This window comes from Trifolium pratense, linkage group LG7 (assembly GCF_020283565.1).
Source record: "Trifolium pratense cultivar HEN17-A07 linkage group LG7, ARS_RC_1.1, whole genome shotgun sequence".
NCBI classification, from domain to species: domain Eukaryota; kingdom Viridiplantae; phylum Streptophyta; class Magnoliopsida; order Fabales; family Fabaceae; genus Trifolium; species Trifolium pratense.
In genome coordinates, this window is record NC_060065.1 from 52847784 (window position 1) to 52902176 (window position 54393).

At 33.2% G+C, this 54393-nt stretch overlaps 9 protein-coding genes and 1 pseudogene across 11 annotated transcripts; 6 read left to right on the forward strand and 4 right to left on the reverse strand.

The window, feature by feature from the left end:
* Positions 1 to 1636: 1636 nt before the first annotated feature.
* Positions 1637 to 2732, reverse strand: LOC123898485 (kiwellin-like). Its single transcript, XM_045949455.1, has 2 exons — positions 2327 to 2732; positions 1637 to 2184 (listed from the first exon to the last, which is right to left on the reverse strand). Exons 1-2 carry the CDS (start codon positions 2676 to 2678, stop codon positions 1871 to 1873), a joined length of 666 nt encoding a protein of 221 aa, XP_045805411.1. The 5' UTR covers positions 2679 to 2732; the 3' UTR covers positions 1637 to 1870.
* A 6021-nt stretch (positions 2733 to 8753) lies between these two features.
* On the forward strand, positions 8754 to 11635 carry LOC123897240 (serine carboxypeptidase-like). Its single transcript, XM_045947795.1, has 9 exons — positions 8754 to 9138; positions 9256 to 9430; positions 9600 to 9719; positions 9881 to 10024; positions 10110 to 10260; positions 10387 to 10475; positions 10575 to 10833; positions 11046 to 11179; positions 11411 to 11635. Exons 1-9 carry the CDS (start codon positions 8783 to 8785, stop codon positions 11534 to 11536), a joined length of 1554 nt encoding a protein of 517 aa, XP_045803751.1. The 5' UTR covers positions 8754 to 8782; the 3' UTR covers positions 11537 to 11635.
* Positions 11636 to 13243: 1608 nt separating this feature from the next.
* LOC123897239 (cell division cycle protein 48 homolog) lies at positions 13244 to 16894 on the forward strand. The gene is made up of 5 exons (XM_045947794.1): positions 13244 to 13812; positions 13963 to 14729; positions 15011 to 15586; positions 15936 to 16295; positions 16463 to 16894. Exons 1-5 carry the CDS (start codon positions 13407 to 13409, stop codon positions 16751 to 16753), a joined length of 2400 nt encoding a protein of 799 aa, XP_045803750.1. The 5' UTR covers positions 13244 to 13406; the 3' UTR covers positions 16754 to 16894.
* A 1541-nt stretch (positions 16895 to 18435) lies between these two features.
* On the forward strand, positions 18436 to 25354 carry LOC123897238 (putative receptor-like protein kinase At3g47110). Its single transcript, XM_045947793.1, has 5 exons — positions 18436 to 19102; positions 19914 to 20276; positions 20684 to 20902; positions 22663 to 24663; positions 24801 to 25354. Exons 1-5 carry the CDS (start codon positions 18463 to 18465, stop codon positions 25118 to 25120), a joined length of 3543 nt encoding a protein of 1180 aa, XP_045803749.1. The 5' UTR covers positions 18436 to 18462; the 3' UTR covers positions 25121 to 25354.
* A 284-nt stretch (positions 25355 to 25638) lies between these two features.
* LOC123897242 lies at positions 25639 to 26562 on the forward strand (annotated as a pseudogene).
* A 760-nt stretch (positions 26563 to 27322) lies between these two features.
* Positions 27323 to 28224, reverse strand: LOC123898684 (kiwellin-like). The gene is made up of 2 exons (XM_045949698.1): positions 27935 to 28224; positions 27323 to 27781 (listed from the first exon to the last, which is right to left on the reverse strand). Exons 1-2 carry the CDS (start codon positions 28134 to 28136, stop codon positions 27468 to 27470), a joined length of 516 nt encoding a protein of 171 aa, XP_045805654.1. The 5' UTR covers positions 28137 to 28224; the 3' UTR covers positions 27323 to 27467.
* Positions 28225 to 30139: 1915 nt separating this feature from the next.
* LOC123898683 (kiwellin-like) lies at positions 30140 to 31125 on the reverse strand. The gene has a single exon (XM_045949697.1). The coding sequence runs from the start codon at positions 31002 to 31004 to the stop codon at positions 30312 to 30314; it is 693 nt and encodes a 230-aa protein (XP_045805653.1). The 5' UTR covers positions 31005 to 31125; the 3' UTR covers positions 30140 to 30311.
* Positions 31126 to 34966: 3841 nt separating this feature from the next.
* LOC123898685 (lysM domain receptor-like kinase 3) lies at positions 34967 to 36579 on the forward strand. Its single transcript, XM_045949699.1, has one exon. It carries the CDS (start codon positions 35181 to 35183, stop codon positions 36498 to 36500), a length of 1320 nt encoding a protein of 439 aa, XP_045805655.1. The 5' UTR covers positions 34967 to 35180; the 3' UTR covers positions 36501 to 36579.
* Positions 36580 to 40665: 4086 nt separating this feature from the next.
* LOC123899068 (phosphatidylinositol N-acetylglucosaminyltransferase subunit A-like) lies at positions 40666 to 45513 on the reverse strand. Of its 3 annotated transcripts, none has more exons than XM_045950121.1 (8): positions 45240 to 45513; positions 43611 to 44186; positions 42498 to 42652; positions 42175 to 42265; positions 41874 to 41990; positions 41692 to 41795; positions 41196 to 41286; positions 40666 to 41097 (listed from the first exon to the last, which is right to left on the reverse strand). In XM_045950121.1, exons 1-8 carry the CDS (start codon positions 45369 to 45371, stop codon positions 40975 to 40977), a joined length of 1389 nt encoding a protein of 462 aa, XP_045806077.1. In that variant the 5' UTR covers positions 45372 to 45513; the 3' UTR covers positions 40666 to 40974. The 3 variants fall into 3 exon arrangements, 2 of the variants coding, with proteins under 2 accessions (XP_045806077.1, XP_045806078.1); XM_045950122.1 differs by having other exon boundaries at positions 40666 to 41104; positions 45240 to 45501; XR_006805497.1 differs by lacking the exon at positions 40666 to 41097 and having other exon boundaries at positions 41265 to 41286; positions 41692 to 41821; positions 45240 to 45474.
* A 2574-nt stretch (positions 45514 to 48087) lies between these two features.
* LOC123898093 (P-loop NTPase domain-containing protein LPA1 homolog 1-like) lies at positions 48088 to 53793 on the forward strand. The gene is made up of 8 exons (XM_045948956.1): positions 48088 to 48266; positions 48387 to 48547; positions 50185 to 50516; positions 51115 to 51196; positions 51371 to 51796; positions 51901 to 52638; positions 52771 to 52890; positions 53199 to 53793. Exons 2-8 carry the CDS (start codon positions 48389 to 48391, stop codon positions 53556 to 53558), a joined length of 2217 nt encoding a protein of 738 aa, XP_045804912.1. The 5' UTR covers positions 48088 to 48266; positions 48387 to 48388; the 3' UTR covers positions 53559 to 53793.
* The last annotated feature ends 600 nt before the right edge of the window (positions 53794 to 54393 follow it).

Genomic DNA, 54393 nt, shown 5'->3' on the forward strand with positions numbered 1-54393 from the left:
TTGTAAAAAAAAAAATGTAACGTTGATGCCTCTTTTTCTATAAGGCGTATAGGACATCGATTGATGTTTGTATCTGGGACTATCAAGGGAGTTTTGTTTTTACAGAAACTGAATGGTTTTCCCCGTTCTTTGATGTGGACACCGATGAAGCTGTTGGGCTTCATGCATTGAAGTGGGTTTAAAAGCTGCAATTGGAGAATAGATTTTGAACTTAACTCTAAGAATATCGTTGCAAAGTTTCACAGCAAAACAATAAATATTTTTGGGTTAGAAGATGTCATTAAAGATTGTCAATTTAATATGTGTTACAAGTCCAAGTCCACTAGAAAAAAGTGTGAAGATATTTTTTTTGCCCTTCTACGAGTTTTTTGTGTATCATAATTTTTCTCATCTGCTACTTAAGAAAAAATATCGTCCATTAACGGATGGTGAGAAATAGTAGGTGGTAAATGAAACTCTCAAAAGTGTGTGGCATGCAAAACTATTGACAAACTCGAAGATAGTAATAATCCAGCGCAAAAAATAGCGGAGAGTTATTGTTTCTTCTTTCTTTTATCTTGTTGTTCCTTGTTTCTCTTTGTATAAAAAAGAAATATATGAAAAAGATTAAAAAATAATTAATAGATTTTAATTCAATCATGTGCAAACCCACTTGAGTTGGTGCATTGGTATTGGCTTGGGACCTGGGAGTGTGCTCCTCTTGAGGTCTGAAGTTCGATTCTCCGGTGCCAATTTGGGTGGGCTAATTTAGCTTCTTCAAAAAAAATTCAATCATATGCAAATATAAGAAATAAGGCGTCTTCAACGAGAGTTTACCTCAAATAGGCCCCTTATTGGAAGGCAATGTGAATAAATGAGAGTACCAGAGTTTAAACCACGGTCTTAATTACATATTGCATAAAAATTATAACATCCCTACCAACTGAGCTATGTTCACAGAACATGTAGAAAAACTTTATTAATTAATGACTTAATTAGTAAAATGGTCTTTTAAAGACTTTTTTGATTTCATATTAGTCCCTTAAAGAAAAAAAAGGTCCGAATAGGTCCCTTAAAGAAAAAAAGGTCTGAATAGGTCCTTAAAGACATCTCCGTTATTCAGATCTTTTTTTCTTTAAGGGACCAATTTGAAACAAAAAAATATCTTTAAGGTATCATTTTACTAATTAAGCCTTAATTAATCTATATAAACAAAAAATATATATGAATAACGGAAATTCAATTGATTTTGTAAAAAAAAACAAAATGGAAATTCAATTGAAACATTTAAATTTCCAAAAATTTGAATTAAAATTTTCAAATACGCGGCCATTCAAATACATTTTGAGAGTTTTTGTTTACATCTCCCCTTCCAAAAACTTAAACAAAACAATTATTAAAATATATAAACTTTTCTCCCACATTTCTATCCTCCCGATTTGTCTAAAAAACACCCTCATATATAATCTCTGTGATCATAACTCAATTGATATGGATATTGTAACTTTTATATATAGGGTAGAGGTTCAACTCGGGATTTTCTACTTATTCATCTCAAAAGGTGAATTTTTAACTATTAAAGTATTTGACCAAATAAAAATAGCCCTCAGATATCAATAAAACCAAATTGAAAGATAATTTTTGTAATGCAAAATTGAAACAAACGATTGCTTTATTACTTAAAGATAAGATATAAAAATGCTCATGTCATGAATAAGCATTCTCATCATCTATATAGCAGTTATTACAAGTTACGTACATTAATAGAAAAACAAAGGATCAACTAAAGGAAGAAACAACACGAGCAAGTTACAACCTTATGCAAATTAAGCTTATTGTTATTTATATTAATTATTCATTATATGTTGCAAATACTTGAAGCTCCATTCATTCAAGCCATAGACCATGTGACCGGTACTACGCCGTCATCTGTATTCAACCCCAATGCATTCCACACAGACACAGATCCATCCACAATATTGTTACGACAAGGTGGCTGACCCGCATGCTCCGCATCACAACCATTCACCGAATCACACTCGTCCACCACTTTCGCAGTCACACTCTTCCCGTTCTTTGCTGTGATTCTAATCAATTTTCCACATCTTGTACCTCCACTGTACCACCCAGTGGACAACGCCACCACTCTCTCTGAGTTGCTATGGTATTTACCGTCGCACTCAGAAGGACCACCTCCGTCTCCACCTAATATAAATAGTTTGAAATTTATTAGAATTAGTTGAATATTTTTAACGTAATTACAAATTAGTTATGATTAGTTGATAATCCGTTATATGTGTCATCACTTTAGAATCACTATATATATAATAAATAAAAAATGCATTACCTTCGCTAAAATCATTCAACGTGAGTGATGCTGGTGTGGATGATGAAACTGGTGGGGAACACTTGTATTGAGTGTATGATTTTCCGCTACATTTTAGTGTTCCGGAGGGTTGGCAGGTGCCACCACCACCGCTTGGTGGTGATGGAGGTGGATTGGTTCCGCTACAGATGCGGGTCCCAACGTCAGGGTCATCGTTGCATTTACCATTGATGCAAATGAGTTGACCAGAACAATCATCAAGAGTTTTGCACGGTCCATTGCATGATGATAGAGCGTTTGCGAGGAAAGGAATGCTTATGATGTTGAAAAGGAAAATGGAAGATAGAAAAATAAGGTTTGACATGGAAGCCATTGTGATTAGAATAGAGACAGTTTGTATAGTTTTTGTGTTACTTTGCCATGTTATTGCATATCCTTATATAGAGTTCCCAAAATAAAATCGTACCCGACTTGGAGTTATTATACTTAGACTAGATAGAATACAAATTGAGCATACTATTCTGAAAATTGGAACAAATTGCAAAATTCGACTAAGGTATGTTTTTTTTTTTGATAAGCAAGAATTGGATTATAATGAGTACAAAGGGTACTCAACCCTTACAATCCAAAAACAATCACCTTAGATACAACGAAAACAAGCTAAGGGGTTGTTACACCAGTCAAGGAAAGCTACATTAGCAATGTTCCTTGATCGTCCGATGAACCAAAACCAAGCAATATAAATAATTTGATCTACTAAAAATGAAACATTAACAAAATCTTGTAAGATATGTTGATTTATTTGAAAATCAAAATATTTGACATCATATGTTTCTATATATATATATGACGAAAATATTTGTGCGAAATTCGACGTACAAACGCACACATAAGCTTATTTTCTTTCTTAACTTATTTGTATAAGTTATTTTCTGTAAGTTAAAAAATAATTCAGTTCAAATATGTCTTCAATAACTTATATCTAATCTAACAACAACTTGTACCAATTCAATTATAATAATCGACAAAATACAAGAAGATAAAATGTCAAAAGATTGGATGAAGAAGCCACTATACTAATACTAGCAAGCTATAATAGCTAAATAAAGTCATAGTTGCCAATTGAAGCAGAAAATTGGACTCGCCAAACTTAAGAATTAAGACGCACCCCTAAGTCCTAAGTTATTCGGCGTCAACAAAGGAAAAAAAATAACTTCTACCTTTGTAGGGGGAAATTAGGAGATTGAATTTGAATCTATCTCTCTTGTATTTTTTTTTAAACATGGTATCCGATCTTAGGACCGACTAATTCAAGGGAACCAATCTCACCGCCCACTTGCGGGGGTCCATTTAAAGTCAAAGTTTTTTTGCTTTGTATGGACTTAGCCCACTGAAATTGACACTAGGAGAAATCGAACCTGAGACCTTGAGAGGAGCATACTCCAATGACCCAAGCCAACACCAAATGGGTTATCTCGTATGCCTTAGTCTTATCTATCATTTTCTTTTTATAAACCACATTAAAATTAAAATACACTAAAACTAACAAACTTTCTGGCTATATGGTTGAAGAGATAAGGATTTACCAAAATATTGAACTCAAGTAGTTAATGAGTTTCATTAAAGAATGAATTGTTTGAGGAATCCAAATTTGATTCGTGGATTGAACAATTTCTTAAACAAACTTTATTTATCTCACGGTCGAACTCCAAATTACTAGAGTTCATTTCCCCTAAAAATCTAAGGGTTAAAAAAAGAAAAAGATACCTAACCTAAAATGCATATATACTCTCTCCAATCTCATATATATGTAAATTTCTACTTTTTAAAGTTCATTCGGAAATAGAATTGGGATGTCAAATAAAGCTTTATAAAAAAAGAATGAATATCAAGATCATCACGGAATGTCCGATGATAATTTCTTGCAACTAGAAAACAACAATGCTCAATCCAGTTACGAGAAACCTAAATTTGTTTTATCATTAATGTTTTTTTTTTGTCCTTTGATGAATGTTTCTTGCTTTCAAATTTGAGCCTGGCCTTCTTCAAGGAATTTTTTCCTGAATTTCGGCTCGTGACAATCTATATACACTGTACCTATACAATATTTCGTTTGACTTTTGTGTATGAGAAAATACTGTTATAAGTGGATAACATATCCGACAGGTTCCCAACACAAATTAATAATCAGTAAACAGTTATGGAAACTTCATACTTATAACATAATAATTCAAAAGGAAAATACACTCTTATTTTCATTTTTGGTTGAGATTGTAAAAATTTAAGTGACAAAAGGAGTAAAACTATAATTTTAAATTTTATGTAGGGTGAAAGTATAATTTATTGACTGCAGGTATAATTTCCCACAAGTTTTTAGATACAACTGATTTGGAGCATCCACTCATGGTCATTCATGCTTACTACTTTCATCGTAATGAGTAGATAGAAAATTTTAGGGTCCGTTTGGTGTGCAAGATAAGAGACAAGATAGGATAACTGTAGCATACTATGTCTCAATCCAGCGTTTAGTGCGACAACAAGATATGATAAATTAATTTTGAAACTTATTCTATCTTGTTTCTCTAGTTAAAATTCTTATCCTGAATTTGAGTTGGGTTATCAACAGGATAAGATAAGAAAATAATTTGCTGATTTATTCTATAAAATATATTTTAAAATAAACAATAATAGAATATAAATAATAAAATTATTTGGTATTAAATTTAAAATAAAATAATTAATTTTTAAATATATACACAATTTTCTCGTAAGGGTAATTTTATAATTTACAAAATCTAAAAAATCAAAATTCTACTAAAATTGCAATATTTTAAAGTAACGTAATTATTAAAAAATTGAAAAATATGGATATCAATTTAAATTTTATAACAAATTAAATATAATTTTGTTGCAATGTAGTTTTATTATTACATATGAGATATATCATATATTTATGTAGCTTATCTAACATATATAATTGAGTTACTTATTTGATTATGATTCATATAAAAAATTTAACTTGTTTATTTTTTCATGATGTTTATTTAAAATTATATAAAGTTATTTGATTACTTATTTATATTTTTTATTTATAAAATTCAAAGTATTACAAAATAATTTAAAAAAATAATAATTGTTTCACAAGGATAATGTATTCCAAGGTATTCAAAGTATTCCAAGGTACTTCCATTGGAACAAAATCAAAATAGTACCTAATAGGTACTCCCTCCGTCCCAAAATATAAGTAAAAGTTGGTCAACAAAAGTGAATGTATTTGGTCCAAATCTTTAACCAAATACATCAAGTTTCTTTGACTCACTTTTGCTTATATTTTGGGACGGAGGGAGTACTAGTTCTAAAATAAGACTTGGTACCTATATCATTTTTTGTGGGACCCATTTATAATGATGTAGAGTTATTGGTTATATGTGTTATTGGTGAGACCTATTTAAAACTTTTTAAGAATTGTTGGGTTGGAGAGATTGGGTAGTTATTAGGTACTATTATTAAAAAATTATAAATGAGTGATTTGTACACGTGAGGCCCGATTAGGTACCAAACAATGGGGAGCTCCATTGTGGATGCTCTTATAGGAGTAAAAGTTGAATAATACTAGTTTTAATTGTTATGTGGAAGAGAGAGAAAATGATGTGGAGTATTGATAAGTGAAAAAGTTGGAGTTTAAACTTTGAACCATTGTTGATAGTCTCAAACACTTGTTAAGGAAGCCAAAAGTAGTAGTTTTACATTGGAAACTACAATTTTTTAACTTTTAAAAAGTTAACTTCACCATATTTCACAACTTTCAAACAAAATATTTTCATTTTTATTTCCTTAATCAATCCTCTAATGGCACAAATTCCTCAAAATGCAGTATAGCCTTAACAAAGATAACAAACAAATGCTACTTACCAAAGGAGGCCAGCAACGATTTTCATTGAAGTTGATTCTCCATTAATATGGAGATATAGGGCCTGTTTGGATATACAGCTTATAACACAACTGTTTATCATGATAAGTGCTCATGTAAATGCTTGCATAAGCTACTTTTATAGCAGAAAATAAAATAAAGTTAAATTGCTTTTATATATATATATAAGTTATTTTCATAAGCTATATTAGAGAAGTTATGAAAATAAGTTGAAAAAGACTTGTAAAAATAGTCATAAACTATTTTCATAAATTTTCTCAATCAGTCTCACAAAACTTATGTCACTGGATAAGTTCAAATAATTTGATCCAAACGGACTCAATATGAAATATACAAAATGATGCAAAGAAACGCAATCCAATATAAATTTAATTTAAAAAGCTGAAAAATTTGTAAAGAGAGAAAAAGTAAAAACCTTAGAGTAAGGAAGAATGTGATCATAATCATCATGACATTAACAACCTTAGGTGAAGAGCTTCGTTTGGATGAAGTTGTTTTGGTTCGATCCTTCAATGGCTTCTTTCTTCACTTATCGTTTTAGTATTATCCTATGCTTTTGATTATAGCAGCGTTAATTCCTTGCATTTTTTAATAATGATAATAATTTTTTATGAAAATTTATGTATTAAATATATTGAATTTTTTTTTTTTGACAAAAATATATTGAAAACTAAATATATTGTTGATTATTATTTTTTTTTTTAAAAAAAACTATTTATTGACTTGTGTTGGGACCTGGTCTTTTTACCGAGTAAAAAGAGCAAGAAAAACTCAGAGTAAGTCCCCAATTAGTCTCCAAAAGAGGATTGGCTTAATTTGAACATGTTTTATTACTTGTTCTGCAGCAGTTTTGCCTGAGGAAGCTCAAAAACATTGCTTCACTATTATTGTTGAAAATTATGACTCAAATTTGGTTGCTGCTTTCTTTGTGTCTCAGGGACATGTACTTGTTCATTTTACTTTAACTTGCATTGAATATTTAGTGCTAATATGTTATGTTAAGTATATATAATATAATGATTACCGTACTTTGAAGGCCACTCTCAGACATATATTGCATTGAATTTATGCTTAGTAGGTTTAACCACGTTACATGATTTATATCCTTCATCGTAATTTTACTAAAAAGGTAGATGATGTGTGTGCAGTTAATTACTCATCCGTCTCTAATTATAAGACTTATTTGACCACTACACGTACGTCAATGCATATTTTTATCACTAATATCTTTAATTGTCTATTAGTTAAAATTATAAAAACTTAATATTTTGAAAATACTCATCAAAACAAATTGAACAAGATCTTATATGCTAATATTTACATTTATATATTATTAAAAAATACGGTCAAAGCAAGATAAATAAATAATATATTTTTGTCAAACAAAATCTTATAATTAGGGACGGAGAGAGTACTTTATTTTTAAACAAAAGGAAGGATAAAAGTGGAAATGGAATAATTTTTTTTAATCATTAAATACATTTTACCTACTTTCTTAAAGGGAATGCTTTTTAATTTTTTGCTTATACTCCCTCCGTCCCAATTTGATTGATATGTTGACTGTTTTACGCATGCCGATTCATAACTTTGACGATTAATATTTTTAATTGTATAATAGTAAAAATTATAAAAATTTGATATTTTGACAATACTCATGAGACGAATCAAACATCTTATATGCTAATATTTATTTTTGTTTATTAGTAGAAAAAGAAGGTCAAAGCAATATGTTTGAATAGTTCACAACAGGTCAACTGTGTCAATCAAAAGTTTGAAGATGACTCGGTTAAATGTTCACATAATATTATTTTTTTTCTTTCTTACAAACAAATTTCTTACTAATTACTCCCTCCGTTTTTTTAAGTGTCTTTTAACATTGAATTTAACGTTCCTATTTAATTGTCTTTTTGATATTTTAAGGGTATAGTTTGTCAATTATACTCATTATCAATTATTCTTATTTTTTTCAATAAAACTAATTATTGTTATATATTTAAAAAACTAATTTTTTTTTGTACATAACATATTAAATTTTTGTTTTTTTTTATATAATCTATTAAACTTATTGCAAAAATACACTTCGTTAAATTACTTGGTGAGATTGTCGCATCTAGATTTACTACTAACATCTGGGTATCTTATACTTCTATATCCAGTCTCGATTCCCTTTCACATCGTACAAGGTACACTTTACATTTACTAGCTTCATGAATACATAACATGCGATGCAATAATATATTGACACATATTAAATGATACGGCAACATATTATTAGATATATATGTAAAATAATTTTACCGGTTAAACTGTGTATAAATATACATCAGTCAATAACAAGTGAACACAAGTCTCAAAAAACAATTCAATTATTGGATGTATGCTGATTTTAAAAGACAAGCAACCTGAAAATTGTTGGAAACTGTTAACCGTTTCATACTCAACTCAACTTTTCCGTTAATTATTGAAGCCAAATCAATTATGTATACGTTAGATTAAGCACAATATAAATACATAGCCACAACTTCCATTCTATCAACAAAAACAACATGGCATCATCCTTAAGGTTCCTCAAAATGTGTCTCTCTCTTTTAATAATGTTGTTCTTCCTTATCATGTTCATTTCACCTTCATTCTCATCTCCAACAACTTGTTCCACAAACAATGACATTCTCCTTTCTTCAACAAGATCCTACCCAAAATTGCAAGCAGAAAATCTCATAAGAGGGCTTAATCTTTTTCCAAAACATTCCATTAACACACCAGAGAATGATCCTCATTTTGTTCATGGAAATATTGTTGAGAAGAAGTTCACTTTTCCTGGTTTTGTTGACTCTGATCCTTCTGTTGAAGAACTTGGTCATCATGCAGGGTATTATCGTCTTCCTCATTCCAAAGCTGCAAGGTAAATGTTTTAGTACTTTTTTTTTTTTTTTCCATTTTAGTTATGTTTTGTTCATAATAGGCTGTGCAATTGTGCATAGACATGTTTCACTTGAATGATTTGTTGTGTCAATTGCAGAATGTTCTATTTCTTCTTTGAATCTCGAAACAATAAGGATGATCCGGTTGTCATATGGTTAACCGGAGGTCCAGGATGTAGCAGTGAAATTGCTTTGTTTTATGAAAATGGTCCTTTTCAGTTTTCTAAGGAGAACAAATTGTCCCTTGTTTGGAATCAATATGGATGGGACATGGTACCTATTAATCCTCACTCATATATGATCATTATTTTTTAATCAGTAGGAATCAAACTCGATATCTCAGAATTTATAACACTCTTATATGATCATCTTGCAACATACTTGTTTTATGTATCATATGGATCAAACTCGATATTTACAACACTCTTTTTCTCTTTTGTAGGCATCAAATATTATATTTGTAGACCAACCCACAGGAACAGGTTTTAGCTATACCACTGATGATAGTGATGTTCGCCATGACGAAAATGGCGTTAGCAATGATTTGTATGACTTCTTGCAGGTAATTTGATTAATTCAGTGATTAAAGAAAATAATCTCTCATAATAATATTTTAAATGAATACTTTATTAATTGAATTAATCACTTGTATTAGTTGATTAATCTTGATTCACATATATCTAAATTTCACATAGTTTGTAATACTAAATTTTACAATGACAGGCATTTTTCAAGGAGCACCCTCAATTCACTAAGAATGATTTTTATATTACTGGAGAATCATATGCTGGTCATTACATTCCAGCTTTTGCATCCAGAGTTCACCAAGGAAACAAGGCAAAAGAAGGAATTCATATAAATCTTAAGGTATTAATATTATTATTACATTGTCATATAATGTAGATTATATCTATGTAATGTATACTAATTGGTAAACCTTTATAATAAACAGGGATTTGCTATTGGGAATGGATTAACCAATCCTGAAATTCAATACAAGGCATATACAGATTTTGCATTAGACAATGGACTAATTAATAAGGAAGAACATGACAATATCAACAAGTTGCTCCCACCATGTCAAAAGGCCATAGAAGCTTGTGGTATGAACATGACAATATCAACAAGTTTTCCTTATCAGTCATAAATAGAAATTTTTACAAATTTGTTGTGCAAGTTACTTGTTATTTTTCCTCATTGACACTCATAATTTTTATTTGATTTGTTAGGCACTAAAGGCGGCGCCGCATGCATGACTTCAAGACGTATTTGCACTGAAATATTCGATCAGATCATGGACATCGCCGGCGACATTAATGTATGATATCAGAAAAGAAAAACTCTAAAAGTATATGATCAAAGGTATGAAAATCATGAAGTTTGAGTTCACTAATGCATTATGCTATTCGATATGCAGTACTACGACATCAGAAAGAAATGTGTGGGAAGTCTCTGTTATGACTTCTCCAAGGCGGATACATTCTTGAACACAAAGACAGTAAGGGAAGCTTTAGGTGTTGAGGACTTGGAATTTGTTTCTTGTAGTAGCACAGTATACAATGCCATGTTGCAGGATTGGATGAAAAATCTAGAAGTTGGTATTCCTGCTCTTCTTGAGGATGGAATCAAATTGCTTGTGTATGCTGGAGAAGAAGATCTCATATGCAATTGGCTCGGTAAGTTCATTATTTTAGTCTGAAGTCACTGGTTCGGCCGGTAGTTAACTAAAATCCGGCCAAAGATTGTTCCGGTCAGGAATTGAACCTTGATTCTCCCAAAGGAGTCGTCCTTAACTAGAGCTCAGTTAATGTGGAACCAAAATTTCTTGTGTAAAAAAATACCATATAATTTGTTTATTAGACTTATAAATGTGCTCCTCATTTGATAGGGAATTCAAGGTGGGTTGATGCCATGAAGTGGTCAGGTCAAAAAGAATTTACAGCATCTCCTGCCACCCCTTATTTGGTTGACAGTGAAGAAGCAGGAATTCTAAAAAGCCATGGACCTCTGGCTTTCCTCAAGGTTTGTGTTTAGGATGTATTAATGCGCGTATTAGACTATCGATCTATGCAAACACTGTCACTTCACATCAAAGGCATATCTCGTGTCTGACACTGGCACATTAGTTACATTTAAATATTTCATTATCTCTAACTATTACAAGTTGATTCACTTAAATATGTTCATGTCTGTGTTAGTGCATCATAGTTTGTTGATTCACTTGTGTTTAACTGTATTTGTTTGGAATAATAGGTTAAAGAGGCTGGTCACATGGTTCCTATGGATCAACCAAAAGCAGCACTTCAGATGTTAAGAGATTGGATGCAAGGGAAACTAGCAGTAAGGACAAGAGGAGGAGATTATGTCTCGTCCATATGATGGACTCAAAACATAAATCACAATGATATTGTATACATAATAATGATGTTTGATTGTGTACATTGCAAGGGTGAATGGAATACAATTGTTTTTATCTAAGTTATTTTCTAGTTCTTGATATTCCTGCTTATACCATCTCATAAATTGTGCATTGTAGATTTTGAAGTAAATCATACATCATTGTTATCAAATAATGCACAAACAAAACTTTGTATTTGATTTGATTAAAACTAATTTGAACTATGACTCTATGAGTCGGTTCGGAGCAATATTCTCCTACTAACAAAGCTAAAGTCATTTTGCAATGTGAGCTTGTTCAAGTTTATGGCATCTCAAACATTGGAGCTATGATAATTCATTTCATGTAACTTTGGGCATTCTCCTACCAACAGTGCTATAAACATTCTGCAATGTGAGCTTGTTCAAGTTTCTGGTATCTCAAAATTGAAACATTGGATAGAGTTATGGTAAGCAATATGCGAATAAGGGAGTGTACCATAGTTCGAATCTCAGTTCCGACATATCGCATGTAATATTTCTACCAACTGGGTTATATGTTCACGGACATATTTTTGGATTCTTTTATGATGCGACATATATTGATATATATATTTATGACGTGATGTTTACTATGTCACACTTGAATATTCGTGTTAACTGTTAAGAAGTCTCACATCGGTTGTGAGATGGTCTGAATGTGTGTTTATAAGTAAGTGACACTCTTCACTTTACAACTCAGTTTTGTAAGGTTGAGTTAGACCCAAAAACTTAATTCTAAAATGGTATCAGAGCCTCTCTACGATTCGTTGGGTTAGGGATGTGTTAAGAAGTCTCACATCGGTTGCAAGATTATCTGAATGTGTGTTTATAAGCAAGTGGCAGTCCTCACTTTTGTAAGGTTGAGTTAGACCCACTTTCGCAGTCACACTCCTCCTGTTTCGCGCCTTGATTCTAAATTATTCTTCCACGCCTAGACCCTTCATCATACCACCTAGTGGACAACGCCACCACTCTTTCTGAGTTGCTATGGAAATGATCGTTGCACTTAGATGGACTTCCTCCGTCTCCACCTGATAGAGATCATAATTTGAGATTTTGTTAGAATTATAAGTTGGGTATATTTTTTTAATGCACGTAGTTAATGATTAGCTGATAATTTATAATGTGTTACCTTGGAATCACTATATAAAATTATCACAATAAAATATAATGGATACTTTTGTCGTTAAAAGAAAACACAAAAGAATATTTTTGCCCCAAAATTTTCACAATAAAATAAACTAATAATTTAAAATAAATATTTCCTTAAAAAAAATTAAAATAAATATAAGGGACAATTTTGCCATTAAAAAATAAAATTTAAGTATAATATTTACAAAGATAACATCATAACTTTTTTAATAAATTATAATCTAAAATCAAGATAAAGGACAATTTTGTCAATAAAAATATAATTTAATCATAATTTAAAAACAAGATAATTACTTAGCGCCTAAATATTTGGTAAAAAAAAAAAACCTAGCCTAAATGTAAATATTAAAATATTTAACAATAGAAGATTTATTCCAAAAAAAATATATATATATTTGTTCAAAAAACAATAAAAGATAAAAATCAGTAAAAAAAAATACACAGATTTAAAAGATTACACAGATTTATCTGATAAATAAAAAGATATTGATAAAAGATTACACAGATTTTTATCTGATAAATAAAAAGATATACTCCATAAATTTAGAAACAGAACTTAAACTAACATCTATAAATATTGAAATAACCTCGTATCTTTTGTTTCATCAAAACAAACAAGTAGTGAGTCAAGGTTGGTTTTTTCTGCGCTTTCTTCTTTTGATCTTGAAGAATTCCAAGAATGTCTGAACCTGAATCAGTGAAGAAGGACTTTTCCACCGCGATTCTGGAACGCAAGAAGTCAGCAAACAGGCTTGTTGTGGATGAAGCGCTTAACGATGACAACTCTGTTGTTGTGATGCACCCACAAACTATGGAAAAGTTGGGGCTTTTCAGAGGTGACACCTTACTCATCAAGGGAAAGAAAAGGAAGGATACTATTTGTATAGCTGTTGGTGAGGATACCTGTGAGGAGGCTAGGATTAGGATGAACAAAGTTGTGAGGTCGAATTTGAGGGTTCGACTTGGAGATGTTGTTTCTGTGCACCACTGTTCTGATGTCAAGTATGGGACACGTGTCCACATTCTTCCTATTGATGATACCATTCAGGGTATCACTGGCAATCTCTTTGACGTTTTCTTGAAACGTGAGTTTTGTTTCCCACCTTTCTTTCATTACTCACTTTTCACTTGTTTTTGTTAGCTATGCTATATTTTGAGTGCATTTTTCCTAATGGTGTCAGTGTGTTTGTCTTTCCACAAGTCTAACTAACTGTTTTAATGCATATAATTTACAGCCTATTTCTTGGAGGCTTATCGTCCCGTCAGAAAGGGAGATCTATTTATTGTGCGGGGAGGGATGAGAAGTGTAGAGTTTAAGGTGATTGAAACTGATCCTGGGGAGTATTGTGTGGTTGCTCCAGACACCGAGATCTTCTGCGAAGGGGAACCTGTGAAAAGAGAGGATGAAGACAGGCTTGACGAAATTGGTTATGATGATGTGGGTGGTGTTAGGAAGCAAATGGCACAGATTCGTGAATTGGTTGAGCTTCCATTAAGGCATCCACAACTTTTCAAGTCGATCGGTGTGAAACCACCTAAAGGAATTTTGCTATATGGACCCCCGGGTTCTGGAAAGACCTTAATAGCAAGAGCTGTTGCTAATGAAACCGGAGCCTTCTTTATTTGTATTAATGGTCCGGAGATTATGTCCAAAATGGCTGGAGAGAGTGAAAGCAATCTTCGGAAAGCATTTCAGGAAGCCGAAAAGAATGCACCGTCCATCATCTTTATGGATGAAATTGATTCTATTGCACCCAAGCGGGACAAGACAAACGGTGAAGTCGAAAGAAGGATAGTTTCACAACTTTTAACTCTAATGGATGGATTAAAATCTCGTGCTCATGTTATTGTTATGGGCGCCACTAATCGTCCAAATAGCATTGACCCAGCATTGAGAAGGTTTGGTAGATTTGACAGAGAAATCGATATAGGTGTTCCAGATGAGATCGGGCGACTTGAAGTCGTTCGCATACATACCAAAAACATGAAGCTCTCTGATGATGTAAGTTCGGCACTACTAATTACTTAACTTTCACATTTATTGGTTGGTATTTTGTTCCGTGTATTCTGTTTTTTGGTTGTGGCTAAAGTCTTGTGCTTATAGTTCCATTCAACAGTCGAATTCACTAGTATTTTTATAATTTATTTAATTATGATAGTTGCAGTATTAATAAGGTTTTGTCGCCTTGATTTCACTTCTATTTTAGTTGCAGTACTCTGATTGTGATTTTGGTTTTCAATTTCCTCAAATTTTCTGTTGCTCATTATGATTTTCCTCTGTAGGTTGATTTGGAGAGAATTTCGAAAGATACTCATGGGTATGTTGGTGCCGACCTTGCTGCCCTTTGCACCGAAGCTGCTTTGCAATGCATTAGAGAGAAGATGGACCTCATTGACTTAGAGGATGAGACCATTGATGCTGAGATACTGAATTCCATGGCAGTTACAAATGAGCATTTCCATACTGCACTTGGAACAAGCAACCCATCAGCTTTACGTGAAACTGTTGTTGAGGTGCCTAATGTCAGCTGGGAGGACGTCGGAGGCCTTGAGAATGTCAAGCGTGAACTGCAAGAGACTGTTCAATATCCTGTTGAGCACCCGGAAAAGTTTGAGAAGTTTGGGATGTCACCATCAAAAGGAGTTCTCTTCTATGGTCCTCCGGGATGTGGAAAAACTTTGTTAGCCAAAGCAATTGCCAATGAATGTCAAGCTAACTTCATCAGTGTGAAAGGACCAGAATTGCTTACAATGTGGTTTGGTGAAAGTGAAGCCAATGTTAGGGAAATTTTTGACAAGGCTAGACAATCGGCTCCATGTGTCCTCTTTTTTGATGAGCTTGACTCCATTGCCACTCAGGTTTGTTTCTAGTTACTTCAAACTCTTGGATTGCTATGTTATTATGCTTTAACCATGGTCGATACTCAAGTGAGATATATTTTTATATTTTGAAATAAGGTTATTATTGCATGTACTACTTTAAAGAGATTATGACAATAAGTTGAAAACAGCTTATTGACATGTTATAAGCTGTTTTCGTAACCTCTCCCAAACAGTCTCACTATGCCAGTAGACAAGCAACATAAGCTCAAATAAGATAATCCAAATGCAGTCTTGATGTTTTTTAATATCTTTGTGATTGCATGCATCTCTTTGATTTTTTATTTTCAGCTTGTATTTGTATATAATCATTGTGTCGCATTTACAGAGAGGGGGCAGCAATGGGGATGCTGGTGGTGCTGCCGACAGAGTTCTAAATCAACTTTTGACAGAGATGGATGGCATGTCTGCCAAAAAGACCGTATTCATTATTGGAGCCACTAACAGACCTGACATCATTGATTCAGCACTTCTCCGGCCAGGCCGTCTAGATCAGTTGATCTATATTCCTCTTCCTGATGAGGATTCCCGTCATTCGATCTTCAAGTCCTGCTTGAGGAAGTCACCGGTCGCAAAAGATGTTGATTTGAGAGCATTGGCTAAGTATACTCAAGGTTTTAGTGGTGCCGACATTACAGAAATATGCCAGCGAGCATGCAAATATGCTATAAGAGAAGACATTGATAAGGTATGTTTTTGGTTAATAGATGTATATTTCTTTTTCTTTTTTTCTTAGCAATTCGAAATATGAAACTTTCCGATTTAATGAAAGCGTGTATGCTAGTTTGTATATATTTATGTTACAAAATCGATGAATTATGATAAGTTTGAGCTAATATATTGTTGTGGTTACAGAACATAGAGCAAGCGAGGAAGAGGAAGGAAAACCCTGAAGCCATGGATGAAGACTTGGTCGACAATGAAGTTGCAGAGATTAAGGCGACTCATTTCGAGGAGTCAATGAAGTATGCGCGTAGGAGTGTCAGTGACGCTGATATACGCAAATACCAGGGATTTGCTCAGACTTTACAACAATCGAGGGGATTTGGCAACGAATTTAGGTTTGCAAATACGACTGGATCTGACCCTTTTGTAGCAACAACTACTGCCGCGGGTGGGGCTGATGAAGACGATCTTTATAATTAAGTTTCAATGATGTAGATGTTATATTTTTTCTTTCAAAGGCCGTATGTTTTTGCTTTTCACGTTTAAGTGAATTGATTACTATAGTGTTACTTGTATTATATTTTGATTTTGATTTTTAAATAGCCGAGTATGTCTTGCATTTTTTACGGTTGCATCGTAGCTCAATGCGGCCGGCATGTTCTTGTATTGCCAATCTTGTTATTCGAACTGCAGTAGTACCAACCTTGTTCCATCACGAAAATGAATCATCTGTTTTCCTCATAAAATTGGAGCAGAGTCAAATATCTACAATTCCACTCAACAAACCATCATTATCCACCTGAGATGCTATCCATCTCCTACTTAAGCTAAATCAATTTTATTCTTGAAAACTTGTGACAACAAATAAACACTCTTATTAGTTGAAAACTTGGATTATAATTTAGTCTTACAACATGAGAAACGACTTAATGAAATTTTATCATTAGCTTTGAGTTGTTGTGCAGATTCATCTAAGGCAAAAATTAATATGATCAATGTAACAGCATCGTTAATCAAAATCAAGACCTTAGTCATGGCGGTGAAAATTAATATTCTTTCATTTTATAAGAAAATAAAAGAAATTGTAAAACACATAGTAGCTCATTTTTTATCCAGACTTTTTAGCCCGGCCCGACGAAGCCCGAAGCCTGATCGGACTGGCCGAAATGGGCCGGGCAGCCCATTTTGACAGCTTTAGGGGAGAAGCTTGGAAGCTCACAATAGCAGCCTTTTTTGACTATATATGGAGTATATGCTTTAGGGAAATTGCTACACAATACCGTAAGCATTATATTCTATACCAATTTTTCAAAAAAGCAAAGTCTCTCATTCTATACCAATTTTTCTTTTACAAAATTTTTATGCATTTTCTTAGATTTTTTTAATGGCTCTAAGTAAACTTACATAACCACTCATAATTTTTTTTAAAAAAATTCATAATTTTTATAAAGTTTGTAATAACTTCAAAAATTTATATTTTAAATACACTTGAAAAAATTCAAATAATTTTTGTCCATTTTTCTCTCTTTTCGCTCATGTGAATTATAGCCTTGTAGCTAGAAGGAGAAAATGCATTCACAATTTCACAAATCAACTTTACGAAAAAGAGGAGAGCCACTAACTAAAAGCTTTTGCATCCACATTTGATGATGACATTATTCCTTATATTTTTTTGCTATAATTTGGGTTCTTGTTTTTCATTGACTTGTTCGTTGACGCCACTTTACTTTATTCATACTTACTTGTGTTGAATATATGATTTAATTTTGTGCCATTCTTAATCCAAAAAATGCATCTTTATTTTCTTCTCTTTCACACTTTTGAGTCAAAAAAATAATTGAAGTCTGCTCTACCCCTTCATAATTTGAAAGTATTTATTCATTAATTAATGAGAACAAGTCATATAATACATGTCTTACGCACAACTAACTTGTAATCAATTTTTATTTCACATGCATATATATATGACTTGTTCTCGATAGATAAATATTCCAAATTATGAATGAGTAGTTTAGAAAGAAAAAAAAAACTTCAAATGATGATAAGATTTATATCTTTTAGTGGAATAAAAAGAGGAAGTACAACTTGGACATTCGATCATATATAGTTTGGTTGGTTTTATCCTATATATTTCAAGTTTTTATATATATATATATATAGACATATGCATACATTGTATTGTATTGAAAATGGCCAAACCATACTCTTTGCTCTGTATTCTCTCTGCCTCACTCTATTATTACTTCTTCATTAGTTGCTTAGCTAAAAGTACTAAAAACATCACCACCGATGAATTTGCACTTCTTGCATTCAAATCATCTATTACCTTAGACCCTTATCATATGCTTAGTAATTGGTCAATTTCCTCTTCTTCTTTCTTCTCATCATGCAATTGGGTTGGTGTCACTTGTGATGAGCATCATGGAAGAGTAAAGGCATTGAATCTTAGTAACATGGGCCTTGAAGGTACAATAATTTCTCCTCAAATGGGAAATCTCTCTTTTCTTGTTTTTCTTGATCTACAAGGCAATAGTTTCCATGGTGAGTTACCACAAGAATTACTTAAATTGCATAGATTGAAATGGTTGGATTTGAGCTACAATGATTTTGTTGGAGAATTTCCATCAAGGGTAGGGGACTTATCCAAACTTCAACACTTGGATCTTGGCTATAATAATTTTGTTGGAATAATTCCACAATCTATATCCAATTTATCAATGTTAGAGTATCTAAATTTGAACTCAAATCTCATTAAAGGAACCATTCCAAAGACAGTTTCCAACATGTCTTCCCTTGAAGAAATCTACTTAGCAAATAACTCCTTATCAGGTATGATATACTCACTCACACCATTACAACAAAACATGCATTGATTGACTTTAATTGACCTTATTTGCTAGTTTAGATTTTCTAAGTATGTATCAATGTATGCATGATACATACTTTGCACATAACTGCACAGTTTTTAGATCCATGAGAGAAAATTTCTTACATTTTTTTTTTATCTATTTTGGTAAACAATAGCGGATAATCAATAAGTTAACTTATAACTGATTACTTATGAGTTAGCTTATAAGTTATAACATACGGTGATTAAAATAAATGATTGAATACATAATGTTTGGCAAAATTAACTTATATAGTCTTTAAGTACACTTCAAAATATTTGTTTGGAAAAAAGGGGTTCCTAAAATGTTTATCATAAAGTTTCCATCAAGTTTTGGTTCACCCTGGGTGCATATGTACTCCCTCCGTCCCAAAGAAACTTGATGTATTTGGTTAAAGATTTGGACCAAATACATTCGTTTTTGTTGACCAACTTTTGCTTATATTTTGGGACAGAGGGAGTATCTATATAAAAGGTTGTTAAAGTTAATCTTTTTGAGAATTGTTATTATATAATCGAATTGTTGACATTTACTTTTATTTTAAGAAACTTATTATATACGTGCACTTGGAGTTCTTATATCGATAAAGTGTGCTCAATTAGTAAAAAATTTCGAAATTATTAGGTTAAACATTATGACTAGGGTTCGAACTTTAGTCCCTCTATTTTAAATTTTCTTTATATAAATATATTTCAGATCATTCGAATTAATGTCTTTCTTCTGTCTTATGCTATATATGTATTGAACTAAAGGAGAAATTCCGAAAGGAACCGGTGATCTTGCACGGCTGAGAATTGTGAACTTTCAAGATAATATGCTCTCAGGCAACATATTATTCATGTTCAACAACTCATTATTGCAATACTTAGCTCTTGGTGATAATCATTTGACCGGCATTCTTCCATCAAATGTTTGTCAAGGCCTTCCAAACCTTAGATTACTATATCTTTACTTTAATGATTTCTCTGGTGAGATGCCAAAAGTTTGGTCTCATTGCAAAGAATTACAATATTTGGAACTATCAGGCATTCATTTTGACAAAGGACGCATGCCATCTGACATCGCAAAATTGACCAAGCTTCAATATTTGTATCTTCCTTTAACCAACTTGCATGGTAAGATAACATATATTTTACCCACACATTAATTATCTGTTTATTTGGACTTAAATACAATTTTGATTGCCTATTTTTTTAAAAAAATGAAGTTTTGGTTCCTATTTTGTAAATTAGCATTTTGTCCCTCAATTTTAAGTTTTCTCGAGTTTTTGCCCCCACTCCATTTTAACACAAATTAACAACATTAAATTGATTCCAGTTTTATAATATATATATTTTATACTTTTTTCAAAAGTTTCTGCATAATAAATAAATTTTTAAATTTCATCAATTTTATTATATTTATTTTAACAATTATTTCTCAAAAGATTCCGGTATTAATACTTAGTTTTTTATCAAATTTAATAAAAGATTCCAGTATTATATTATTTATTTTTTCCAATTATACCATTAATTACTTACAGGTGAAATTCCATTTTCCCTCTTCAACATCTCTTCTTTGATAAAGATCATCCTTGACAAGAACAACTTAAATGGAAGTCTCCCACATGAGATGTGTCATCAATTTCCTCAGCTTCAAGTTTTTTCTCTAGACTATAATGATTATAGAGGAATCATTCCACGATCTATTAAAAATTGCACATCTTTACAATATTTCAGTTTGGCAGATAACTTTTTTACAGGTATACTCTCAATTTTCTATCTTCATATTTATTTATAATTGTAAAAAATGGAGGAAGGATAAGAATAATAAAACTTAGTTTTCAGAGCTACAAAGAGTGTATATAGTTATAATAAAATAGTTAAGTATATTTTTGGCCCTTTTAATATATATATAACTTTAAATTAAAGATTAAAATGTTAAACTAAATGTTATAAAAAAATGTGAAATTAAATATTTAAATTATTAAACTAATAATATTTAAAGGTCTTACTATGCCTTTAGTTTGTATCTTTTGGTGATTCTTGAATGCCTTATGCTGGATCACTATTCTCTTATCAATAAGTTTAGCAAGTTTAAAAAAAAAACAATTAATAACTCTATAACACATATATCTAACATTTTCCTCAAATTCATGAGACGAAACAAAAACGTTTAATGGGATGTGTTTTTATGAACAAGTCAGTAATCTATATCGAGGAAGAAACAAATGACAAAGTAATTGTTCTAAACGAATAAGGCAATAACCAATCTTAATGTGTTTGGTGTGTTCATGAAATACTGAGTTATGAGCAATATAAATGACACACTTGTTATCACATTAAAAGACACTCATATAAAACCACCCACAATGGGTGTTGAATGAGTGTGTTGAATGAAGAATTCAACTGTTGAAACCATTGGGAGGGTGTGTTTAATGTGATGTGGATGAGAGAGGTGATGAATGAATTAAACACAGTTGAATGCTGCCATCGGGGACACGTGGCACGTTTTGTTTGGTTGCAAGCTGGCGCGTGCAATACACGTGCGTATTGGGCGAGTGGGAGAAGGGAAACGCGGAGAGAGAAGAAGCTGAGGGACACATGTAGGCCTGTGATTGGCTGTCCGGATTTTTATCCCAGTTTATCTTTAAACTCAATTATTTCACTGCAAATTAATTTTTTATTTTTTTATTTTTATAGCAAAATTCACGATTTATTTCTCTATAAATAGAGACTTGGTTTATTTGATTTGGACACAGAAAAAAAAAACCAAGTTTTTCACTCCCTTAATCTTATTATTATCTTTCCATTAGTGTTTATTTTGAAATTTTAGTTTTTTTTAGTGAAATGAATCTCAATAATCATTTCAACAACACCCAAAATTGTTCGTACTATACGTTATTTGTGTGATATATTGCATTTTAAATTAAGAAAATAAAAAATTATTTAAATAAATTTTGTTAAGTGTTAATTATTTTAATAATTTAATTTTAATCGATAATTATAATTTTATTTAATCATAAAAACAAAAATTTAAATTTAAATAAGAATATGAAATAAAAAGTGGTGGGGTAGAGAATGTGGTGGGGTAGATTGTTGAATGAAAAAACTATTGGAGAGGGTAAAAGTTGAATGTGTGTTGAATGATTAGGTGGAAGAAAGAGAAAATGATGTGGAGTGAAAAAGTGGGTGTTGAAGGTGTTTTGGTGTTGAAACCATTGTAACTATAGTCTAAGAAACTAACCAACAACACAACCAAACTATCTTAGAAGTGTTGGACGCCATAACAAAACACTCATATTCTGTAGATCAGTTGAAGACGATGTCTTGCTTTAAACTCTTCCATGAGATGAGAATCTCCAAAAAAAATGTTTACTCAAAATGTTTGCAATGTATTTGTATATCTTTCGATATAATTTTTGGTATATAATTTTTGCTTTAAGAGAAATATGCTTAAGCATTTTATGTTATGCATGTAGCTTTATTTATTTGTTGTTTTCTTTATGATATGTGTTTTTAGGTTCGATACCAATAGAGATTGGCCATCTGAATCAACTCAAACTTTTACAATTGGGAAATAACAGCTTGAGTGGACCTATTCCTTCAAAACTCCTCAACATTTCAACATTGAAAATTTTGAGTCTTGATCAAAATTATCTCTCAGGCATGCTTCCATCAAATATGGGATTTGGTCTTCCTAACCTACGACGCCTATCCATATATGAAAACAACTTTGTTGGAAAAATTCCTGATACTATATCCAATGCTTCAAATCTCGTTCAACTTGACATGAGTGAAAACGAATTTAGTGGAATTATACCCAATTCTTTTGGAGATTTAGCATTCCTCAAATACCTCGGCATAAGTAGGAATAATTTGACAATAATTGATGATGATTCTTTTGAAATAAACTTCCTTACTTCACTTACTAGTTGCACATATCTTGAACATCTTGAAGTATCAGAGAATAGGTTACTTTCAAAACTTCCCAAGTCGATTGGAAACTTATCATTACAATATTTTATGGCAGATTCTCTTGGAATTAATGGAAATATTCCACTAGAAATCGGAAACATGAGCAGCCTCATTGAATTATCTCTGAGTAGGAATAATTTAACCGGACCGATTCCTAGTACAATTAAAAGGTTAAATCAACTTCAACATTTGAATCTTGGCTACAATGGACTGCAGGGATCAATAGTTCATGACCTTTGTGAAGTGAGCAGTTTGAGTGAGTTGTATTTAACAAGAAATAAGCTTTTTGGTGTGTTACCAACATGCTTGGGAAATATGACTTCTCTAAGAGAGTTTCATACAGGATCTAATAACTTGACTTCAAAGATACCTTTGTCTTTTTGGAATCTTGAAGATATTTTAGAGGTAAACTTATCCTCTAATGCTTTAATTGGAATTCTGCCACCTGAGATTAAGAATTTAAGAGCTGTTACACTATTAGATCTCTCTGAAAATCAATTTTCAAGCAATATTCCAACAGCCATAAGCTTATTGAGAACTTTAGAAACTCTATCTTTAGCAAATAACAAATTGAATGGTTCAATTCCAACATCACTTGGTGAAATGTTAAGTTTGAGTTTCTTGGACTTTTCTCAAAATCTTATAACTGGTGTAATTCCAAAATCATTAGAGTCACTTTCTTATCTTAAATACATAAATCTATCATACAATAGATTGCAAGGAGAGATTCCTGATGGAGGACCTTTCAAAAGCTTCACAGCTCAATCTTTCATGCATAATGATGCGCTTTGTGGCAGTCCTCGCTTAGAAGTACCTCCATGTGATAAACAAATTAGGAAAAAAGCAAAGACAAAGATGGTATTAATCATATGCATAACATCCACATTTGTTTTGTTAGGCATTTTGGTTGGTGCATGCATAATACTTCGGAGGCATAAAAGGAAAAAGGTTGAAAATCCACATAAAAGTGATTTGTCAGCTACTTTAGGGGCTCCAAGAAGAATATCCTACTATGAACTTGTCAAAGCGACTAATGGATTCAGTGAAAGTAATTTACTTGGAAGAGGTGGCTTTGGATCTGTGTATCAAGGAATTCTTTCTAGTGGAAAGATGGTGGCAATTAAAGTACTTGACTTAACATTGGAAGCAACATCAAGAAGCTTTGATGCAGAATGTAATGCAATGCGCAACCTTAGACATCGAAATCTGGTTCAGGTTATCGGTAGTTGTTCAAATGATGATTTCAAATCTCTAGTGATGGAGTTTATGTCAAACGGAAGTGTGGAAGCATGGTTATACTCAGAGAACTATTGTTTGAATTTCTTGCAAAGGTTGAATATAATGATAGATGTGGCATTAGCATTGGAGTATCTGCATCATGGTTCTGCAATACCAGTGGTTCATTGTGATTTGAAGCCTAGTAATGTGTTACTAGATGAAGATATGGTTGCGCATATTAGCGATTTTGGCATTTCCAAGCTTTTGGATGAAGGACAATCTAAAACTCATACCCAAACTTTAGCTACTCTTGGTTATGTTGCACCAGGTTATTTTTTCACTCTCAACTCTAAGTTATATCTTTTCAATTTGAGTTTAGTTAGGTAAATTCACTTGAGAAAATAATAAAAAATTTAATACATTTTTGAGAATTTTTTATAACTAGTGATTAACATTTGCATGCAGAATATGGATCTAAGGGAGTCATTTCAGTTAAAGGAGATGTGTACAGTTATGGGATAATGTTGATGGAAATGTTCACTGGAAAGAAACCAACAAATGAAATGTTTTCAGAAGAATTAACCTTGAAAACTTGGATTAGTGAATCAATGGTCAATTCAGTCATGGAAGTTGTGGATTACAATTTAGGCTCACAACATGGAAAAGAACTTCATGAAATTTTAGCTTTAGCTTTGAGTTGTTGTGCAGATTCACCTGAAGCAAGAATTAAAATGACAAATGTAACCGCATCGTTAATCAAAATCAAGACTTCAGTCATGCGGTGAAAATGACAGATGTAACTTCATGGTTTTGGGTTAATTTTTAGCATAGAATCACTCAGTTGCGATTTTCCATCTTTTAATCTAAATAAGTGGTTTTTATAAGTTTTATTTTTTTGTGATTTTGTCATCTGGACGTTGTGTTGTTCGTAGTCTTGGTGTGACGCTTGATTTCTCGTCATGTTGTGGTGTTCTATTAGTTCCATATTGAAAGATCTACTTCATAAGTATTCCAAACAATTTGATCTTATCGTATTATAAGTAAGCCTTTTGTTGTTGTATGTTATTAAATTTTTGTGGCTGTTATCTATTTTATTTTAGTTTAAAATGGTTAAAGTAATTAATTGTTAATGTTAGTATTTTTCACTTTTTCCGTTACTTAAACCTAAGACCTCTAGTGCCTGTTTGGTTTTGTGTTACAACACGCAAACGTGCGTTTCTTTTGCTCCTACCGTGGAAAGTGAAAATCAATCATGTTTGGCTTTATCATCCAAAATCAATTTTAGGGGTTCAAAATCGATTCTATGGGAAGTCTCTGTTATGACTTCTCCAAGGCGGATACATTCTTGAACACAAAGACAGTAAGAGAAGCTTTAGGTGTTGGGGACTTGGAATTTGTTTCTTGTAGTAGCACAGTATACAATGCCATGTTGCAGGATTGGATGAAAAATCTAGAAGTTGGTATTCCTGCTCTTCTTGAGGATGGAATCAAGTTGCTTGTGTATGCCGGAGAGGAAGATCTCATATTCAATTGGCTTGGTAAGATCAAGTTTTTAGTCTTAAGCCACTAGTTTGGCCGGGAGGTAACTAAAATCTGGTCAAAGATTGTTCTAGTCAGGATTTGAACCCGGATTCTTCTGAACGAATCGTCCTTAACTAGAGCTCAGTTAACGTGGAACCACAATTTGTTGTGTCAAAAAATACGTTATAATTTGTTTATTAGACTTATAAATGTGCTCCTCATTTGATAGGGAATTCAAGGTGGGTTGATGCCATGAAGTGGTCAGGTCAAAAAGAATTCACAGCGTCTCCCGCAACCCCTTATTTGGTTGATAGTGAAGAAGCAGGAATTTTAAAAAGCCATGGACCTCTCTGGCTTTCCTCAAGGTTTGTGTTTAGGATGTATTAATGCGCGTATTAGACTATCGATATATAGCAAACACTGACACTTCACATCAAAGGCATAACTCGCGTCTGACACTGGCACATTAGTTACATTTAAATATTTCATTATCTCTAATTATTACAGGTGTTCACGTGTCAGTGTTGTATTTCGTGTTTAACTGTATTTGTTTGGAATAATAGGTGAAAGAGGCTGGTCACATGGTTCCTATGGATCAACCAAAAGCAGCACTTGAGATGTTAAAAGATTGGATGCAAGGGAAACTAGCAGTAAGGACAAGAGGAGGAGATTATGTCTCGTCCATATGATGGACTCAACACAAAACGTAAATCAGAGTGATGTTGTATACACACAATAATGATGTTTGCTTCTGTACATTGGAAGGGTGAATGAAATATAATTGTTTTTCCTAATTAATTAAGTTCTTTTCTAGTTCTTAGTATTCCTGCTTATACCATCTCCTAAATTGTGCATTGTAGATTAAAACTAATTTGAATTGTCAGACAAGTATATTCCTACTTCTATCATCTCATAAAAGTGTTTTTTTTTAGATTACTTGTCTAATTTTTCATTTTGCAATGGAGCTTGTTCAAGTTTATGGGATCTCAAACATTGGAGCCATGATAATTCATTTCATGTAACTTTGGGCATTCTCCTACAAACAGTGCTATAAACATTCTGCAATTCAAGTTTCTGGTATCTCAAAATTGAAACATTGGATAGAGTTATGGTAAGAAATATGCGAATAAGTGAGTGTACAGAGTTCGAACCTCAGTTCCTACATATCACATGTAATGTTTCTACTGACCGAGTTATGCTAACAAATACTATATACCTAATAATTTTTTTCTTTGAATAAGTCACAGCATTAAAAAATACCAAAAAATTTTTAAAAAACAAAGTAAACATGGGATAAAAAATTGAACGTCAAAACTTCCCCTTTTTTATAAAATAAATAAATAAGAGAATTAAAACTGTATTGAAGTCTTTTTAAAAATACAATTGAAACAAACACACTCCTTCATTAACTTCAAAATAGATATAAAAAATGCTCATCATTAAGCATTCCCATCATCTATATATATATATATATATATATAAAATAAAAGATCAACTAGATGAAGAAACAACACAAGCAAGCTACAACCTACTGCAAATTAAGCTTAAGCTTATTCTTATTTATTTATTAATTAGCCATTGCATGTTGCATATACTTGAAGTTCCATTCATTCAAGCCAAAGACCATGTAACTTGCACTACACCCACATCTGTATTCAATCCCAACGCCTTCCACACAGCAACAGATCCATCAACAATATTGTTACGACAAGGCGGCTGACCCGCATGTTCCCCATCACATCCATTCACCGAATCACATTCGTCCACCACTTTTGCCGTCACACTCCTCCCGTTTCGTGCCTTGATTCTAATGTTTCTTCCACACCTAGACCCTCCATTATACCACCCGGTGGACAACGCCACCACTCTTTCTGAGTTGCTATGGAAATTATCATCGCACTCAGATGGACTTCCTCCGTCTCCGCCTGATATAGATCATAATTTGATATTTTGTTAGTATTATAAGTTGGATATTTTTTAATGTAGTTACAAATTAGTAATGATTAGTTGATAATTGTTTTATGTGTTACCTTAGAATCACTATATAAAATGATCATATATACATTAATAATAATTACCTTCGCTAAAATCATTCAACGTGAGTAATGCTTGTGTTGAGGATGAAACTGGTGGAGAACACTTGAACCGAGAGAATGATTTTCCTTTGCAGTTTAGTGTGCCAGAGGATTGGCATGATTGAGCGTTTGTGATGAAAGGAATGTTTATGATGTTGAAAAGGAAAATGAAAGATAAAAACATAAGATTTGATATGGAAGCCATTGAGATTTGAATAGAGACAGTGTGTAGTTTTTGTGTGCTAAGAAGGGCAATTGTATGTCCTTATATAGAAGTCCCAAGTATTGTACGCCCATCATGGGATTATTACAACAAGCTAGTCTTAGAATTGAAATTTGAGTCTAACTCAACCCTACAAAATCAGTGCGATAATTGACTCTACTTTATAAACATATATATTCAGGTCATCTCGCAACTGATACGAGACTTCTTAACACACCTCCTCGCACCCGACGCTATTGGACTTGAGGTGCAGATGAAAATGGTGGATGACCCAATCAGTAACCTAATAGCAGGTGGTCCAGCGGATCGTGGAGGAGACTCTGATAGCTGGAATACAGTTTGAGCCATCATCCTATTTTGAAAATTGGAACAAATTGCAAGTTTGACTATCTTGTTCCATTTTTTTAATGATAATCTCGTGTATCAAGTCTTTTCAAATCAATTGTATTATTTCAACATTAAAATATTGATATTGTATGTGACATTGTATGTATTTATAATTATCTTTCTCTTAATATTGATCAATGTCTTCAAAGTGTATGAAAAACTCCTTAATTTTGAGTACCTTTTATACTTTCATCAATAAATTTTGCTTATATAAAACAAATAATGGTTTAGTAAAAAAAAAAAAAGGTGGCTCTAGTTAATATTTTATAAGTGCACTTTTTTTTTTCTAATTTACGTGCTATTAATGATCATTTTACAACTATTTCTGACAATATTCGAACTCGACACTTCGAAGTTGGAAAGTTAAGCACATACAACTGAGCTAACACAACAAGTGTGGAAGAAAATGCACTTGAATTTAAAAAACATAGTTATTCATTTCATTATTTAGTTTATGTTAGTATATAAATACAAGTATATGTTAGTCTTATCACAAATATTTTGTAATATATGTAAATGGTTACCTTACCACTTGCAGTATATTATAAATAAAATGCTTTAATTAATGTTGTATTAGTTTTGGTTGGGTTGTTTGTTAGTTGTGGGATGATAGGGATTGGTTCTGCTAAAAATAGGATGTTTTGTTGGCAATTCTGTTTTCTGTTTATGTTTGGATCTGCTGTCGCTGCCTGCTGTTCTTGTCCTGTTTTTCTTTCTGTTTGGTCTTTTTGGCTGCCCTGTGTTTTGTCCCAAGCTGCTGTGCAGCTAGCTCTAGTGGTATACTATATCCAAGCATAAGTAGTGGTTAGGATATGAAAAGGAACAAGAGAAAAAATTTGAAACAATACAAATAAAAGTGCTACAACAGAAGAAAAAACAATCTTCTCATCATCAAAAGATACTACCAAGTACTAACTAACTAGGAATCTTTGAAAGAAAACCAAATAAAAAATATATTAAGATTCCAACTAGCCCCTAAATGGACAAGTTCCATCATAGAGAGACAGAAGAATACCAAAGAAGCAGCACAAAGACCAATCACTCCCTAATAAACTGAAAAATCAAAAGCAATCAAAGGTTGTGAACCTTCTGGAAAAAAGTTCAAAGGATCATGCATAGCAATGTTGTATTCCTTCGGTCTAGGGATGTAGTTTTTCAAAGATTTAGCGGCGCAGCTTGTTGTCCATCTATGTTTCGTTTATATAGAATTATCTCGAGAAGTCAAAATTATCCAGAGGGTGCAGGGTGCAGAATCCATTGGTTTAAAGGATAAAAGAACCTTTGATTTCAACCATTTCCAAGACAGGATTTTTATTTCTCCGAGCAAGTCATCCGGTGATCTGATTATGTTCTTAAAATATTCTCGTTACACCGTTTGCATAAAAGTCAAACACATGCAAACCAAATGACACTGAATCAATCCTCACTTTACCTCTGCCCGGTAAACTTGGAAATTGAATTAGTTTTGACTCAACAGAGTTATGCATCACAGTAGACAAATTCAAACAATCTAAAATCTTATGCCAAATCGCCAAATTTTATTTCTGAAAGTCAAATACAATGATCCTGATCACTATAAATAAATTCCACAAAAGATAAAGAGAACTTAATTCTAAAATAATTTTTAAGAGGAGAACTTAATTCAATCCACCGTAATTGAATGGTCACAAGTAGTGACCATATATCCATAATCTATATTGCACTTACAATAGAAGAAACAACATAAGCAAGCTTAATTTAACTTTATTAAACTTAATTAGCTTGCTCATATTAGACATTAAATATTGCATAAGCTTCATTTGATCCAACCATAGACCAAGTAATTTTCTCTACACCCACGTCTGTATCCAACCCTAATGCATTCCACACAGCTACAGATCCATCCACAATATTGTTACGACAAGGTGGTTGACCTGCATGCTCGGCATCACACCCATTAATCGAATCACACTCGTCCACCACTTTAGCCGTCACGCTCTTCCCGTTCCTCGCCATGATTCTAATAATTTTTCCACATCTTGACCCTTTGTTGTACCACCCAGTGGACAAAGCCACCACTCTTTCCGAGTTTTTATGGAATTGTTCGTCGCACTCAGACGCACTTCCTCCGTCTCCGCCTTCACTGAAGTCGTTCAACGTGAGTAATGCTTGTGTGGAGGATGAAATTGGTGGAGAACACTTGAATTGAGGGTGTGATTTTCCTTTGCATTTTAAGGTTCCAGAAGATTTACAGTCACCGCCGCCACTTGGTGATGGCGGTGGTGGATTGGTGCAAATGTGGGTCCCAACATCGGGATCATCATCACATTTGTCGTTGATGCAAATGAGTTGACCAGAACAATCATCAAGGGTGTTGCATGGTCCGTTGCACGACGATTGAGCATTTGTTATGAGAAAAGGGATGTTTATGATGTTGAAAAGGAAAACAGAAGCTAGAAAAACACCATTTGAAATGTGAATCATTTTGATTAGAGTAGAGAGAGTGGTTGCAATGTTATTTTTGTATATCCTTTATATACAGTTTTATACAGTGTTTTTGAATACTGCAAAAATAATATTAATAAGAAAAAACTATGCACAAGTAGTGCCATAGAAAGCTCAAGTACAAGTTGTATACAGTTTAAAATACTTTAAAAACAAAGTCAGATTTGCTTGTCCAAGATATGCTTTGATGACAATATAGAGTGACTTAAATGAAAGATGGAGTAAGATGTTTTTTTGAACAAGAGATGGAGTAAGATGTTAACTTTCATTTATCTATAAAAGTCAACTGTAATGATCTAGACATTACTAATAATAAACTTCATCAAATATAAGAGAAAAATTATCTGTTGAAAATTTGAAACTTCATGAAAGGCTTCTTTTTTTGGTATGGACTTGTTGATAGGACCGTAAAGAATGACAAAAAAAAAACTTTGAGGCTTTTTCGCTACAAAAAAATTATATAAAATTGTGTCAGAATAGGAATTGACTGGATCTGCCATTGGCACCACAACTTATAGGAATACAAGATGGACGGTCCAACTCTCCATTTTTGGATGCATATGAGAGAAAATGATCACCCACCACAGAGAAGACTTCATTTGTGTTGTAGTTTGAAAGCAACTCAGGAGTTTTTGTTTGATCAATCATTACGTTCTCAATTATCATGACCCAACAGACTCTCGTTGATTAACATAATGTTCTCAATCATCATCAGAGAACAATGATATGAATGTTATGACTAATTAACAACAGATTATACAACAATTTACCCACAAACTTTTGAATAGAACCAACAAGAAGATAGTTACGAGAAGAGAGGTGATAGTTGAGAGAAGAGAGAAGACGAGGATGAATGATGCAAAGTAAGAATGAAGGGTGATATTTATCGACGAGAGCAAGACAATTGATTCAGCAGACAAGAGACAACATCTCTGCAAAAGTTAATCAGAAAAGACCATCGTCCAAGGGCCAAGATTCCTTGACCAACGACTCAATTCGGATTCTATAACTCGGACAACTAAAACCACCACTTCGAGTTGTATAACTCGAGCATAATATATTAATATGTATAACGAAATCAGAGGGAGCGCGAGAGACTTAGGGAAAAAGAAAGACACTATTTTGACATACCAGTCGTATACAGCCCATTTAAATAATTATCAATCATTCTTTTATTGGACTGATGCATGTTTTAGCCCATTGATCTCTTACGGCATTTTTAAAATAAAAAATCTTATGAATACTAGTTTTGGGCCTATACTATAATACTATGGAACAATTAAAGTCGCTCATATTAAAAGTGTTAAGAATCCATTATGATCAATTAGTATTGAATTGTATTTATAGTAGTGATTACATTTTCTTATTATGTACAGCTCATGTGACACACAAATATTATACAGAAAAATACATTTCCTATCAAGGAGGGGTTGAGATTAGTCGACTCTAACCTTCAAATTCCAGACCAGTTAAGGAATGTGAAATTGAAAAATATGGTGAATAATGAAGTGTGGAATTGGAATCTGCTTGCTACGTGCGTACCAACGGATATTAAGGAAAAAATTGCAGCACTATTACCTCCTGATGAGTGATGATAGCAATGGTGTGAATGTGCAGGTCTGTAAAGAAAATGCTATGGGAATATATTCAATATCTGAGATGTATCATGCCTTGTGTGAGTTTGATACAGACGAGACAGATGTAGTTTGGCAGCATGTCTGCGTTTGAAGGTCCCTGAGCGAGTTAGACCTTTTGTCTGGATTGTTAAACATGGCAGATTACTGACAAATGAGCGGAAGCATCGAATGGGCTTGGGATCGGATCAGTGTGATTATTGCAGAGACTGCACGGAAACAAGGAGAATGGATTAGTGCAGTGGATGTTTCTTTATGGCACCAGTTTTTTACAAGTGATCTAAAGGAATGGATTGCTATTAATATATTAAGTACCATGGACAAGAATTTACATGGTGAATGGAGTAGTTTTTGGGCAATGGCATGTCATCTTGCTTGGAATTGGAGGAACAAGGAGAAACATGAAGAAAACTTCATACGCCCCATCAATCAAACTCAGTTTGTTAGGCAAAGCATTGATAGCTACATGATGGCAGATGGGGTGATTCAGAAAGGGAACCAGCTTCAGCAAACAATAATCCAAGTTGGATGGAAACCACCTACCTAGTGTAGGATGGGTGTGCTTGAATATTAATGGAGCTTGTAGAGATGGAATCATTGGATGTGGAGGTGTCATTAGAGATAGTGATGGAGAATGGCTAATAGGTTTCTCTAAACTTATTGGGATAGGGGATGCATATATAGCAGAGTTATGGGGTGTGATTGAAGGCCTTAAGCTGGCGAGACGGATGAATTTTTCTAGAGTGGAGGTAAGATTGGATTCTATAGGAGTTGTCAACGAAATTAGCAAACTCTGTGGAAGGGCGCTTGTTGAAAGGATTTGTCAAATGTTGGAATTTGATTGGGAAGTGGAAGTTAAACACTCTTACCGTGAAGCTATATCAACTGGCGGATGCACTAGCCATTTACTCTGTGCATGATGAGTGCTGTTTATTTGAGGATTGTCCATACGAATTTAAGCACCTCTTGGTTGCAGATGAGAAGGGGACTATTACCCCCTAGGAGAGTTTTCTTGTAGTTCTTTTCTTCCCGGGCTTTAAGCGTGCTAAAAAGTAAGAGACTATTTTTTGACATATCCTACTTCATTGTTGTTAGTAAACAAGGGTGAAGCTTATGGTTTGTTGCAAACAATAAAGTGAGTTACAAAATTAAAACTTGACAACATTATATTTAGGCTTGTTTGGTAAAAATAAGCTATAAGTTAGCTGATAACTGATAAGCTAGCTTATAGTTGAAAAGCTAGTAGAATAAAATTAAAGTGTTTGGCAAATTTAGTTGTTATAAGTACAAAATGACATAAAAATCCATGGTTAGTGATAGTTTTTTTTTTTTAAGTGTTAATGAGTAGTTATTATAATTTTTAAAAAATAAATAAAATTAATGAGGATAAATATGGAATAAAATAAAAAAGCTATAAGTTATAAGCTCATATGCTACTTGAAATAACATCTCAAAAAACGCTATAAGCTAGTTAGAGAAGCTCGTTACCAAACACTTCACATTTTTTTTCAAACAAACTTATAAACTAGTTCAATGAGCTATAAGCTAGCTTATTGGACTAACCAAATAGTGTCTTATAGTATTTGAGCTTGATGCCAAAGTTGCACTAGTAGTTTGATAATTTCAATAACTCTTGCTCCAATTTATCTTATTTTGGCTTTATTGCCATTAGAGATTGTACTTCTACCTTATTTGTTCTATGTCCAAATCCGTTGCTTGAATTTTTTTAAAATTAAAGTAATATAGTTACCATAAGTTAGCAATAGCGATTACATATCTATAATTAATCCTCAAGTGTTAAACTGACACAAAATTATATGTAGTTTTGTGAAATCATGGTGAACAACTGTTTTCTGACATACCCACTATGATACCAAACATAAGTTATATTGTTCATGGTATTTTTCATTTTTTTTTGGTCAAGTAGCCTAATGTGAATAAGTGGAGTGTCTAAGGTTCGAACTCAGCTTTGAACATATAATGTGATGTCCGTCTCTGCCAAGTGAGCAAAGCTCAAGGGGTGTTCATGATATTTATTTATAATAATATGAAATAAACTTCTTTTTGTAAAGTAAAATAAATTAAAAGTTTACTCTTAATAATTAATTACCTTAATTAAAAGAAAGAGTACTATTATACAAAAAAGAAAAAGAAAAAGAAAAGAGTACTAACCGAGACAGGTGTGTGTGGGTGGCTGCAGTTGCTTGCTTGCATCAACGAGGAATAGAAACTGCAATTTGAGCGCCGATTAATTAGAAAGTGCAATGAAGAAGAAAAGAAACAACTCATCATTTATCAATTGCTAGATAAGGAAACAACAACAACTTAACTACTCCACTAAGCAAAAGGCATTTTTTACCTATTTTCATCTCTGCATTATTAATTACGCCCACTTCAATCAACATCATTGAATCTTCAAACCCCATTTGACCCACCCTCTCCTCTCCCCCTTCATTTCATTTCATTCACACCAATAAAACCCCCTTCATTCTTTTATATTCAACTCTTTCTTTCTCCTCCTATGTGCAAATCCAAAATGGCCATTGACGCCTCCACCCCCAAAAAATCTAAATCTAAATCAAAATCAACACCACCATCTTCATCATCCACACCCACACGTGCAACCTCTCTCCCCAAAACAAAATCAAAAACAAAAACCTCTTCATTCTCCGATAACCCTTCAACTTCCTACGCATCCACCTCCGGTTCAACCGGTTTCCATCTCTCAACAGATACATCAATCTCAAGTAGAACATCTCTAACATCACTCCGTGGCACACTCCCAGAAAATCCCAACATCTACGACTTCTCCGAAATATGTTCCGCCACAAACAACTTTCTCTCAAAACGCTACTCATCTTCAACCCCTTGCTGGCACTGTACCCTCCGTGGCGCTGACGTCATCATTTTCCAACGCAAATTCCGACGCAAACTCCAAACCTCTCAGCTTCGTGAACTTCTCTCCGTAGTTTGTCGTAGTCACCACGTCAGCATAATCAAACTCCTCGGCGTTTCAATCTCCGGTGAACATATTTATCTCGTTTACGAATACGTTCACGGTGCTAATCTCTCTGATTGTTTACGAAATTCACGAAACGTTCATTTCACCGTTCTTTCTACATGGATTTCGAGAATGCAGGTTGCGACCGATCTCGCTCATGGACTCGATTACATTCATAATAAAACTGGTTTGAATTTCAATTTTGTTCATAATCATATCAAGAGTAGCGCGATCGTTGTTACAGAACCTGATTTCAATGCTAGGGTTTGTCATTTCGGTGCGGCGCAGCTTTGCGGTGAAGCTGTTGAGGAAAACGAAATTGCGACCAAACAATTGGGGGAAATCACGGAGGAAGGTAGATCAAAGGAATTGAGAAGCTCCGATGTGCAATTCGAAGGTGTTCGGGGGTATATGTCGCCGGAATTTCAATCCACCGGCGTAGCGACTCAGAAGTCTGATGTTTATGCTTTTGGAGTGGTGATGTTGGAGCTTTTGTCAGGAGAGGAACCGTTGAAGTTTAAATTTGATGAGAAGAGGCGTGATTTTGTGAGAATTTCGGTGATTGAATCGGCGAGAGCCGCCGTGGACGGCGGCGACGGCGATGGTAGTGTGGAAGGGAAGCTGAGGATGTGGGTTGATAGGAGATTGAAAGATTCTTTTCCGGTTGATGTTGCTGAGAAATTGACACGTGTAGCGTTGGATTGTGTACACGTGGATCCAGATAAGAGGCCTAATATGGGACGCGTTGCAGGGAAAATATCCACGCTGTATTTGAAGTCAAAGAATTGGTCTGACAACATGAAAATGCCTGATATGTCCTTTTCATTAGGTCCTCGTTGAGTTTCTCTAATTCATAGAGACACATTTAAAAAATATAAATTGTTTTTTATGATATATTTAGATTTTTGATTGGTAGGGATTATTGGTCTTGGATGATTCGATTGAGACATGAGTTGAGGAAGATGTATATATATGTTTACTTTAATTAACAGTGAATTTTTGGTAACATGTATACAATTTTATATTAGGTGTTAATTATAATAGTGTTATGGGTTAATATAAAATTAAGCATGATTTGTTTTACTTCCAACATACTTCGAAGTTCAAAGGTGGAATGTTGTATTTTAAGTGTGTGACGGCTGAGGAATTCTTGGTGGTATTAGCTTAGATGAGGTGGTGTTGGTTTTGGATGTCATACAATACAATTGAATTGACTAATCTTTAGGAATGGCAACGGGCGTCCATGGGTGCGGGTTTGATACTTACCAAACCAACATCCGAAATCATCACCCAAACCCAAACTCAAATCCAAAGGCTATTCGGGTGGCAAAACAACATCCACGCCCACACCCATTGGGTTCGGGTTTTTTTCACCCAAACCCAAACCCGCAGCACATTTGAAAATAATTTGCAAATTTAAGAAATTAAATTACAACATAGACTTTGAATTAAATTACAACTAAAAGGGTAAATAGTGTTATACCCCCCTGCAAAATAGACGAGTTTTGCGTTACCCCCTGCAAAATATTTTTTTGAGATTACCCCCCTGCAATGTCAAGATTCTTTGCGTTACCCCCCTGACTTAACAAGTGGGCATATGACATGGAAGAATCTTGACGTGGCATGACACGTGGAAATTAATTTATTTTTTATTTATTTTTAATTGTCAACTCATTAATTAATGTGGGTTTTTAATTAAAAAAATGAAAAAAAAAAACTTAAAAGTTGTTATATTTTTATGAACTTACTTAAAAGAAAGTTTTGTTTTTTTTTTTGACTAAAAGTTGTTATTATATATAATAAAAAAATTCTTATATAAATATAATAACTAATAATAGAGTAACCAACAAAAAAAAACGAAGATGAAAAAAAACTAATAATAATAATAATAGTAACCAAAAAACTAATAATAATAATATTATTATTATTAGTTTTTAATAATAATAATAGTAACCAAAAAACTAATAATAATAATATTATTATTATTAGGTTTTTTTTTCATCTTCGTTTTTTTTTGTTACTCTATTATTATATATAAAACAAAAAATTCCTATATATAAAAGTTGTTATTATATATAAAAAAAAATTCTTATATATAAAAGTTGTTATTATATATATAAAAAAAATTCTTTTATATATATATATATATATATATATATATATATATATATATATATATATATAATAACTAATAATAGAGTAACCAAAAAATAAACGAAGATGAAAAAAAAACTAATAATAATAATAATATATAATATTATTATTATTAGTTTTTTGGTTACTATTATTATTATTAAAAACTAATAATAATAATATTATTATTATTATTTTTTTGGTTACTATTATTATTATTTGTTTTTTTTTTTCATCTTCGGTTTTTTTTTGTTGGTTACTCTATTATTAGTTATTATATATATATAAGAATTTTTTTTTATATATAATAACAACTTTTAGTCAAAAAAAAAAAACTTTCTTTTAAGTAAGTTCATAAAAATATAACAACTTTTAAGTTTTTTTTTCATTTTTTTAATTAAAAACCCACATTAATTAATGAGTTGGCAATTAAAAATAAATAAAAAATAAATTAATTTCCACGTGTCATGCCACGTCAAGATTCTTCCATGTCATATGCCCACTTGTTAAGCCAGGGGGGTAACGCAAAGAATCTTGACATTGCAGGGGGTAATCTCAAAAAAATATTTTGCAGGGGGGTAACGCAAAACTCGTCTATTTTGCAGGGGGGTATAACACTATTTACCCCAACTAAAATTAAGGTATTCCAAGGAAATTCAAACATAGACTTTCAAGAAATTACAACATAAACTTTCAAGAAATTAAATTACAACTAAAATTTAAGGTCTTCCAAGAAAATTGAGGGAGACTATGGGCGTAATTAGATAATTATAAAATATTTCGGGTGGGTGTATGGGTTTCGGGTGTGGGTTTGACTGATACCAAACCCACACCCATATTATCGGGTGTCACCCGAACCCAAACTCAAACCCAGTCAAATCGGGTTTCGCCCGTTGACTTGGGTTTGAGTTCGGGTGGATCTCTCGGGTTTGAGTTTTTTGTCATCCCTACTGATCTTCCCTCTATTTGAATGAACGAATGAATCTATATATCTAAAATACGGTGATTCAAGTCTATATAGTACTCCGTATAAAATTATGCAGAATTTTAAAATTAGAAAATGTCAATTATTTAAGTCCAAAAAAAAAATGTCAATTACTGCTTAGTGACAGTGTAATGACATGTGAAAATGTTACTATTTGAACATCTATAATTTCACTTTATGTTTGGTTGAGAGAAGTTTAGAAAAGAGAAATAAGTGAGGAAAAATATGCGAAGAGAGAAAGAAGAAAAAAAATATTGAGTAGATTTTTAGTATTGTTTGGTTTAAAAATAAGAGAAGAGAAATAAAATATAGAGATGTGTTTTTTTTTATGTACTAGTACTTAATACTAAGAACATCCACAATTGAGCTATTCATTTTTGGGTACTTAACAGAGTTCTACGTGTACACATCACTCATTTATAATTTTTTAATAATAATATTTAATAAGCACTCAATCTCTCCAACCAACATATCTTTAAAATTTCTAAATGGATCGCACTAATAATTATATATTTCACTAATAACTCTACATCAATATAAATGGGTTTCACTAAAATATATAGGTATCAATGTTTATTTAAGAAGCGGTACCTATTAAGTATATTTTTGTGTTTTGCTCCAATTGAATACCTATTAGGTGTTAGTATTTAAAAAAATAAGTACCACCATTAAAAATGGTCTAAATATCTCGTTCATATGCCAACATACGAATACCTCCATCCATTGTAAATAGCTCTCTAGGCTTTCTCTGAACATAACATATTTTTCCTTTTGCTCAAACATAATATTTGTAAGATCAACTTGACTTAAAAAACATGGAACTTGACATTTTAACATAGACTCATTCGGTGTTACGGAGTTCATAATGAATAAACTCTACGGTCTATACCATGGTGAATTTGATATTTATTTATGCAGTGGTAGTGTATAAGCATATTATACTCTAGTGAAGACCAAAAGACAAAAGTAAACGAGAAACAAAGGATGTGGAACTAGTGAATAAAGGGAAGTCAAAATATCTTGTTAAGTTCGGTTGAATGTGCATGATCATTATTTTTTACAAGTGCATAATCATGTTATTAAGTATTTTATTGCAATTATTGTAAAAAAAAAATGTATTTTATTGCAATTGGTACCAAGAGGCCAATTTGATTTAAATTATTCAATTTTAGAGATTAATGTAAAATATACCAAGAGGCCAATTTGATTTAAATACCAAGAGGCCTATTTAGCATTTGCCAATATATATTTACTAATCATGGCAATGTTTGCACTAAATTATCCATTTAGATAAAATTGTACAGTAAGTTCTTTTTTTTAGTACTACTAGTTAGGAGAGAAAAAAAGGTCAACCCAACTTGCTCTTACTTGCATCAGCTATGACGAAATAATTGAGTTGGGTTATTTTCAGCCAACAAAAATACATGAATCTACTTTATAACCCAACTTATGGTTGAAAAAATGGGATCAAGTTGCCTCGAGAATTCAAAGTACACGAACATTGATACGAATTCTAAGTACACGAGTAGTTGACCACAAAAAGTAAACTCAACAAGAATCACGGCAAGGCTAAGATCATGTCAATTTGTATTTGAAAGGAGGGATTTATATATGGCAACTGCCCCATTTGGGGTCCACTGATGGGGAATTTTATCCATTGAGACAAGGATCATACCACCGACTCAAAATATACTTCACTTCAAAAATTTGATTTGAGTATAAATCATCAAAGAATTTATTTTGCATAAAATTTGTTGAGAATTTGGCATATTTAATTATTCATATGTGACATTTCATGCTAACTAGTACTAGTTTATTGACCAATATGTCATTTCATGGAAAAGTGGAGTAGGGAAATTGTTCATTGATGGATAGAGCTAATGCTTATTTGGGTAATGCAATAGTATTATCATCCTAGAATTGCTTTGCTTCTACAGAGCATGATGCTCTTGTACAAAAAAATATTCAGAACCTTTATTTACAATTACAGACTAAATGTGTTCGACTACCAAGTTCAACAAAGTAATGCTAAAAACATTGAAATTAACACCAACATAGCCTATCATGGTTCTCTATATGCGCCAAGACCAACCACACAAGGGACTAATGTTTATCTCCTTTTACAAGATCTGGGAACTGGGATGGAATGCACCTACCTACTAGTACAACACTATCAGTATTCTTCTGCAATTCATATTAGTGAGCAAAACAGAACTCCGTGGTACACCAAAAGACGCCATTGGTATCATTGTGTATTTTCCAAAATCTCTTCATCACAGTTTTGCGGAAGAGTGAAATCCGGCACCTCCTCAATATCATCTGCAGGCTAGTAGTGCAAATATGCAAGTAATACAGTTACCAAATCAATAATCATAATGATGCTGAAAGAGTGATACACATCCAAGACCAGTGCATACCTGCCATAGTTCCAGTAGCTGCCAAAACAAATAACCAACAATCATGACCAAGCAAAATAGCTTGCCTGCCCACGCTCCACAACAGAGGTATCTAAAGAAAAGAGAAAATCAGCATCGGTAGAAGTAGCAGCTCAACTCAATAAAGCTTGTATGCTCTAATGTTAAACTGACATCAATCATTGAATAAAGAAACGAAGATTCATATATCATATATAGTAATAAGATTAAAGTTTCTCCTTCTAACCTATGTATTAATTTTACACCTGAACTACTATTCCCATGGAAAAGAATTGCTTTGATTGTAGTGTGCCAAATAAAGATTTCAAAAATACATTGCTTTATCATATCAACCAGCTTATGTTACAATTGATAAAATAGTGTTCTGCTCAAGTAAATAACAAAATGACATCATTGAATGAACAGTAGAGAGTTGAGTTTGCAACTATCTACGTGTTGCAATTACTGTCAAATTGAACCTATGACGTTTAGAGTGTACCGTGAGAGACGCTCTAGTAGCTTTTGATTGGAACACTTCAAAGCACGGTCATACACAATTTCAGTCCTTTTGGCAACATCGTTCCAATCGTAGAGCTCCCTCATCTACAGAAAACACAGTCAAAATAGAACTAGTTTACCCACCAAATGTGTCAGAAAAGAACATTTAAACAATAAACTCACTCGATTATGCATATCCTGTGGATCAATTTTTGGCAGCATATATATGGCCTTTTTTATTGCATACACCATATCACTGGGATCGGGTTCTGCTAAAACAACCATGTCATCTGGCAAAACCTATATAGCAAAGAAATGTATCTGTATCAAGCCCCTAAGGACAGCATGCCAAAATTGTTGAATTGGAAAGAAACCGAAGTACTTAAACAAAATTTTAATTTGAAAGGGTTTGTTTGGAAACTATAAAATTACTATTTTATCATCCTGAACAGGGCATAAAAGTAAAATATGTCAAACTATCTACCTCAGGAACTCCACCAACACGTGTGCTGACTGTTAACAATCCACAACTAGCAGCCTCTAATATAGCTATGCAAAAAGCTTCTGTTAAGGAACTGAAACAAAACAAATATTATTAACGACTAAAAATAGATGTGCACCAATGCAAAAAAAAATAAAAAATAGATGTGCACCATAACTGGTGCCGACGTTAAGAACCCCAACATCCCACCATACAAGTAAACTCAAGCTTCTAGAGCCGCTCAACTTCCATGATTAAGAAGAAGAATTATGAAATAACAGTTGCAAAGCTTAAAAAAACAGAGAAATGTGTTAAGGAAGCTGAACCTATTTAAAAAGATATGCCCACGTATCAGAACAGATCGGACTTGTGCATGTGGCACAGCTCCCAACATTTCAACTCGGTCTTGTAATGAATGCTTTTCTCTCATCTCTTCCAACCGCACACGCTTAGCTCCATCACCTCCAACAATAAAACGAACCTTCAAACAGATATATAAGTTATGCTTTTGAAGGTGTACACTTAAAAAAATTACTCCAATCCATTCCTGTAGCATTATGTATTTCTATTGGTACAGTTTTAGTAAACACCAAAGACGGTGCTATCTGACAACAGATATAAAATGTATATCACAGTGTTGAATGATATTTGAGGAATACAAACCATGTTTTGCTTCAGCACTGATATTAAGGTTAACATAAAACATTGTAAATGCATACATCACTTTTGGTAAAGGTACAGAGAAAGTCTCTATACAAAATTCTGTGAAAGGTTTAATATCGTGTACACTCGCCAAAGTACCTCATATTTAAAGTCTAAATGCACCCCCATGTAACTGAAAATTCAATATTGTGGAGTTGGAGGATGATAAATGCTTCTCTATCTATATAAGCATCAATTTCAAAATTGGACGACCTCTCGTACATGTTTGAGTTGGTTGATAAAAAAAAAACACAATGTTAACAAAAATAAACGACAATAACCACCATAACTAATTATTTTATAATATTGTTTAGTGTGCTATATAACTCTTCATCACGAAAGTAGTACCACCTTGGTAGAATCCTCGTCTTTTATTTAAGGTCATCTTGAATTAGTCTGCCACAAGTATCAAAGCAAGTTCCTATTTCCAGCAAATTTGTTCAGGTAATCCTAGTAAGACTTTAAGCATCGAAAATTATAAAAACAGATACTATTTAGCAGATAGCACAAAATAGCCCATAGGCTGATCGCAAAAGCATCTCTTATTAGCACAGAGCATCAGGGTAAGCACGATAAAGAAATTTCACCAAACACAAATTTGCAATCATTATTAAAAGCCAGAAACATCCCCAAAAAGGCTGTGTGTTATTCTTAACAGCATTGTTTCCGTGTTAGACAAACAAATATCCATGTCATGCAAGACAAACAAACAAATAACAATGTATTTATTGACTCACATTGGGATGTATCCGGCATACTTCTGGGATGACTTCGACAAGCAAATCTACTCCCTTCCGATAAACCAATCGACTGATAACAACAATAACAATTTGTTCCGATCTTTTTGGACGATCCACTGCTGGTGTGAACATGGAAGTATCAACGGCATTAGGTATTACAAAAACTTTCTCTGGTGGCAAACCTGACCGTAACACCGTGTTTTCCTTGCTTGTATGAGAAACACATATGGCTTGAGTCACATCTGCCAAGGTAAACTGCAACACCTTGTTCATGTGAATGCTTCCAACATCAGCAAAACCATACAGCGAATGATCTGTAAAAACAACCTTGTATCCCATGGTTCTTGCATGCATAAGAGCTTCATGACAAAACGTAGAAAAGGCTTGGTGTCCATGCACCACTGTAATTCTTTCTCGAATGAGAATAGTTCTTATAATTGGTAATAACCCATAGATGGTCGGAAATGTATTCTGCATAACAAATGGTCTCCATGGAACATAGTATACTTTCAGACCACCAGTCATATATCTGACCCCAGATCGATTTCCATAAGCATGAGTTGCAACCACCACCTGAATTATAATTTTCATTGAATTCACATTATTACAAACAAACTCAGCATAACTAACAACAATCAACTGAATCAAGCCTTTTCCCAAAATGTCAAATTAACTCTTTGAATCACACCATTAAATTGTTATGCGCAGGGGGAAAAAAGTAACTTTCTCTTACATTGTGCATTTAGAGCCTGTTTGGATTGATTTATTGGAGCTTATCTATTGGCATAAGCACCTGTGAGACTATTTGGAAGAACTTATGGAAACAACAAATGACATGTTCATAAGTTGTTTTCAGCTTATTTCCATATGCTCTCTACAATAGCTTATATATGCTATGAGCTGTTTTCATAAGCTATATCGGAGAACTTATGAAAATAAGTTGAAAAAACTTACGAAAATTATCATAAACTGTTTTCATAAGTTCTCCCAAACAGTCTCACAAGCTTTATGTCAGTAGATAAGCTCAAATAAGCCAATCCAAACAGAGCCGTAGCTTGTACATAAGAACTTACATGATAAACACTTCTGCTATAAACCTTAATTAACTTGTTTATCCAAACACGGTCTTACTATATAAACTTCCGCTTCCCATTCCCATATATATTGAAAATTGAAAACAAGACAAAAGCATCCGGTACAATTAAGGGGGCGTTTGGATATACAGGTTAATTAAGTGCTTAATGAATTAGCTTTTATAAATTCTACTATCAAAGTGGAAATGAAGGTAAACTCTACATAAGCTAAAAATAGCTTATGACACTATCTAAAAGGACTGATAAAAATAAGCTAGAAACAACTTAAGGACAGAAATTAGCTCTTCCAATCACTTACTACAACAATTATATTGTGAAAATATATAAATCTAAATAAGGTCTTCCAAATCCCTAATAAATCCAAAAATGCTAACAAACCTGATCAGATATTAACTATACCGTTATCTATTACTCTAATTAGCAATATATATACTTATGTTTAGAAAATGAAAAGGAATCAAAAATAGTAGAATTAAATGCCAAAAATGGAAATAGATGTGAGAGATATTAACAATAGTAATTAAGAAGTAACCTTGTGGCCTAGATTGAGTAAACATTGTGAGAGATAATAAATGTGATTTTCGACACCACCAAAGTTGGGATAGAAAAAATCTGAAACCATCAGGATTCTATGCTTTCGTGGATCATCATCATTAGCACCCATCACGGAGGCTTTGTGAAGGAGGAGGAGAGATAACGGTGTGGTGACTCACTCACTCAGGTTTCTTTATTAGGGAATGATGAAGGCTTAATTTAATTTTTTTTGGAAGAAAGCCGGCTTAAATTTATGAATTTATATAATTTTTTTAATGAAATGGGAATTTTTGTGGACAGTTATATAAATTAATTAATTTTTGAGTCGGGATATATCTGAAGTAAGACGAAGAGTGCGGCCTATATAGTTTATTTTGTGTCGGAATGAAGATTATGCTACTATGTGTAGAATGGTTATCTTGTTTTGGAGTATTTTACAAAATTGAAATGATAAAATATGGAATAATAATGCTAGAATGTCAAATTAAGTTTGGCGGGCTGCATTTGTTCATTGAAATTAGTGGTTTGTTGTTTATAAGTTGTGTGAAATATTGATGATCATTATGTCATACTTTTAAGCACAAAACGGTGGGAAAAATCCCGTATAGAATGGTTAAAATGTAATGTAAATGCAATGTTTTTTGCCAAATCGGGAAGTACAACGATGAGAATTTTGGCAAAAGATGCAACGTTTTTTTGTCAACTCGGGAAAGACAACGATGAGAATTTTGGTAAAACAATTTGAATTTCCTTACTTTACCTCAAGGCATTCCTACATCAAAAAACACACTCTTAGGGTCAATTTTTTTTTGTGGTTATTGATATGACATCAACTTCATTAAAAAAAAAAATTGAGAGTTAGAAATATTTGAAAGTATTTTTGAATTTTTTTTTATGCAAAAATGTTGAAATCATTGGATAACGATGAATTAAAAAGTTTTTAAGCCGTTTTTTATCACAAGAATTTGTCGGATATTGATGTAGATGATCTTTTCCTAAATTGAAAGTGTTGCAGTTATGTCTGCCAAATATGTTAATGTCACCAATTGAAATTCTTGAGTTTATCAAAGCCGCATATTGTTATCAAAACGTTACAATTGCTTATCGAATTCTCTTAACTATGTCGGTACTATTGCATCTGCATAAAGATTTTTTTCGAAGTTCAAAAAAACTACTTTAGATCGTTAATGTGACAAAAAATGTTAAATGGTCTAGCTATTTTATGTATTGAAAAATATAGAAACGATTATTAATGAATTTGCAACTCAAAATGTTCGTCGGAAGTGTTTTGTATGAATAGTTTGATATTAAATAAAAAATTCCGGAATTCAATTTTTTTTATACCATTTAGTAGTTAGACCGAAAGTATAAGTTTGCACATAGGCCATCAAAATCATAAAAACGGGCTCAATGACGATAAAATGTGGCAAAGATTACTATTGCATTTTAAGGCTGAATTCGAAATCAACGACATCTGATTAAGTTAGAAGAAAGGAGTTTTGGAGGTGCAATGAGCAAGAGTTTAATTTATCTTTATTTGATAAATGGTGTTGGGGGCTTTTGTAGGAATTTAAGGGTCTTTGGTTTAAGGTGTTGACAACAAAATATGAGATGAGAGATGGTCAGATGGATAGTGGGGGTAATAGAGCGTCTAGTTGGTGGAAAGTAGAGGTTAACTACGGACGGTTCAAATCTTAAGATAATTTTTAATATTTTATTTAATATAAAATTTGAGTTTGAAATATGAACGGTCCAAACTACATGGATTTTTTACTTTACCTAATCCGAAATTTAGTTTAACAATTTTCATTTCTCTTTTGTTGTCTGGAAAAGTGAAGTAAAAAAAATAAATTTAAAGTTTAACACTTTCTTTCACTTATATATATATGAAAAATAAATACACATTTATAAAAATAGACGGACAACAAGATGTGCCACTAAACCTTTTTGTATAGCAAAATCTAATCTTGAAAAAATTACATTCATAGACCTAGGCGACACAACGTTGTTATTCATGACCTTTTGAACTCTTTTCAACAGGTTTACGGCCTCTGGTGCTAGAATACCAAAAGTGTCGAAAGCAAACGGTATAAAAAACGTGTTGATTGTCAAGGTACGCTTTCTCGTGTTTGGCAACTTTGCTGTAAGCAGCTTTGGGGAGTGTCCGTCCCATAGTAAAATCTCTTATCTCAATCCCACAAGTGGTAAAACTTCAGTCAAATGCTCACAAACATGTTTTCCACCTATACATCCAAACACAAAAATATCCGGTGGACGAAGTGTCTATCTCCTTTCTTATGAGTTATTTGAATTTTTTTTAATGCTAACAACCTAACCGGTTTAGATAGACTGATCGACATGATGCCTAATTGGTTTTGCTTGCCGAAAATTTCTCATCTCACCCACTCACTTTCTCACCCACCCCTGTTTTTCCATTTTTGCCCTTGGTCAAAAAATTCGGAATGCGTTTTCCGATTTTTTTTAGTTCAAATTTGGAAAAAATTCGGAAAACACATTCCGAAATTGATTTTAAAGGCAAAAAAAATTTGGAAAACGCGTTCCGAATTTTTTGACCAAGGGTAAAAATGAAAAGAACAGGGGGTGGGTGAGAAACTGAGTAGGTGGGATGAGAAATTTTCATGTTTGCCACCCCCTAATTCCAATCTCGGGCCATCAGTCACGGTCACGAAGCACGCTCCTTTTGACAGTTGATATTTTCTACACAGTGCAAAGGTCAAATCTGTCATCTGATACCCAACATATTTTGTTTTTAATAAAAATTATTTTCAAAAAGTAAAAGAGATCGTTGAAGTTTTATTTATTTAATTTAATTTAATTAATAAAGCGAGTAGTAATAAGAAACGGAAAAAAACAAAGAAAAAAATAAAGAGATGCGTGAAACATCACAGAGTAAGAAAAGAAGAAAAAATGCAAAGATCTCTTCTAACGCCAATGGCAACAGATCCATATTACGCTTCCAATAAACCCTAACCCTAATCCTTTCTCCTATCAACGAACGCTTCAGGTTTTCTTTTCATTCTCTCGCCATTGCATTTCGCTGTTCTCACACGCGCTTTTTCTGTTATGCGTGTGATCAATGATATTTTTTATTTATTTTTTTTGAATCTGGATCGTGTTATTGCAGAAATGGTTGAGGTAGCGAAAATATTGTACATGGTGGTGGTTGATGAAGGTGAGAAGAAAGACAAGGTGAAGTTGAAGGAAAAGGAGTCGTTTCGTTATACGCGTCCTGTTTTACAGAGTACACTTCAGCTTATGGGATGTAAAGCTCGTCATGCTTTCAAGGTTTCTTTCTTCTTATTGTTGTTCAAATTCTATTTCACAATAATTTAGTTATTATATCATGATGATGCTGATGATGCAAAACAAATTGCAATGTTTGTTTTTAATTTCTATGTTTAGATTATTTATTTATTGTGTCCTGATAATTCTTTGCTTGTTCAATTATACAAGATCTGCTAAGGAGTGTTTTAACTTTGGTTGTTTGATGTTGTTGATCTTTTTGTTTTTGGATTCATTTGTCTGCATTTGTGGTTTATTTATCATTTGGCATTTTTTTGGGGAATGATTTGGTTGACTTTGATTGATGGTTTTGTTGTATCTGTTGTGGTTTTGGATTGTTTTTATTTTCAGGAATGCTTTTAAGTAATGTCAACTATTTTGATATTCGATCTTGTTATGTTGTGGCATGACGTATATATCGTGTTCCTCACAAAAATATACATGGGTTTAACATGCAGATAAACTTTACCCTTTTTCTTCATTGTTAGGTGTTATTTATTTATTTGTTTGTTTTAAGTGAAAGATTAACTGAGTTGTGTTGTCAAGTAACTACTGTGGCTCAAATATGGACCCTTTTATTTTATGTTTTGTTAACTTCAATTGGACCATAGTGGATATTTTGTTTGTTCATTTGTTTTTATGTTTGGAATTTGAGCTTCAATCTCTGGTGTTGAGCTTGAGGTTCAATCCTGGTCAAATGTGACTTGTCTTGTTCTCTCGCTGTGTGCCTTCTTTTCAACATTGACAGGCCATTATTGTTGAAGAGGGAATTGAGGATATGTTTCTCTATTAGGTTGGCTACAATCTATGATGAAATCCAATTAATTGTGGTATATCTTGAATTCTTGATTTAGGTTCTTAATTATAGTATGGCATCTCTTCGAAGTGAGCGTATTTAGTAATGCACGGCCCATCAATTAAATCTGGCCAAGTAAGTCCTGGAAAAAGGACAACCGGGGTTGACTTGAATACCAAACTCAAATTAGACAAGACGGGTCAACTTAAAATACCAAACTCAAATTCGAAGTGAGCGTATTTAGTAATGCATGGTCCACCAATTAAATGTGGGTCGAGCTAGGCCAGGTAAGTCCTGGAAAAAGGACAGCCTGGGTTGACTTGAATAGACCGAGATAGGGCACCCATCTCAATTTATCTGGATGACACACATCCCCCAAGCCCTAAGCCTGAAAGGCGGAGGTGGCTGTTTGATTCTAGAATAAGAACTTTGTCTAGCCGGGATGGTGCAACTTGAATAGTGAAATATTTGTGGTGCATGATAAATGAAATACTTGATTTTTTTGGGTGGTATAGCATATTTAGTAGTCATTATTAGTGTTGTCAAATTGCTGCCATGGAGAATCCAATTTTTGTTTAGTTGCTGTGGCATTATTAAATGGTGGATTCTGTGCCAGCTGCAACATCCATTATATCTGTCATGTTTTGACTATAGACCTCAAGCCAACAACACTATTTATATTACAGAATTTTAGCCATAATCTAGCATCCGTCATTAATATCTGTGGTCATTACTATATGGCATCTGCCAATTAACTTGGTGTCTTGTATATCTGACTGGCCTAATTTTTGAAAGCTAGTCATCATATCATATTTTTCTAATAAATGACTTTTCCTCTTATCAGATTAGCCGAAGAGTTTTTGAACTCACAACGAGTGGGAGTTCTACCGATGCTTTCAAGTCCAAAGGAATGGTTTTATCAGGTTTTGATGCTTCTAAAGGAAATGTGACAAAAGATTGTCAGGAAGCTTCTGCTTGCCTGGGTAAAACAGATATAGGCAACCACTTACTTTCAGGGAAAGATTATGGAAGTAAGAGCGTGCCGTTTGAATTGTACAAAAGGCGTACAACTGTATTTGTTAGGAGAGAAACTTTTCTAGATATCGTCTGTGATGTTATGGCTGAGTACAAGTATGTGGGTCCAAACCAGAGAGCAGACTTGATGCTAGCTTGCAGGTATTTATATCTTTGTGGCAATCACTTTGATGGAATCTGAATAGAATAAAAAAATATAAATTCTTTTATTGTGGTTGCAGCATCTCCTCCGATAATGATTTTCCATTTTTTTCTTGTGGTTGAGATTTTTAATGACTAGCTAGTTTGTACACATTCAAACACATTTTCAAAGCCATATTCTTTGTTTTGCCAAAGTTTCAAATGACAGATTTTTTTTATATATGGAATCTGGTATAATTTGCAAGAAGGTTGTAAAAAGGAGAATAATAGGTCTCTCAATTTTTCAAATCATAGGCAAGCCATATTGATTCTAGTTGACCGGTCAAATAAATTCATCTACTTTTCTGTTTGTTATTGTAAATATTTTCTACCTCTGCTTATGTTCTATTTATCAATAAGATGATAGACTAAATGTTCCTCCGTGGTTGTTTGTTTTTGTAGAAAATACTTCCATTATGGGTGAAACTACTGAATTTCCACATGAGCACAACTTATTAAAACTCACTACAATTAAAATTTATACCTACAATTTGTTACCATTTTGAAAATGCAGCAAAATTTTCCATCTTGAATATGTGAATATTTTCATTGATGTCAGGATCCGAGAACGGAAGGAATCTGTGACAGTGCTGCTGTGTGGCACTAGTGGTTGTGGCAAATCCACATTGTCTGCATTGCTGGTATATTTGCATATAGAAGTAGTTGTATTTTTGCTATAACTAATATGCAGGGCAAGCATTTACTTAGTTTGCAGCAAGATTTGTAACTTGCAGTGACTAATAATGAAAATGAAACTTAGCCAGTTCTAGCTTTACGGTTTAATAACTTAAGTTCTGTTTATATATTTTCTTCAGGGAAGTCGGTTGGGAATCACAACAGTTGTATCGACCGATTCTATTAGGCACATGATGAGAGGTTTTGCTAGTGAAAAGGAAAACCCCTTGTTATGGGCCTCTACCTACCATGCAGGCGAGTGTTTGGATCCTGTAGCTGTTGCAAAAGCAAAGGCAAAAAGGAAAGCGAAAAAGATGGCTGGTGTATCACGGTCGCTTCCTAAGGATGAAGTAACTGAGGGTCACACCTTTAGCAAATCTGATTTACATACATTGGAGGCGGCCTGTGGTGCGACTGAAATGTTGAATTCAAAACAAATGGCTGTTGAAGGATTCAAGGCCCAGAGTGAAATGGTGATTGACAGTCTAGATAGGCTAATCACTGCATGGGAAGAACGAAAAGAGTCCGTTGTTGTTGAGGGTGTTCACTTGAGTCTCAACTTTGTTGTATGTCTGATTCTCTTGGGTCCTTCAATACTTCTTGGATTCTTTTGTATGTAAATTGTGTTACTTTCATTTTTACTTTACAGCACTAACTTAATGTCATGCAGATGGGGCTTATGAAGAAACATCCTTCAATCATACCCTTCATGATATACATTACAAACGAGGACAAGCACATGGAACGATTTGCTGTGCGTGCAAAGTATATGACCCTGGACCCAGCTAAAAACAAATATGTAAAGTACATCCGAAATATAAGAACAATCCAGGATTATCTCTGTAAGCGGGCTGACAAACATTTAGTTCCAAAAATAAACAATACAAATGTTGACAAGAGTGTAGCAGCCATCCATGCTACTGTGTTTAGCTGTCTACGTAGGCGTGAAGTTGGGGAAAAGTTATACGATCCTAGTAGAAATATTGTAACTATTATTGATGATGAATATAGAAATCAATGTGCCGCCAATTCTTTGAGCTCAAAAGGAATGTTTCAATTGATCCAACGGCAAGGTTCTTCAAGGCATCTTATGGCTCTTGTAAATACTGATGGCTCTGTGGCAAAGGCTTGGCCTGTTAATTCATTGGACTGTAACGGGAAGCCTATATGGGGCCACGGACAAGAGAATGACATTGGAAGTCCAATGTATGGACCGTTGCGGATTGGTAAGGCAGAACCTGTAAACCTTCAGTTTGGTCTCTACGGGATCAGTGCTTGGCCCTGTGATGGTGGTACAAGCCGTGCTGGAAGTGTTGATGAGTCAAAAGCTGATGGGACTGACACGGGTAGTAGATATGTATCCTCCTGCTGTAGTTCACCAAGGATGTCTGATGGACCTTCAAAGGAGGTAAATTGGAATATTTTTTTCATCTTTCCTTTCGACACAAAAATTAATTGCTTGTTAGTATTAAATGGAAAGTATCAATTAAAATGTATTCCCTTATTTGTTTTTTCCCTCCTTTTTGCTATAATTTTTTAGCTCAAGGAGGATCTTTCAGTGCATGGTAGTGATGAAGAGATCGATGATCAATTAGAGGCGGGAAGTGATGATGATGATGATGATTTCAGTGACGATGGTGACAAACATATTCATGAGGAGGTAGTGTTAAGTTCATAAACATTGGCCTAGATTATTTACCTATCTTAAATGTCTGTATATTTGATAAAATTTATTCATAAGCAGAGTCTAAACCATTTGGGTTGCCTTCAGTATTGCCTATGATTGCAAAGGCAATGAATTGACGAATTGACGCTTGGTGCTAAATTTATGATTAAAATAGTGGATACCACAGTTGCCTTGTGTATATTTTTGCAACAATCGTTTGAGTGATTTCTAATATATACTTTTTCATGGTATGGAACTATCGTTTGAGTGATTTCTAATATATACTTTTTCATGCTGTGCAGGTAGGCTCAGTTGATGAGGAATCAACAAAGTCTGATGAAGAGTATGATGATTTGGCAATGCAAGATGTGCCTGAAAATGGATATTGGTCAGATGATTATGATGAAGAGTTAAGGAGTGAAGTAGCTATTGGTCATGGAAATAAGTATCGTCAAAACCTGGATCTCTTCCTTAGAACCAGAAGTGAGCCGGTTCCAGAGTCCTTATGCTCATATTCATCTTTGCTTAAGGAAAAGGTTGAAAGGAGACTGCCACCATCTGGTAAAGCCAAATTGAGAAAACGTTCTCTTAGTATTTCGGCATTGGGAAAGGGTAGTTCCGCGGTCCTGGATCCCATTCCCTCTGGTACTCCTCAAAGGTAGTAGGATACTCGTTCTTTAGTCGATTTCTTGACAACTATCCTAACTTTTTCTCCTATGCCTTTTGGTTTGAGAACTTTGTTGTTGTGTCTTAAGTCAACCCACTGTTTATAGCAAGGTCTCTTGAGTTTATATCAAAACCATTTGTTTTGGTATAGAGGAGCTACTTAATTCAGATTGAGAGTTGTGAACACTGGTGAGATTTTGCTTACAATCTATACAATGAAAGTTTGCATAACCAAATGCGAGCTCGTCTAATTAATTACTTGCATAATTGTGGTTTTATTGAACAATCAAGTTTCTGTTTTACAAAATGCTCAAACTTTTTTACTATTTTCAGGCTCAATATTTTTGCAATTAATTAAGTGGCATGTTAGGATTTGCTTGTGTGAGAGGCAACAGTGAGTCTAGAAAGATAAAATTGATTTTAATTTGTTTGAGTAGATTAAGATAGAATTGATTTTGTCTTCAAAATTGATTTTAATTTGAAGTTGAAAATCGGAGCTTTTGCCTCCAAATGAATTTTTTAGTCTTCAACTAATTTTTTTAGACTCAAACTTGTTCAATTCACTTTTTACATAAATGCAATTTTTCAAAAGTAATTTTGGCAATTTTAGAGCCAAGCATATGCAAAATAGGGTTATGTGTATTTAGTGCATTCTTGTTTTGATCAACATCCTAATTTTATTGCCAATGATTGTGATAAGAGAATAATAATTCTATAGTAGTTATAGCTATTTTTGGTTTTTTGCTAATTGATTTGGAAATCTAGTAACAAGATTTTCGTCATAATATATGAAAAGATTGATGCGTTGTTAATGACATTAAGACACTCTTT

What these genes read in the sequence shown, in the direction of transcription:
- LOC123898485 (XM_045949455.1), bottom strand. Translation starts at nt 2,678, where the DNA reads ATGGCTTCCATGTCAAACCTTATTTTTCTATCTTCCATTTTCCTTTTC. An exon ending in GTTGAATGATTTTAGCGAAG is followed by an intron (nt 2,185 to 2,326) that starts GTAATGCATTTT and finishes TATTTATATTAG; the next exon opens with GTGGAGACGGAGGTGGTCCT.
- LOC123897240 (XM_045947795.1), top strand. Translation starts at nt 8,783, where the DNA reads ATGGCATCATCCTTAAGGTTCCTCAAAATGTGTCTCTCTCTTTTAATA. An exon ending in GAATTCATATAAATCTTAAG is followed by an intron (nt 10,025 to 10,109) that starts GTATTAATATTA and finishes TATAATAAACAG; the next exon opens with GGATTTGCTATTGGGAATGG. An exon ending in GACCTCTGGCTTTCCTCAAG is followed by an intron (nt 11,180 to 11,410) that starts GTTTGTGTTTAG and finishes TTGGAATAATAG; the next exon opens with GTTAAAGAGGCTGGTCACAT.
- LOC123897239 (XM_045947794.1), top strand. Translation starts at nt 13,407, where the DNA reads ATGTCTGAACCTGAATCAGTGAAGAAGGACTTTTCCACCGCGATTCTG. An exon ending in CTTTGACGTTTTCTTGAAAC is followed by an intron (nt 13,813 to 13,962) that starts GTGAGTTTTGTT and finishes TATAATTTACAG; the next exon opens with CCTATTTCTTGGAGGCTTAT. An exon ending in TAAGAGAAGACATTGATAAG is followed by an intron (nt 16,296 to 16,462) that starts GTATGTTTTTGG and finishes TTGTGGTTACAG; the next exon opens with AACATAGAGCAAGCGAGGAA.
- LOC123897238 (XM_045947793.1), top strand. Translation starts at nt 18,463, where the DNA reads ATGGCCAAACCATACTCTTTGCTCTGTATTCTCTCTGCCTCACTCTAT. An exon ending in TCCTTTAACCAACTTGCATG is followed by an intron (nt 20,277 to 20,683) that starts GTAAGATAACAT and finishes AATTACTTACAG; the next exon opens with GTGAAATTCCATTTTCCCTC. An exon ending in GGCAGATAACTTTTTTACAG is followed by an intron (nt 20,903 to 22,662) that starts GTATACTCTCAA and finishes ATGTGTTTTTAG; the next exon opens with GTTCGATACCAATAGAGATT.
- LOC123898684 (XM_045949698.1), bottom strand. Translation starts at nt 28,136, where the DNA reads ATGGCTTCCATATCAAATCTTATGTTTTTATCTTTCATTTTCCTTTTC. An exon ending in GTTGAATGATTTTAGCGAAG is followed by an intron (nt 27,782 to 27,934) that starts GTAATTATTATT and finishes GATCTATATCAG; the next exon opens with GCGGAGACGGAGGAAGTCCA.
- LOC123898683 (XM_045949697.1), bottom strand. Translation starts at nt 31,004, where the DNA reads ATGATTCACATTTCAAATGGTGTTTTTCTAGCTTCTGTTTTCCTTTTC.
- LOC123898685 (XM_045949699.1), top strand. Translation starts at nt 35,181, where the DNA reads ATGTGCAAATCCAAAATGGCCATTGACGCCTCCACCCCCAAAAAATCT.
- LOC123899068 (XM_045950121.1), bottom strand. Translation starts at nt 45,371, where the DNA reads ATGGGTGCTAATGATGATGATCCACGAAAGCATAGAATCCTGATGGTT. An exon ending in CACAGGATATGCATAATCGA is followed by an intron (nt 41,796 to 41,873) that starts GTGAGTTTATTG and finishes TGTTTTCTGTAG; the next exon opens with ATGAGGGAGCTCTACGATTG. An exon ending in CTACTAGAGCGTCTCTCACG is followed by an intron (nt 41,287 to 41,691) that starts GTACACTCTAAA and finishes TCTTTTCTTTAG; the next exon opens with ATACCTCTGTTGTGGAGCGT.
- LOC123898093 (XM_045948956.1), top strand. Translation starts at nt 48,389, where the DNA reads ATGGTTGAGGTAGCGAAAATATTGTACATGGTGGTGGTTGATGAAGGT. An exon ending in CTGATGGACCTTCAAAGGAG is followed by an intron (nt 52,639 to 52,770) that starts GTAAATTGGAAT and finishes ATAATTTTTTAG; the next exon opens with CTCAAGGAGGATCTTTCAGT. An exon ending in ACAAACATATTCATGAGGAG is followed by an intron (nt 52,891 to 53,198) that starts GTAGTGTTAAGT and finishes CATGCTGTGCAG; the next exon opens with GTAGGCTCAGTTGATGAGGA.